We start from the raw sequence: 72,089 nt of genomic DNA, 5'->3' as shown, positions 1-72,089 counted from the left end.
ACCCTAAGAGTCTGAAGCAAAATATATCGAAGAAGATCTCAAAGATCCTGCCGCAAAAGAAGAAAATAAACTAGAACAAAAGGCATACTTCATGGCAATCAGCAAACCGCAATTATAACGCATAAAAAAGGGTGGAATAAATATAATATCTGACTGACGGCCGGAGACTAACTATAACAAACCAGCAGGACCAGATGAGTAGTACGACTGGCAACAAGATTGGCAACGAGTTTTACGTATGTTAAATATATAAATTTTTAGAATTAATTGAGCGGCCTTAGTGACGCTTTTTCGCAAAAATTTTTATTTTTGTTTAGGCATTTTTTTTAAATCAGGAATGTTAATTAAAAACTAAAAGAATATTTCAGATTTATAATGTTAAAAGTTAATTAATTTTTTTTAAATCAGGAATGTTAATTAAAAACTAAAAGAATATTTCAGATTTATAATGTTAAAAGTTAATTAATTTTTTCAGTTAAAATCTAAAGAAAAAAAAAAGATTTAATTAAATAATTTAAGTTAGGGCGTTTTCATAAAGCTTCTTAAATACCCTGCTAACTTCCGTTACATACAAATAGTTTCAGTTATTTCCTTTGTTATGAATGAAATAAGAACAGAGGAGGAATTCCATAGAATTGTTGAAAAGTGTGAAAACACAATCAAAGATTTTATAAAGATTTCAGAAAAAAAAATAATAAAGCAGATAAGCAAGGTCCGAAACCGATCAATATAGAAGGGTATCGGCGGAGGAACAAATTGAATAAAACAGAAGAAATGCCAAAAGTACCTGCCCCGAAAATCCAAAGAAGGAAGCGGGGAAGCAAAAAATTAAAAAAAAGAAAAGAAATAGCTGAAACTTACAAAATTTTAAACGTTACAACAAATACAGCAGATAGGATTAAATTAAAAGAAAAAATCCAAGAATTAAGGAAAATAAACTAAAATAAAAAAAAATCTTCTTTATCTAATTTATTCAATTTGATAGAATATGGTTAGGAAAATTCATTAAAATGCCTTGGTGGACTAAAATAGCTCAAGGCATAAGGATAGCAATATCTGGCTATGAAATTGGTAAGGAAAACATTTAAATCAAATGAGTAAATGGCAAGAAATTCACAACAAATTATCAGAAGAAAAAATTAAAGCGGAAAAGTATATAAATACATAAATGGAAATACAACTGTTTAAGCCGCCTCCATCCCCATTAGACGGCGGCAATTCCTATGCGCAGCCGTGCGCGGCGAATGGAAAGGCGCCAACGAACACCCACCACTGCCATCGGCGAGGAACAATATTCCATTCGCTAGTCAACCGCGGACGCGCTCCTTTTGGATATCTTTGAATACCAATCGTGTCTATACATATATTTAGTTTGCATATACATACATATGTATATTGAAGTTATTTTTGTTTTGAATACTGTCAGTCTTAAAAAGTGAAGGTTCAAAGGTTGAAGTCAAATCATTAAATAATTTTGCATCATTAATAAATTACAAAGTGAATTTATAACGTTTTAAGAGAAAAAGTCTTTTAACTGAAGAAAGAATTCATGCAGAGTGAAGCGAAGAAAAGACCAGGTTAGAATTGTTCATGGTCCTTCGCAGCCATCTTTGGCCCACCCTAAACGCTTAAAACAATAATAAGTAAATCAAAATCGAATTTTTCGTTCGACAAAAACATACAAACAAAAAAAAAAGTTTATCTATATACATACAAAAAAACATACAAATAATTCAAAAATAAAGTTTGAGTGGATTCGAAAAAAAGAGCAACGATTGAACGTTTTCAAAAAAGAGGAACAACATTTTTTGGGAAAAAGCTACAAATAATGGAATTGCAAAAAACAAAAGTGCTTGTGCTTGGTTAAATATATACATATATACATATACATACAATCGTATTTAAAAACACGACAAATTGCGAAAAATAAAGTTTTTGAAAATTGTGGGCGCACTCATCAGACAAACATATATTAATACAAACACTTAAATGCACAGAAAAATTGTTTTTTAAAAGAGAAAAGAAATTTTTGAAACTGAAAACATAAAAAAAAAATTTTAAATCATCTTTACCCAGGAGCTGAGCAGCAGCATCATCAACAAGCAGACCAACAACAACAATATAAGCAGCATAAGTATACAGGAATCGGTGAGTAGGCAGTTTTTTATTTTTCATAAAAAATATATAAAAAATAATAAAACTTTTTTTCCACAAAAGTTATATTATTTTTGTAAACTGCAAAAACATATATATATATATATATCCACATATATACATGAATATTGCGGAAATTTGCTTACCGTTGGTTTTACAACCAAAAATTGGTAGAAAATATTCCACTATACCAATAGGCAAAATCCGCCAATTATATATATATATATATATGTATACATATTTCTAGTGGTATTTAACCAACAAAAAATTGCAGTTTACTTGCCTACTCAAACCCACTGCGCAAGAACATCGGCAAAAACTTCTTCTACAGCTGAGTTTACCCCGTTGTTCGCACAGAGCCTTGAACTTGTCGATACAGTTCAACTTTTTCCAAGTTATTTTTTCTTGCTTGCCAGCATATATAAAAATCATAATATTCATACGCACATACTTACCCACATGTACAAATAATTTCAAGTTGCTTTTCCAACATTCCTATTTCTCCACTCACAGAACATCATACGTGTTTACTCACACGTTCGAGTCGCTCTTCCAGCGACATTCTCCCAGCATATATAGCTACATTAGCAACGAGAGCTGTGTACTGCTGATCAAAGTTCTCAACCTCTCTCATATTTGCAAGTTTTTCATCTTTCTTTGCTGCACTCTCCCAACAGTGCAATCAAGCGCACTCAGCTTCACAAAGAAGCGCGACATTAAAGCGACGAAGAAGCGAATCAAAACAAACTCTTCTGTTTGTAAACATAAACAGTGAAGCTTATCTGACTCTCGTGCATACGTTCGCACAAACAAATATATACATACATACGTTTGTATACTGCGCACCTACATTTGTACTTATTCTGGCGTACAAAACTAAGTTTGAGATATTTTCGTCCCTATAGGAACTTTTTAAAAAATATCCCTACAAACCTCAAGTATTATTATTTTCTAATATATACATACCTATATATACCAGTAATTTACAAATACACGTTTATTTCCACACGTATATTTACACGTATATATTAGTGAAAAGTGTTTGTGATTTTTTTTTTTAATTTTATACATTTTGTTTTTACAAAACATTATACATATACATTATACGTCCCGTTGTCCGTGCTTGATTTTATTGTTAAAAAAAAAAACACAAACACCGCCACCAATTTAAATTTCTGTGGCACGAAGAGTTTTCCATCTTAGAATTTTGCGAACGTTCTCTGAGCGGACAAATATTTTATTCGGTTTTTTTTTTGGTGAAAACCCAAAAGTTTGCATAAAATGCTCCCAGTCCCCCAAAAATGTCCGAAACCGGGACAAAACCAAAACGTGGCCCAAAGGAAGAAACGGCCAAGGAAAGGTCAACATCCCCTCGCCGGAAATCCAAATCAGTTGACCCATCCGCGCAAAAGTTCATCGAGAAAGTGACAATCTGATGAGATACTGTGCAAAATTCAACGAAGCACAGATTCAGGATCACACTGAATCGTATCTCATGATAAAGGACAAATCACTAGATGATTATTGGGCACGACTTCAATCGGGGTTCGATCGGGTATTTTTGAAACCAGACGAAAGTTTTTCTGAAGAGTTCAAGAGTTCAGTACAAGGCAAAAAATGTGCCTGCCTTGATATGTATGAAGTGACAAAAGCAAATATTGCCGATCAACTTTCCTTGATCAAAATGATGGCAACGCCGAGTCCACCACCCCGCGTGGACCAACCCCCGGCTGAGGCAAATATTTACCTCAAAGTCCCAGCATGCGACACGGAGACCTTTTATGGTGGCTATGAAGAATGGCCCGCTTTTCGTGATATGTTCACAGCGGTATACATTAACCACCCAAGGCTCTCCCGTGCTCAGAAATTGTACCATCTCCGGTACAAAACGCAAGGAAAAGCCGGCTCCATCGTCAAGCAATATGCGTTTAGCGATGATAACTTTGACCTTGCCTGGGAAGCTTTACGGTCACGATACGAAAACAAGCGGATCCTGGTTGACAAACAGATCAAATCCTTCTGACTCTTGCCACTATTTCATCCGAAAACAGTGAGGAACTTCAGAAATTGCAAAATACAATCAACAACTGCCTATCCGTCCTTCACTCCCAAGGAGTTACGACAGACAGTTGGGATCCCATTCTGGTGTACATTTGTTCATCAAAGCTCCCCGAAACAACCCTGTCACTTTGGGAACAATCTCTCTCTTCTCTAAGAGATCTACCCTCATGGTCACAAATGAACGACTTTCTCACCTCGAGATATGAAGTCGTTGAAAGGGTCAATAGGCTTCAACCAGTAGGCAAAAACCAGTTGCTCATCAAAATTCTGCGCAAAACAGGTCCTTCAACAGGACGCAAACCCTTGTGGCAGAATCTAAAAAGGAAACTTGCCAATGTTGCAACTCCCCCCACCTTATTAGATTCTGTCCACAATTCAAGCGTATGTCTGTGGAAAACCGGACAAAATTCGTAAAACAAGCTATGCTGTGCACAAACTGCCTTAGCAGCACTCATATCGTCAATGAGTGCACGAGCAAGTGGTCATGTTCGAAATGTCATCAACGGCATCACACGCTGTTGCGTGCGAGCCCACAAGCTCCACGTTCCACCCCGCGAACGAATGCACCAAACGTGCAGCACACAACTGCTGAGTCAACACCTCCCGTTCGACAAACGCAGAATAGCTCCGATTCTAGCGAGCTACCGTGTTGTACAAAACACGCACCGGTTCAATCATTGCATGCAGCCAATGATAACCAAATTCTCTTTCCTACTGCTATGGTCGCAGTCTAACACGAAGGGGAATTATTTAAACTGAGATCCCTTATTCATCAGGGCTCGAAAAGAACTTTCATTTCCTCGAAAGTTCAAAAACGGTTGAAACTTCCATTCGAACATTCAAAGTTCGAAATCTCTGGCATGGGTGGACAAGTCGTAAAAAAGTCCTCCAAGCTTTGCCCTTTGACATTGGTTGCATCCAAGGCCATGAAAAGGATAAAGGCTGACGCCATTGTGTTGCCGCATCTAACAACAAATCTACCAACATCCACCATTAGTCGCAAAATCTGGCAGCAGTTCAAATTCCTTGAGCTCGCTGATCCCAGTTGCCACATACCGGGTCAGACTGACATGGTCATTGGCAGCGACATACTTCCACAAATTCTGCTGGAATGTATAAAAAAGATGTGCGGTAGCATACTTGCGCAACAAACCATTTTTGGTTGGATTCTCAGTGGTCCAATAACTGAAAATGTTGTGTCATTCTCGACACAAGTCCAAGCGTCAAACTAGACACTCAGTTCTCAACTGAGAAAATTTTGGGAAGAGGAAGAAATTCCACAACCTCCACAGATATCCCCCGAGGATCAAGCGTGTGAGCAGATATATGCAACAACCACAACACGTGCGCCAAACGGTCGATACATTGTGCGACTTCCATTCAAGGAAAAGTTTCCTGAAAAACTCTCCCTCGGGAAATCCCGCCCGGCTGCTCTGCAGCAGTTTTTCAGCATGGAGCGATCGCTTAAGAAAAAGGGGGAGTTACGTACAATGTACAACAACGTGTTGCAAGAATATCTCGACCTTGATCACATGCAATCTGCCGACCCATGCGAAATAACTTCGAGTGGCAAGGTTTTCTCATTTTACTTGCCACATCATGCGGTAGTCAAACCAGATAAGGTCACCACCAAAGTTCGTGTGGTTTTCAACGCCTCTAAAAAATCTGGGTCAGGAAAATCCCTGAATGACGGGCTATACACTGGTCTAACTCTCCAACCAGATCTCATGCTACTAATTCTACAGTGGCACATGCATAAGTATGTGTTCAATGGAGACATTGAAAAAATGTACCGTCAGATCCTGATACACGAGGACGACAAAGATTTTCAGCGAATCCTATTTCGCAAATCGGCCAACTCCAATGTTAGCGATTTCAATCTAAAAACGGTTACATTCTGCGTCAATTGTGCACCATATCTCGCTATTCGTACGCTGCATCAACCATCCGATGACACGAAAGCGACATTCCCGTTGGCTGCAACAATTCTCAAGACGCAAACGTATGTCGAAGACATCCTATCCGGAAGTCATACCATCGATAACGCCACTGAATCACTCGTTCAAGTGACAAACGTCCTAAAATCAGCTGGTTTCATACTAAGGAAACTAACGGCTAATCACCCGGCCATATTAGAACAGTTTCCGAAGGAGGATCTTCTAGACTCCAACTTCTTGAAATTTGAGAGCACTTCCAATACCAAAACTCTTGGCATTCGATGGCACGCGCTCACAGACAAATTTTCATACACCATTCTACCGGAACACACCCAAAATGCGTTCACAAAGCGACACATTTTATCCTCTGTTGCAAAACTTTTTGACCCGGCAGGATGGCTGTCGCCAGTTATGATCCAGGCCAAGATTCTTCTCCAAGAAATCTGGCTGGATGGAAGCGATTGGGATGAAAGCGCCAAACCCGCGACAATATCAAAATGGCAACATTTCGCAGAAAATCTGCCAGATATTTGCCACATCGAAATCCCTCAATGGGTTAATGTCGTTACAGGGCAAGACACGCAAATCCACGGGTTCTGTGATGCCTCGGAAAAGGCATATTGCGCAGCGATTTACATCCGCACACATGTGGGCAACGAAATAAAATCTTCTCTTTTGGTTGCGAAAGGCAAAGTTGCCCCCATAAAAACTGTAAGCTTACCCCGCTTAGAGCTATGTGGTGCAGTCCTACTCGCAAAACTGGCTTCAACTGTTCGAAAACAGCTCGACTTACAAGCACGCAACATATTCTTATGGTCAGATTCTGAGATTGTACTAGCCTGGGTAGAGAAATCTCCATCGACCTGGAAGACTTATGTGGCCAACCGTACCTCTCAAATTCGAGAATATCTTCCCAGCGGCACCTGGCGCCATGTATCTAGCCAAGACAACCCTGCTGATCTTGGCACACGTGGTTGCAAGCCGCATGATTTGATAGGCTTTCACTTTGGTGGCACGGACCACAATGGCTTTCTCGCCACATTTCGGCATGGCCAAAGCCGAAAACAGGTAGCGCTTCTCCACCCGAGAAACGCAAGTTGGAAGCATATCACGCACTCGAGGAAGAGGACGACATTCTTCAACGTTTCTCCTCATACTCTCGAGCTCTCCGTGTGATTGCATACGTGTTCCGCTTTGCGAACAATGCCTGCAACAAAGAGTTGCAACATGTGAACACGCGTCTTATGGCAATGGCACAATCTCGCCATTTCGGGGCGGAAAAGAGCTCTTTACAAAACAATATGCCAATAACAAAAAGAGTTCCCTTCTGGCTCTTGACCCATTTTGGGATTGATACGGGCTCCTACGTATCGGTGGAAGATTGGAACATTCCACAATGTAATAAAACGAGAAGAATCCAGTAATCCTTCCTGGTGATTCAAGGCTCTGCCAGTTGTATCTGGAGTTTTTACACCGCCTGCTTCTTCATGCAGAAATGCGGTTAATGCTCCAAATGGTGAGGCAAGAGTACTACGTACTAAAACTAAAGCCTCTTATTAAGAAATGCATTTTTCAATGCAAATCGTGCACGCTTTTCAAACAGAAAACGCGCACGGAAATAATGGCAGCTCTACCACCTGAACGCTGCAATTTCTCACTCCCCTTTTCCACAACAGGAGTAGACTTTACAGGTCCATTCCAAATAAAAGCATCGGTTCTGAGGTCGAACACTATCATAAAAGGGTACGTGGCTGTATTCGTCTGTTTTTCCACAAAGGCAGTACACCTCGAGCTATGCTCCGACCTTACCACCGAAGCCATTCGCGCAGCATTCGCCCGATTCGTAGGCAGACGACGTTATCCCTCAAAAATGATGAGCGACAATGGTAAAACGTTCATTGGCGCTCAGCGCGCACTCGAACGCGACTTCGTTAAGTTTCTTAACGAATGCTCTGCGGACATTGTGCAGAAATATTCCTCCCAGGGAATAAACTGGCAGTATATTCCACCCAGTGCCCTCATATGGGCGGCTTGTGGGAATCCGGCGCTCACTCCGGGTCATCTCCTTCGAGGTGCACCGCTATTAGCCATTCCTGAGCCAAACGCGGACCTCTCCTGGATAAATCGATGGGAAAAACTGAAATCGCTTCATCACCAATTCAGTCGACGCTGGAAAGAGGATTATCTGAAGGACCTTCAGGAACGCTATAAATGGCAAACGCCACAGCGAAATCCTCAACCAGGCGAGCTCGTCGTAATTAAAGAAGATTCACTCCCACCCACCGAGTGGCGTCTGGGACGAACCGAGAACGTTCGCCTCGGACCTGACAACCATGCTCCGGTTGTAGAGGTTCGCACCCAAAATGGGATTGTTATACGCCCCTTAGTTAAACTGTGCTTCCTTCCAATGGAGCACCCTTCGAGCACAGCGCTCTAACTTATATACGTTTCCCCTGTCTAATTGTCTTTCCGTTTATCATCCGCTGTATCCAACTACTTCTCGTTTCTCTGTCTGCTCTTATACTTCCAGGACGACACCCATCTGGCTCCCACGGCAGAGACCGACAGCTGCCTTCAGTGTCTGCTCTGCCTCCACTACCACGCGCAACGGACAGATCGAAGAAACCAGCGGCAACCCCCAAACCGGAACATATGGCCAAGCGCACGATCACGCGCACCCCACAAGGCCTGCCAACGACGTAATATAGCCAGTGGCGCCTCAAATACCACTAACCGCGCCTTGCAGGAACTGCAGAAGGTCCTTACGAGCACCTCCCTGCAGGCGGGCAGGATGTTTAAGCCGCCTCCATCCCCATTAGACGGCGGCAGTTCCTATGCGCAGCCGTGCGCGGCGAATGGAAAGGCGCCAACGAACACCCACCACTGCCATCGGCGAGGAACAATATTCCATTCGCTAGTCAAGCATTATTACTCGGCAACCGCGGACGCGCTCCTTTTGGATATCTTTGAATACCAACCGTGTCTATACATATATTTAGTTTGCATATACATACATATGTATATTGAAGTTACTTTTGTTTTGAATACTGTCAGTCTTAAAAAGTGAAGGTTCAAAGGTTGAAGTCAAATCATTAAATAATTTTGCATTATTAATAAATTACAAAGTGAATTTATAACGTTTTAAGAGAAAAAGTATTTTAACTGAAGAAAGAATTCAGGCAGAGTGAAGCGAAGAAAGACCAGGTGAGAATTGTTCAACAACGATAAAGCCAGAAACTATAATTAAACACTTAAACACAATCGTAGAAGCCCTAAATAATATGGGACAGTTAATCAATAAGGTAAATAATATACTCACTAAAGAACACCAAAACGAATCTTACCAATTATTTTCACATGTACATGACAAACTAATATCCTCATTAGCCAGATAAAACATAGAAATACCCACACCAACTACCATAGAGGAAAACCATCAAGTTGATTTTAGCTTAGTTCTAACCGAATCCTCACAAAACCACATCCCTTAACCAACATTAAGTCAAAATTCATCAGTGGAAGAACATAAACCACTACATATCCCATTCGTAAACGTATAATGGCAGACACAGTAGTAGAATTTATCAAAACTGCCTTATCAGTGCTGTCAGAGTTTGATGGGAAGCCTGAAAATTTGCACAGTTTCTTAGATGCCCTTGATATTAAAGACCCAATTAAGGATAATCATGAAGCCTTAGCAATAGCCATGATAAAGATCAATCTAAAAGGCACTGCAAGGAATTTTATTAGAAGCGAAAATTCTATTGAACAAATAAAATTAAAATAAACAAAATAAAAGGCGAATAAGTAGAGGTTTTAACAGCAAAACTCCTTAATATCCAACAGCACAGCAAAATAAAGTAAATTACAAAATAATTAGAAGGAGCTTATATCTCGGACGGACTTAACCCAGAATTAGCAACGAGATATTCTACACAAAACAGCTCGAGTGATAAAGTAAAAATGATAATGCAAGCAAGAATAACGACACAGAGAAATTAAAAAGATTAACTCAAAATTTTCCAATATTTGTTAATTCACAATTAACTTCATTATGCACAGAATTCATAGATATTTTTGCACTAGAAACCAGAACCAATTTCTTCTTATAATTTTCTTTTAATCATTTTTATAAGCGAAAACTATACATGAAAGATGACACGCCAGTCTACATAAAAAACTATAGATTGCCCGAGACACAAAAAGGGGAAATAAGCAAACAGGTTAATAAATTGATGGAAGATAACAATACAGAACCCTCAATATCAGAATACAATAGTCCAATTTTACTGGTACCTAAAACATCACTACCAGGTAATACAGAAAAAAGATGGAGAATGGTAGTTGACTACAGACAAGTAAGCAAAAAACTAGCAGTGGATAAATTCCCACTTCCAAGAATTGATCATATTTTAGCCCAACTTGGAAGAGCAAAATATTTTTCATGCCTAGACCTTATGTCAGGTTTTCATCAAATAGAATTACACCCAGATTCTACAGATATAACCTCATTCGCAGCAGAGAACTGTACATATAGATTCAAAAGACTACCCTATGGATTAAAAGTAGCACCAAACTCATTCCAACAAATGATGACAGTGGCATTTGCAGGCCTCAAACCATCCCAAGCATTTTTCTATGTGGAAGATTCAGTTGTACTAGGGTGTTCAGAAAAACACATGCTGAAAAATTTAAGAGATGTTTTCTCTACTTGTAGGAAGTACAACATAAAATTACATCCAGATAAATGCCTAGTTTTCAGTTAAGAGGTAGGTTATTTAGGACACAAATGCACAAGCCAGGGAATACTACCTGACCCAAGCAAACTTGAAACAGTCGAAAACTACCCAACACCAAAAACAGAAGATGAAGTTAAAAGATTCGTAGCGTTCTGCAATTATTACAGAAGATTTGTACCGAATTTCGCACAGTACTCAAGAAATTTAACTAGGCTTTTCAAAAAGAATGTTTCCTTCGACTGGACGCAAGAATGTCAAAAAGCTTTTGTCTACTTGAAGGAAGCATTAATCAGCCCAAAACTTTTGCAATACCCCGACTTCAATAAAGAATTCTGCATAAAAACAGACCCTAGTGGGTGTGCTTTCGGAGCAGTCCTTAGCCAAGAACACGGTGGCAAACAGTTACCAATTGCTTACGCCTCCAGATCCTTCACAAAAGGTGAAACAAACAAAGCTACAATAGAAAAAGAACTAGCAGCAATCCATTGGGCCATAACATTCTTCAGACCATATGTTTATGGCAGAGAATTCCAAACCGACCATCTCCCTTTAACATACCTTTTCTCGATGAAGAGTCCTTCATCTAAGTTAACACGAGTAAGACTCGATTTAGAAGAATATGATTTCGAAGTGGAGTACATTGCCGGAAAAGAAAACCACGTCGCGGACGCATTGTCTCGCATTAATATAACAAATTTAAAAGAAATATCAGTGGAAGCATGCACAATAATGAAATTTACAACTAGACGAGCAGCTAAAAATACAAAAAATAATGATAAAATTAAAGAAAGTCACACTGAGAACCCCACAATATACGAAGCGCTAAACAAATTTGAAGTAATAAGACATGTCAGGCTCATTTTCAATCCTCCGAAATTATATTTCAAAAAGGGAAAGAAAATTGGTAGCACTATAAATACAAGCAACCTAATTGTAGATGATAGAATTGACTAAGGACAATTCTTTATCAGGCTTGAAAAAGAAGCTGCCAATTTAGGACTTGGAAAAATACAGTTGTCCTTAGGGGAAAAATTGTTTAAAAGTAATTATACTTGAGTAGGCAAATTTATTGAAATATGAAAAAGGAGTTCTCAAAAAACTAACAATTGCACTAACCCCTGAGGTTATGTACGTGACTAATCCCGGGAAAATTAAAGAAATTATGCAGAAATATCATGACGATCTTATTAGTGGTGACCACCCAGGAATAAATCGCATGATAAAGAAAATCAATCAAAGCTACAGCTGGAAAAATTTGCGAGGTGACATAAAGAAATACGTAAATAACTGCATCCGCTGCAAGAAGAATAAAGTTAGTAAGCATATAAAGGAACAATGACCGGAGACGCCTCCGAAGGCTTTTGATATTGTACAGATCGATACGGTCGGACCATTACCGAACGCACTTATCATTATATGCGATCTCACCAAATATTTGGTAGCATTCCCAGATCCGAGAAAACATGCGATAACAGTTGCTAAATCTATATTTGGACATTTCATTTTAATTTAGGGTCCCATGAAAACAATCCTAACAGATATGGGAAAAGAATACGAAAATAACTTATTCGAAGAACTGTGCAAATTCCTAAAACTTGAGAACAAAATCTCAACACCATACCATCATTAAACTTTGGGTACAGAACGTTTAATGAAAATGTACGTTCATACATATCTAGTGACAAAGATGATTGGGAAGAATATCTCAGGTATTTCGCGTACTGTTACAACACGACCCAATCGACCGTACACGGGTATTTTCCTTACGAGCTTATATTCGCGAAAACACCCCGACCTACGAATTCCTAGACGAAAATGAAATAAGTCCATTGTACAATCACGGAACTTATGACAAGGAAGTTAAATATAGACTCCAAATAGCACAACAAAGAGCTAGAAATTTAGAGAAGGAAGCTAAATAAAAAGAAATAGTTAATTATGATAAAAGTAGCGCCAGTAAGGAAATAAAATTAGGCGACCTAGTGTTAGTTAAAGAAGAAGCACCTCATAAGCTAGATAATAGATACAAAGGAAGTTATAAAGTAAAAAGTATAGATAGAAATAATAATTATACGTTAATACCTAATAGGATAGGAAATAGAGATAGTACAAACAAAATAAAGGAAATAGTAATCCATAAAAATAGTCTTAAACTAGTATAGAACATTTAATAGTACATAACACCTATGATTTTTTTTTTGGCGGCCACCGTGGTGTTAATTCTGATGTGTAAAAACAAATGTCAATACCACTTGATGCAAAACATTATTCATAATCACAAGCACATAACCCTACAAATGTACATATATATATTATGCTTCAAAACAAATAAAAAAAATGTACAAACAAGAGATCAATTGAAAAAAATATGTCAGCACAAAAAATCACACGTGGCAAGCAAATGTAAACGGATATAAGAATAAGTAAACAAACTCTTCTCGCTTAATATCAAATTACCGCAAGACAATAAATTAAAATAGAAAACTAAAAAGCAATTAAATTTTTGTAAACTCTAAATACAGTTGTTCTCAAGTGTATGCAATTTTTCTTAAAGGCGGATGGTGTGGCATTACCACAATACAAGATATTTGCATTTATGCACATACATAAGCAAATGAATTTCACTTTCGGCCACACACAAATTACTCATAGCGACACAGTCATAGCGGCATAGATAAGTTACATTGAACTCAGCGGGGAGCCATATCCATTTACAGTTGCTTAACCCATAAGAGTCACACTCGCTAGCTCACGTGTTGACCAGCATGACTGATCGACAGCGTCGGGTTGTCAGTGCAACTGACCAAATATTATTACATAGTTAGGTAATAAGAATATTCTACTGACTAGGTATATAGAAATAGAATGTAGTTATTTTTAGTGTGTAAGTATTGTATGAAAATATTGTAATAGTATTGTAAGCAAAATTCCTGTAAAAGAGAAAGCATTTGTGAATGAAGAATGAATTGAATTTACGTGCTGAATATTAGCGCTACAAGTAATTCACGTTGTTTTCATTTCTTCATAAATCCTGGCGATCCTGCCAGCTTGATCAGAAATTAGCAAAACTGCTAAAGATCTAGCTGGTAAGAGGAACCAGGATTAGCTGGAGGAAGATACTACCAGTTCAACATTTAAGGCAAAAGTTGCTGATCAAGCAATGCCAAAACGATTTCATTAGCATAAACCCTAACAGTCTGAAGCAAAATATATCGAAGAAGATTTCAAAGATCCTGCCTCAAAAGAAGAAAATAAACTAGAACAAAAGGCATACTTCATGGCAATCAGCAAACCGCAATTATAACGCATAAAAAAGGGTGGAATAAATATAATATCTGACTGACGGCCGGAGACTAACTATAACAAACCAGCAGGACCAGATGAGCAGTACGACTGCCAACAAGATTGGCAACGAGTTTTACGTATGTTAAGTATATACATTTTTAGAATTAATTGAGCGGCCTTAGGGATGCTTTTACGCAAAAATTTTTGTTTAGGAATTTTTTTTTTAAATCAGGAATGTTAATTAAAAACTAAAAGAATCTTTCAAATTTATAATGTTAAAAGTTAATTAATTTGTTCAGTTAAAATCAAAAAAAAGACTTAATTAAATAATTTAAGTTAGGGCGTTTTCATAAAGCTTCTTAAATACCCTGCTAACTTCCATTACATATACACAGTTTCAGTTATTTCCTTTATTATGAATGAAATAACAACAGAGGAGGAATTCCATAGAATTTTTGAAAAGTGTGAATACACAATCAAAAATTTTATAAAGATTTCAGAAAAAAAAAATAAAGCAGATTAGCAAGGCCCGAAACTGATCAATATAGAAGGGCATCGGCGCAGGAACAAATTGAACAGAAGAAATGCCAAAAGAACCTGCCCGAAAATCCAAAGAAGGAAGCGGGGAAGCAAAAAATTAAAAAAAAAGAAAAGAAATAGCTGAAACTTACAAAATTTTAAACGTTACAACAAACACAGCAGATAGGATTAAATTAACAGAAAAAATCCAAGAATTAAGGAAAATAAACTAAAATAAAAAAATTCTTCTTTGTCTAATTTATTCAATTTGAAAGAATATGGTTAGGAAAATTCATTAAAATGCCTTGGTGGACTAAAATAGCTCAAGGCATAATGATAGCAATATCTGGCTATGAAATTGGTAAGGAAACCATTTAAATCAAATGAGTAAATGGCAAGAAATTCACAACAAATTATCAGAAGAAAAAATTAAAGCGGAAAAAGTATATAAATACATAAATGGAAATACAACGATAAAGCCAGAAACTATAATTAAACACTTAAACACAATCGTAGAAGCCCTAAATAATATAGGACAGTTAATCAATAAGGTAAATAAAATAACCACTAAAGAACACCAAAACGAATCTTACCAATTATTTTCACATGTACATGTCAAACTAATATCTTCATTAGCCAGATAAAACATAGAAATACCCACACCAACTACCATAGAGGAAAATCTTCAAGTTGAGATTAGCTCTAACTGAAACCTCACGAAACCGCACCCCTTCACCAACATTAAGTCAAAATTCATCAGTGGAAGAACATAAACCACTACATATCCCACTCGTATACGCTACAATGGCAGACACAGTAGTAGAATTTATCAAAACTGCCTCATCATTGCTGCCAGAATTTGATGACAAGCCTGAAAATTTGCACGGCTTCTTAGATGCCCTTGATATTCTAGAAGAAATCAAGGATAACCATGATAAAGGCCAAGCTAAAAGGCACTGCAAGAAATATTTATAAGCAACGAAACTACTATTGAACAAATAAAATTAAAATTGAGAACGTCAATAAAAGGTGAATCAGTGGAGGTTTTGTCAGCATAACTCCTTAATATCCAACAGCGCAGCAAAACTGTAAACCAGTACACTGCACAAATAGAGACAATTACAAAATCATTAGAAGGAGCTTATATCTCGGACGGACTTAGCCCAGACTTAGCAACGAGATATTCTACACAAGCAGCAGTAAAGGCTATGTGTAAAAACTGCTCAAATGATAAAGTAAAAATGATAACGCAAGCAGGAACGTTCACAACAATGAACTATGCAATTTCGAAATTTACAAATAGCTGTACAGAAATTAAAGGTAGCTCAAATACCATTTTAAATATTCTCAACAAAATCCATACCGGAGTAATTTCCGGGGAAGTTACCAAAGTAACAACTATGGAGGTTGCCGAGGTAGGAGATTTAGACCCCAGCCAAGATACAACAACAACTTTAATTAAATAACAATAATAATAATTCCCAAGGAAGACCGCAAAACCAAAACAGTAAAGATCATACAATCCGACACGCAACCAGACACGTTATATATGCAAGTGAAATCAGCAGGAAAACCAGGAAACTCCACTTCAAAATCAGTAGATAGAAAAATATGTGTACTAATTCCACACTTAAATAGTTATATATTTACAAAAGCATCATTAAATAGCTCTGTTGAAAACATGATCCCATTTTCGGATTAAGTCCGCCCCTCCGTCTGGCAACACCCGGCCAGTGCGGCCAAACACCATCATGGCAGCTCAGCTGTGTCTTCTGCCGTGCTCAGTCTCAATTTTTAGTTGATCCAAAACTACCTAACCACCCGCACCGTCAAAGATATTCGTTTGCTATACTACCGCCCGCCCACCGTCGCGCATCTTTTAATATTTAATTAACTTCACATTTATTACTTTGTTTGTAATTGAAAGTTTTGAAGTGTGAATTACAATATATCAATACATTTGTACAGCTCCGTTGATGCACTTATTGGGGATGCAGGGTCTGATGCGGTACTGGTTATGATGTTGAGGCGTTATGGTTGAATACGGTGACGGTGGCGGTGGTAATAGAGCCTGAGCTGATCAACACAAGGTATAATGGCTTCTGCCACGATTTCTGGAAACGGCGACGGCCGATTGTGGTCGTTAGTTGGCTAGGCAATGCAGCACCCCAAGTGTTGAAAACAATGGTTCACTGATGAGATCGGCAAATATGCGTTAACACCAGGAATGTTAAGCGAAATATATATATGTATAAGCGAAAATCGCACGTTACTGCGGACCGTGCAAATCGAGACTATTTTTATTATTAACTATTCCGAACCGAACTATGAACTTTCGAGTAAAGGAAGGGCACCTTTTAAATTTTATAAATCTATTTTATATTATACAGCGAGTTTTTCCAATTTTGTGTGTCACACCGAGATGGTATTCAATTTATATATATATCAAAGGCAAAAAGTAGTATGAAAATGTCAACATGATTGACATTTTTGCTCGTTCAGGCGAGCGAGTAGCGCACGCGTTGCCAAACACGCATTTAATGTGTTGGGTGTGCTACCGTGGTATGGTGATTAAAAATAAAATTCAAAGGGTACAAATTCAATAAAAGGCGCGTGCGTTAATCGCTCGCTTGAACATCTTGCCCCGCCGACGCGTTAGCCGGCTAATGTCAATCTGAGCTGCTCCAGCGCTCTGATGGCCTCGTTCATGAGGATATTGGCCACCATGCCTCGGTGTGAAGCCATCTGAAGGCCTGCTGCTGAGCACCGAACGGTCCGTGCTAGTGGGATCGTGACTGTGGTTGGATTGTAACGACTGTTGACGGCTTGTTGTTGTGGGCGTTGGCGGCGGGGGCGAGAGTTAGAGCGCGGTGCCGGTGTCGGAGGCACTTGAGGCGTTGGTGCGGCGTGGCTCGATGGTGTTGGTGGGGCCCGGTGGAGCATGGTGTGGTGTGGCAGTGCACAAATTCGGCACGTAATGGGCGACGTACACTCACTCGTCGCGTGTGATAGCGCCTGACAATTGGTACAATACCCATGGGCTCGCGCCAGGAGGTACCTCTGCAACGGCTGCATGCCCCGAAAGAGTGGGCAAGTACGTAGCGCATGATGGCGAGCGCATACGCGACATTGCATGAAGTTATTGTTGGAGTTGTTGTTTTGGCGCTCGGCGTGATTGCTAGCCACCACCACTTGAGAGCGTATCGACGTTCTTGGCCTTGGAGTTGGTGTTACATCCATGTTCGCCTGAAACGGGTCGTATTCATATGACTTTAGTGCGGGGTATATTGATGATTGTAAGTATGAGATGAAATGGGATTTTAATTGTTGTTTGTGGGATTAGGCGGATACGGTGATTTAACGGGATAAATCTTTAGGACTCAGCGGTCTTGTGAGAGGGTTGGTAACGAAATTCTACACGGTCGCTTGTGGACTGGGCGGACGATTCGCCGGAGGCAGAAAACAGAGTTTTACTATCGGCCGTGTGAGAATGCCGGATTGGGTGCGCACCTCGACGACACGAATGTGGCCATCCGGGCCGGAGCTTGCTCGTTCGATGCGTCCGAGGCGCCATTCGGTGGGAGGAAGTGTATCGTCCTTGATGAGGACACACTCACCGATTTTGGCTCAATGCGGGTGTCTTTCTAACGATACCGTTTGTGGAGGTCCTTGAGGTAATCCTCCTTCCATCGTCGACTAAACTGGTGATGGAACACCTTGACCTTTTCCCATCGGTTGAGCAGAGACAGGTTCTCATGGTCGGGTTCAGGAATCGCTAGTAAAGGGGTTCCCCGAAGGAAATGTCCCGGGGTGAACGCGGTGAAGTCAGAGGGATCCTGAGATAGCGGGGAGATGGGGCGTGAGTTTAACATGGCCTCTATTCGTTGTGAAGGACTTTTCCTTGACTTTGCCGGGGTGGGTCTCAGTCCGTCCAGGGTTCCTGGAAGTAGAAATTCCTAACGGTCCTTCTGAAAGAATAACTCTGTTTTGTTCGATACAAAACGTTATAAAAAATTATTTATTCGATAAAATTCTACTTTTCTACTCCTAGGCTGATTTCCTTGCTCTATAAGAGGTGACGGAGGTGATAAAGCCCTCGGCCAACCTCTGCGGTCGAATGGAGTGATAAGGCCTCCAGACGAGTATACTCTAAGTACAAATGAAGTGAAAAAGCCTTCAGGTGTACTCTTGGTCGGTAGTGATAAAGCCTACCGACTCGTATGCCTGTCTCCTAATCTCTGAATTTCAATGCGAACTCGTCGCCCTTATATACTAATTTTTGCACGCAGGCAAACGGTTATTTTATAATAACAATTTGAACTAATGGTATTAACAATATAAAACAACTGTTAATCCGATAAATATTTCCTTCCCATGAATTTCCATGAACCATAATGCTCCTTATTGAATACAATGCCTTTGTACTTGCTCATACCGTGTTTTCCAGGCTTTGGTTTATATATTGTGTGTTTGTATATTTGTTTGTGGTCACCTGATTCTAATGTTGTGTTTTGCTTTGCCCAATGCTTCTGCCTTCTGTTGTATGGCGTGCGTTGGTGTGTTGTATGCGAAATTTCAATTAGTAGCGGCGCTTATTTTGACGACTTGCTGCTGATCTCCGTTCACTTAAGTTATTATGTATGTTGTATTTGTAACTGGGTACATTGGATTTTGAGTGCGCAAAGGGTTGATCGACCGCTGCATTTTTATGTTTTGTGCGTATCTACTTTCCAAATATTTAATGCATGTTAGGGTGATCCTATATTCAAAGTTTATGTTTGCGAAAATGTAAATACTTTGCTTGCGTGCAAAAGTGCGCAAGTCTAATTTGTCCTTCGATTTAATAATTACAATTCAACGTACAACCGAATATATGTATTTAGAGTATAATTCATAAAGGTATACATATGTATATTTCATAAAAAATGTATAAGTGGTAAATTCAAATATAAACTCCAAGTTATTTCAAAACGTATCTTCTTTAGAAAAATGTATGGATATGTGTATGTTATGAGGATACAAAGTCCTGGGCTTTGGGGTCCTCACATCGTATTAGCAGGGTGGTAAATTCCTCGAAAGTGAATTTGTGAGATCCGACTGACTTCTTGAGGTGGGTTTTAAAACTTTTGACCGCAGCTTCCCATAAGCCGCCCATATGATGCGCGCTGGGGGGTATAAACTTCCATTTTATGCCTTGAGCGGCGTATTTTTTGACGAATTCTTGGGATACTTCGTTGGAGAAGATCACAAATTCCTTTTCCGTAGCTCTTGGCACCTACAAAGGTTGTGCCATTATCGCTCATCATAGTTGCGGGATAGCCTCAACGTCCAACAAAACGGGCAAACGCAGCCAGAAAGGCCTCAGAGGTGAGATTTGAGCACAGCTCGAGATGTACCGCTTTTGTCGTGAAGCAAACAAAAACGGCCACGTAACCTTTCACGAGGGTAGGCGATCTTAGCATGGATGCTTTTATCAAGAAAAGGCAAGCAAAATCAACACCCGTTGTGGTGAAGGGGGAGCGAAAGTGCATCGCGCGGGTGCCAAGGCTGCCATTATTTGGGAGCGCATTTGCTGCTTGTGGACGGTGCATGTTGTACATTAAAAAATGCATTTTTTGATGAGTGGCTTGAGTCGAGGAATGTAAAGTACTTGTCTAATCGTTTGCTGCATGAGACGGACTTCGGCGTGCAAGAGAAGTTCATGCAGGAAGCGTAGGAAAAGTGCAGCATATCGGGATTTTTCCGGGATAATATGGGGTGGCTTTCATTGTAGGTTAGTGTTGAGTCAACTAAGCGACCGCGGACTCGGAGCAATCCATCTTCATCCAAATATGGATTAAGGGTGAGAAGGGGGCTCCGCTTGTCTATAGGCTTTGAGGCTAACAATGATGCCTTTTCCTTGGGGAAATATCGCGACTGAGTTTAGGCGATTAGCTTGAGTTTCGTATTTCGGAATTCGTCGTGTGTAAGGGTTAACGGGGAAGTTGGTGTGTGGCCCGCGAGGGTTTTAAGGGTGCGTATGAAGTGCAACACGTGAGTTGAAACTCTCAGGGCACGCGGAAACGAGGAAAATCGATCCAGAATGTCGGTTTCTTCTTCGCTGGCATATAATGCTTCGATTCGGCGGACTTCGGGTGGACTTACGGAGGGGCGGCGCAAGTCTTTGGGCCATGATTCCGGGGGACTGATGAGCCATTCTGGGCCTTTCCACCACAGGGAGGAAGCTGCCAAATCAAGAGGTTTGCATCCTCTTGTGCCCATATCGGCGGGGTTTTCGAAACTGCGTACATGTCGCCAAGTGGCGTTTCCAACCAGATCGATTGTTTGCGCGGTTCGATTTGCTACGAAGGTTCTCCATGTATAGGGGGGCTTTTCTAGCCATGCGAGCACTATTTCGGAGTCCGACCACAGCGTCAAGGTATGCGGACTGAGATTGAGTTGGGACTGAACGACGGAGACTAGCTTCGCTAGGAGCAGAGCTCCACATAATTCCAACCGTGGCAAGCTAGTGGATTTTAGGGGTGCCACTTTGCTTTTAGAGACCAGGAGATGAGAGGTTGTGTTCTGTCCTACCGTCGTTCGGACATAAATGCTGGCGCAATAAGCTTTCTCCGACGCGTCGCAAAAGCCATGCAGCTCCGTGGGTTGGTCAGGGGAATAATTGACCCAACGAGGAATTTGAATCCCTGTTATGGCGTGGAGGTTATGTGCGAACTGCGTCCACTTTGCGAGGCGGAGGGGTTTCACCTGTTCGTCCCAGTCAATTCCATCAAGCCACAGCTCTTGCAAGAGAATTTTGGCTTGGATCATTATCGGCGTTAGCCGTCCTGCGGGGTCGAAAAGTTTTGCGACGGAAGAGAGAATTTGTCGCTTTGTGCTCGCGGTGCTTACTGGGATGGATTCAACGGTGTACGAAAATGAGTCCTTTATGGCATTCCATTGAATCCCGAGCGTTTTCGTAGTACTTGCTTTTTCGAATTCGAGAAACTGGGAATCCAGCAAGTCTGCTGTGAGAATAGTTTCAATAATTTCAGGATGGTTCGCCGTGATTTTTCTAAGGGGGAAGCCTTCGGACGTAAGGGCTTGCCTGACTTGCGAGAGGGACTCTGCAGCAGAGAGGATGGAGTGCCCGCCAGAAAGTATGTCGTCTACATATGTCTCGTCTTTTAATATCTGAGATGCTTTAGGGATGGTCTTATTGACGTCTTTAGAGAGCTCGTGCAAGGTACGTATTGCCAGATAGGGAGCGCAATTAAGACCGAATGTGACGGTTTTAAGCTTAATATCTTGAATTGGACCATTGGGGGCTGAGCGAAAAATAATTTTTTGGTAATCTTGGTCCTCCTCATGTAAGAGAATTTGGCGGTACATTTTTCCTACATCGCCGTTGAAAACAAATTGGTACGTGCGCTATTTGAGTATTAATAGCATCAAATCGGATTGTAGGGTGGGACCGGTATAGAGAACGTCATTCAGAGAATTACCGGAAGTTGATTTCTTTGATCCATTAAAGACCACACGTACCTTGGTAGTTCTTTTTTCAGGCTTTATAACCGCGTGATGGGGTAGGTAGAACGACAAGTATTTGTTGTCTGAGCATTTCTCGTAGGAAGTGGTTTCTTCCATATGACCTAGGGTGAGATATTCTAATAAGACTTGGTCATATTGGGATTTAAGCTCGCCTTTTTGATAAGACTTCTCTCCATGCTAAGAAATTGCTGGAGAGCTGAGGTTCGGGATCTACCTAAGGCTACCTGTTCTGGGAAACTGCGTCTAAAGGGGAGTCGCACTACATAGCGACCGTCATCTCTGCGAGTGGTGGTGGACTGGTACAATTCTTCGCATATAGTGTCTTCGAAATTAAGACACTTGGGATGGATACTTCTTCCAGTTTCCAGAACTTTCTGAGCTGCGAATCGAGGGAGTCCAATACTTCCTCCACCTGAGTTGAGAACGAAACTACTTTGCTAGGGACTTGACCACTAAGGATCCACCCAAATATGGTGTTGTGCGCTAGTAGGTTCGGGGAGATTTTCTCAACACCTTCTAGCATTATCTGCGGGATAAGGTCACTGCCAATGACTAAGTCAATCTGGGATGGGGAGTGGCAGTTTGCATCTGCGAGGGTTAGATGCGCCCATTTTTCACGCTGTGCTAGGGTGGGATTGAATTTGGGTAACACCTTGGTTAACTGGGGTAGGAAAATAGCTTGTGCTTGGATCCTTGTGATTTAATCGTTCGAGACTAGAGTTAGAGCCCATAGTTTGTTCGATTTTTGAACCACTCTTCCACCCATGCCTGATATTTCGAAATTAGATGCTCGGCATGGTAGACGCAGTTTTATTTGAGCTTTGGAGGAGATAGAGCTCCGTTCTGACCCTTGGTCAATTAGGGCTCTGATTTTGAAGAGTTCACTTCGGTGTTGTACAGAGACGAGTGCCGTCGGGAGTAGTACTTTACTTTCATTGTCCGAGTAGAAAGATTGTACGTGGTCATTTTTTGAACAGGTGGGTTGATCGCGGTTGTCTTCCGGAGAGTGGGGAGTTGGGTGACTAATATCAGTGGGGGTGGTAGTTGCTACTTGGGCTGTGGCTTTATGCATTCTGGGTGTTGATGATGTGCTAGAGGTCGCATCATCATGGAGAGCTGAGTTGTGCCGTTGTCGGCAGTGAACACACTTGAATGTGCTTTTGCAATCTCTTAGAACGTGGGATTGGGATAGGCAATTAAAGCACATGTGATTGTCTCTCACGAACTTGTTCCGATAATGGACTGGCATTCTCGCGAATTTTGCACAGCTGTACAGGGGGTGCTCGGAGGTTTTGCAATATGCGCATTTGTACATTGTGCGGTGTTCTATAGCATGGGATTGAATCCTCGGATTGTATTTTTCTAGATTGTTGCCTCTGAATGCATAATTATTTTGTTTAGAGTAGCTTGTGCTAGCGGGGGCCGATGTGGGTTTAGAGGGGCGCCATTGGTCTACTCTTTCTACCACCTCATAACGAGTAGTCAGAAATTGGTTCATTTGGGACCAGTTGGGGAGATCTTTCCGGGAGGTTAGAGACTGTTCCCACAGGGTTACCGTGTTCTCCGGGAGTTGCTGGGTGGCGAGGATTTGGAGGCAATTATTTACGGATGATTGCAATTTCTGTATATCCTCGCTATTTTCAATGGGGATTGGTTTTAAATTCATAAGTGTTTTTATTTGGTTGTCAACCAGAATCCTGCGATTTTCAAAATTGGCATCACTGAGTGGGAACTGTTTGACTATTTCGCCGGCTTTGCCTTGTGTTTTATACCGGAGGTGGTATAATTTCTGGGCTTTTGTGAGTTTTGGGTGGTTAATATAGACCGCCGTGAACATGTCACGAAATGACGGCCATTGTTCATAACCCCCATAAAATACTTCTGTATCACAAGGCGGGATTTTTAAGACGAAACCTGTTCCATCTCTGGGAAGTGATGCGGTGGGGGCGTCTATGGGAATATTTGCTTGTTGAAGCAACATAAGTTGGTCCCCTATCTGGGCTTTTGTGTCCTCATAGATAATTAGACATGACCGGTATTTATTAAACGCGACCGGTTTGAAGTCATCTGGGAGATCTAAATCATCTGTATCTAATACCGCGTCATGGGAGGTTTGGACCCGGTCCCAAAACCTATCAATATCGGTATCTTTAATTTTCAAGGACGATTCCGTGTTTTCGTTAATAGGGGTGGACCTGAATCGAGCACAGTAGTCCGTGAAATTATCCGTTTCCGAGATGAATTTGTTTGCCGTGAACATTTGCTTATTTTTTTTTGTGGTTTGGCGCGTTTGGCGTTGATCTTTGGAACTGCCTTGGGATTTTTCGTCGTCACTCATTGTGGGGCTTTTTGATTGGCTTCTTTGAGGGACACCTAACAGGGTGGGGAGGAGAGGGAGAGAGCCTGAGAGAGAGAGCGAGTTGACGACTTAAAGAACGATTTATCACCGCAATGCAAATTTCACGACAAGAGAAATTAATTTTTGACCTTTTGAAGTTATATTTAATAACGCGAACCGTGAATTCGTACCACTGTACCCGCTTGAGAGAGCAACAAAAATAAAATTGTATCACCGTACCGTACTTTTATAAACGTGTGTATATATGAGTATATATGCGTATATATATATATATGAGTGAAAAAAAAATTGTTTTTTTTTTCCAAGGGGATATATAATTGCTATATATTTGAGGGATTTTTAATATTTGTGAGTATTTGAGAAGAAAAGTTGAAAACGCTAATTAAAGAAATTTGAAAAAGTGAGTTTTATAAATTTATTTTGGGTCCCTGTCTACCAGTTAATTATTACATATGCACATACATACATACGAATGAGCAACCAAAATATATTGGAAATGCACTGTTTTGGGGTGAACTGCCTTTCCTTTTTGCAATACGGGACTTATATATGTATTCACAAAATCTTAAAATTTATGATTGCACAAAATTATTGGGGATATATGTATGCATATGTATGTATTTATGAATCCTATTGGGAAATCCACAAATATCAAACTTTAATTAAAAAATGGGGAATATTAATTATTTCAAGGAGGATTATTCTTCGATTTGTGGATTATTATTTGAATAATTTAACTTTGTATGTATGAAGGGTAGAGGCAGAGAGGGGGCAAGTTAATTTAAATTTCTTTAATGCGTTTATCGCTCTGAGGGAAAATGAATAATTCTATACATACATATATGCATGTACAACATTCAAATGGAAAAAATCCACAAATATGATCTTTTTAATTATTTCGGGGCGTGAGCTGGGAATAAGAAATTTGATTTCTACTCACGATTTTTGGGATACTTTCTCTTTAATTCTCCAGCGTTGGGTCCAAAAATGGCGACGAAGGACGAAATGTACAGCACCGTTGATGTACTTATTGGGGATGCAGGGTCTGATGCGGTACTGGTGATGATGTTGAGGCGTTATGGTTGAATGCGGTGACGGTGGCGGCGGCAATAGAGCCTGGGCTGATCAACACAAGGTATAATGGCTTCTGCCACGATTTCTGTGAAACGGCGACGGCCGATTGTGGTCTTTAGTTGGCTAGGCAATGCAGCACCCCAAGTGTGGAAAACAATGGTTCACTGATGAGATCGGCAAAGATGCGTTAACAGCAGGAATGTAAAGCGAAATATATATATGTATAAGCGAAAATCGCACGTTACTGCGAACCGTGCAAATCGAGACTATTTTTATTATTAACTATTCCGAACCGAACTATGAACTTTCGAGTAAAGGAAGGGCACCTTTTAAATTTTATAAATCTATTTTATATTATACAGCGAGTTTTTCCAATTTTGTGTGTCACACCGAGATGGTATTCAATTTATATATATATCAAAGGAAAAAAGTAGTATGAAAATGTCAACATGATTGACATTTTTGCTCGTTCAGGCGAGCGAGTAGCGCACGCGCTGCCAACCACGCATTTAATGTGTTGGGTGTGTTACCGTGGTATGGTGATTAAAAATAAAATTCAAAGGGTACAAATTCAATAAAAGGCGCCTGCGCTAATCGCTCACTTGAACAACATTAAATAAATTGCATTAGTTTAGTGGTCCTTATGTGCCAAAAAAGGTAACCAGCGGAAATAGGAAAAACAAACAACCCAAATTTTCACAAAAATTTATATTTTATATAAATATATAACAAACAAAAAGCGGTCGGTACGGACACAAAAAAGTGCTTAAGTAAATAAACAAAATTGATTTGAAAAATTTAACAAAAAGTAGTGCACATACATATATACATAAAATAACTAAAACACATTAAGGTGTGACAAAAACGGAAGAAATTAATTTTACAAAACAAAACGCAAAAGAAAAGATATAAGGTGAAAATTCTTTTTGGAAAAAATATATTAAATTTTTTCACGAAAACGCTAAAAACGGAAAATGTAAATATAAAAAAAAGAAATTAGTAGGAAATTTTCAACGCGTTGAAGGCGGAAAGAAGAGAAAAAGTGAACATTTTTTAGGAAAAAAGTTTCTTTTGCGAAAAGAAAATAAAATAAAATTAAAATAAGAGAAATAATCAAGAGAAAAGAAAATCCTTGAAAAAAGATAAAAAGTAAAAATTTTTTGAAAAAAAACAAGGAAAATTTAAAAAGTGAAAATTTTTGAACATTATTTTAATTAAATTGTTGAACAAAAACACAAACCAAAAAAAAAAACAAAAAAGAAAATGTTTCGTGGAAACAAAAATTTTTAGAAAAAAGAAAAAATATATTTAAGAAAAGAATTAAAAACGCAAAAAAAAACACAACATAAGCGCTACAAAAGAAACAACATTAACACTAGCTACACCAACAAGGAGGTACAACACAACATATCAAAGAGAAACTTCTACAAAAAAAAGGAAACACATAAAACCAAAAATGTCAGAGTGAGTACTTCTGTTACCCAATATATATACGCCCATATATATTCCCTCCGTCTAAAGTACGGACCCAAATTCTGTAAATTCCCCAATTGTATACCCTCCGATCTAAAGATCCGGACCCTGGGTATACAACCCACATCAAAAAGCCTAAACGGCAAAATATTTCATTTGCTTACTCACTGTTACCACTGGTACCAACAGGTACAGTCCCTTCAAAAAAAACCACATAAATGTTTAAACAAATAAATTTGCATTCCCGTATCAACGGAAAATCCACTGCCCGGCTCTATATACCCGAGAAGTTCGTTGCTTCATATACCTACGAAAATACAAAATATCTACGTATATATGTAATATACATATGTATATATCCACTTATTTCGGTAATATTCTACGAGCTATATATATTTTTCCAGCGTGAAATTCACCGCTGCTCAATTTACCCATATATACATATATTACATAAAATATATTTTATAAAAAACCCATAGCAACGAACTTTGCCAAATTTTTGTCACTTTTCCTAAAGTTTATTTTACCGGTGCACCCAAGATTAATTTTGCATACAAACCTACAATTATATGCACCCATAATACCCACATGCACTTGTATATCTTTTTGCATAAACCAAAAACCCACCCTCAACAAAGTAATTGCATGACCATATGTAACTACATAATAAAAGGAAGTAACAAAAAGGTCATCGATCACATATTTGCATACAGTTACTTTGTCAATAAATCAAGTGCATTGGCACGGCAAAAAAGGTAATACGGCCCATACACGACACAAAAGCCATGCGCAAATATAAAACGACGAAATTTGTGCAAAGGATAATTTTGACATACACGGCTCAAAAACACTGCGCAATATTCATTTTTAAACTAGCGCAACAAACGAATCATGTGTTCTAATTGCATAAAGAAGGCAACTGCGGCTTTACTTCTTTCGATTGCATTAAAAAGAAAGAAAAGAAAACAAAAGGGTAAACGGATTTGGTCATAATTGTGGTATAAAAAACGAAATGTATTGGGACAGAAAAAATTACTTCGGGAACTTGAGTTTACGTCTCAACGTGACTTTAACAATTATGTAAGAATGGATAAAGAAACATTTGAAGTACTTTTGTCTAAAGTAGCGCATCGAATTAACAAACGAGACACTATGATGAGGAAAGATATTCCTGCGCGTCATGGTTTAACTTTAACATTGCATTTTTTGGCAAGCGGCAATAGTTTTGAGGACCTAAAATTCCTTACAGCAATTTCTCCACAAGCTATCGGCAAGATTGTAAGCGAGACTTGTGATGCTATAATAGAAGATCTAAAAGACTACATAAAGGTATTTGTTACATATTTTAAACAATTAATACATTTCAATCATCTTACAGTTACCAACAAATGAAAACGAGTGGAAGATGGAAGCAAACGCCTTTAACCAGCGATGGAATTTTCCCCACTGCATCGGTGCGATTGACGGCAAGCACGTTAACATAAAAAAACCACCTGGGTTGGGGTCGTTTTACTTTAATTATAAAAAGCATTTCTCTATTATTATGATGGCTGTAGTAACCGCAAATTATGAATTTTTGATGGTCGATGTTGGTGCAAATGGAAGAGCTTCAGATGCTGGTTTATTTAGTCAAACCAAGTTTTTCAAGCAGCTTAAAGAAAATAAATTACGACTACCAAAACCTGAATTGCTTCCAGGATATAATGAAAAAATGCCATTTGTGTTTGTTGCTGACGACGCATTTCCACTAATGGAAAATATAATGAAACCTTTCAGCCACAACTCCCTCGAGAAGAGTGATATAATATTTAATTATAGGCTATCGCGCGCACGTGGATTGGTCGAAAATGTTTTCGGAATCTTGGTTTCGCGTTTTAGAATCCTTTTGAATATTTTAAATTTCTCGCCAGATAAATCCGCAAAATTTGTTTTGGCGTGTTGTTATTTGCACAACTTTTTGCGTAAATCAAAATGTGAAACATATTTTACTGCTGAGCCCTGTTCAAATGTGGAAACCACAGAAGCTTTCGAAACCCCTGGATCGCAAGAAAAGGGAGATGTCTTATATTCTTTAAGTTCCACAGCGATTAGAAATGCATCCGCAAATGAAAAACATATGAGAAACAAATTCAGAATATATTTTAGTTCTGTTGGCACAGTTCCATGGCAAGATAATGTGTATAATAAACTCGTAAACAAAAATGCCAATAGTAATAAGCAACTAATATAATATGTATTTACATTTGTATTTATGAGTCAAAATAAAAAACTGTATGAACTATAGCTGTTTAGCTTTTAGTTGCTGTTTACACATACAAAGTCAGTATTTAGTCGCGAGGAGTAATCAAAGTTTATTGATATGGAGGAAAGTTAAATTAGTCATCCAAATGCGACGGTGAACACCTTTTTCGCCCTCCCAAGGTCGAAGGATCTTTTATTCCCTCTGCAAAAATCCGACCGAATTTCACAACGGAGGCCGCAACCTTGGCGAGAGGGCGTGACGTGTGAAATAGTAGACCCTGTCGACCCGTTTGTACTGTATTGGAAAAACCAACCAGTGGCTAATTATGAGTACTTCAAGTTCCCTTCCCTACCAGAAGTAGTTATCATAGCATCATACGCCAGCGGGTTTACACAATGGTAACAGAAATAAAAAGGAAAAATTAAATTGCTTTAGCGCAGGCAGTCGAAGTTATCTGAGCTTTTTTTTCTAATTGAAAACAAAAACTAGTTTACGGGGAAAATTTATACCACCCGATTGAATGGAAGAAAAAATTTGAGATGAACTTAAGAAACCCTTTCCAACAAGTAAGAAAAGATGTCCAAAGTTCAGTGAACGCAGTGATACAAACCCATCGGTATGATAATTATGATTAAATTTACAGTGTAATATTTTTATTTAAACCTACTAAATACAAACAATAGCTTTTCTAACGTTTGCTAAATGCTTACACATTTCCTCTACGAAATACTTCGAGCAAATTCAAATGTTTCTCCAAACACATCAACACCTTATAAATAGCTTATTCATGTCCTTTAAAAATTGTCTCAAACCACTTGCAGCTGCAGCGTACGCTCCTCCATTTGCTTTGGCCTTGTATTATCGTAACGTACTAATTTATTAACTTGGAATGCTTCATCTTCATGATAATCTGTATCCACAACAAATACATCAACCACTTTTTCTATAATATACTATTCCTTTTGTAGTATATTTGTTAGTAGCAACGGACTAATTTTGATAAGTCCCAAACGCGCTGGACACACCGTAAGCGGAAATTCACGTTGTTCACCTGATGTTAATTTACCAATTGAAAACTCTGCAGCACCACTATAACCACAATTGAATTCAAGTTGTGTTTCTAATTTGACGACTAAATCCATTGGACGTTCTGCAGTATTGGTCAAACGACAAACAAACGTAAAACTTCACCTATTTTGACAATATTTTGTACATCAATAACTTCGAGGCGTACATCTTTGTATTCAAAGGGCTGAAATATAAAACCAATGGTAAAATTAATATTGTTATTGAATCAATTATTTTAGTGTTCTTGATATGCACATACCAATCGTTGCAATTGACTCATTTGCAAACGTCCTTTTTCGCCAAGATTCGAGCGCCATACAATATCTAATTTTCCAACAGTGTTCGCTAGTCGCAGGGTTTTAATGTATTAGATTGGAAATCGGCTTTAACAGTAACACCATCCACAGAATAGGTGGTGCAGTTATGCACACAAATGTAGCTAGCAAATGTTTCACCTGCAATAGAAAAAATATCGCATTATCACCTACAAATGCTGCAGGACATCTGAAAATTTTACCTAAATATATGGAACCGAAAGATTGTGGCAATAACATGAATTTTAGCTTTTTAGCGTTCTATTGCTGTAATCAGCACTCCTTATTTTCCACAGTGCTGGTAATTCACGATACAAGTCAAAAAACTCGCACCAGAAGCGTTTATTTTCCATTTTATTTATAATTACGCTTTTTCACTTTTATTGAATTCCTGGTACAAGCTAGAGATGGTTTTTACGCCTTCGATAATAAAATTTTTAAGCGATGTTATGTTATCAGAAACCACAGGTAAACTGTGTAAGATTCACCACACATGAAGAAAAAAGCATATGCAATATTTGCAGACATGCGTATATATCAAAATCGTTTTGTTTTTAGCGCAGTTCCCTGCGCAAATAGCGCAAACACTGCACACACCGGGCAAATCCTTCTGCAAATTGGTAATTGGCACAAGGATACTTGTGCCGTGTAATTGGCGTATAATGTTGGTACACCACAGTTTACCGGCAAATATATTTTACCCACTTATATATATACATACGTACTATATACCCATATTAGTTGTGCTCAGACGCCCGGAGATAAGTACATATAACAAACTAAAAAGCCGGTACACATTAGGCCGTTCTCAAAAAATAAAAAATAAAAAATAAAAAACCCAGTGAACACAAATATTATAATATTTATATTATTATATACTCACATTACTTGTACTCAGAAGCGCTGATACAAGCCCGTATAAAGAACCAAGCGTACATTAGGCTGGTTTCAAAAAAAAATTTTTTTTTGCCCTTTTGACACAATTTTTTTTTCGATTTTCACAGCTTAATAAAAGCTCCCATTTCTTAATAAACCAAACTAATTTATAATGCCAAAATCGTTGACGAAACCCAAAATTGACCACTGCAGATAAATGCCTGCAGAAATTCATATATGACGGTAACCAAGTCGAGGTTTACTGCTCAAGATGGTCACCCTCCCAAGCTACCGATTTATCAGAGTGTATGCTTAAGGTCAAATTAGATGACCTAGATAAAATATGAGCAAAGGTGCTAGAGTCCCATCGAGATGTAAATTTCTCTGATAATTATACAGATGTCAGCGGCTCGGTTGAGCAAAAATTTTCTAAATGCATGGAAACGTACCAAACATGCCAATCCGAAATTTTAGAAGCCTTACAACTTTCTAATACTGCTAGCACCAACCAACAGCAAATACCCGCCCAGCCAATGAACAATTCAAACGCAAACGGTTTTTATTTAAAAGTACCACCAAAGCGGTGTCGCATACCGAAGTATTTCAGTGGATACGAAGACTGGCCATCCTTTAGAGATATGTTCACGGCAGTCTATAAAAAACACCCTAAATTATCACCCGCTCAAAAATTATACCACCTACGCCTGAAAACTAAAGGGCAAGCAGGGCTTATTGTAAAACAATACTCACTGAGCGATGATAATTTCGAGCTTGCCTGGGAAGCACTTAGATCGAGGTACGAAAATAAAAGGATACTCGTCGACAATCAATTAAAGACGCTGTTCAACCTTCCCACAATATTCACAGAAAACGGAGAACAAATCCAGGAGATGCAGACAACAATCAACAATTGCATGTCAACGTTAAACACCCAAGGAATCCCGACAACGGACTGGGACCCGATACTCGTTTATCTGTGCTCATCAAAGCTGCTAAGTTAAAGCCATTCACTATGGGAACAATCCCACAGCTCCCGGAAGGAGCTGCCCCTTTGGGAGGATATGAATAAAATCCTCACCAGTAGATATGAGGTAGTAGAAAGACTAAGTACCTAGAGACCAGACAAGGCGAAGCCCCAATTTTCGAGTTTTACACCACGAATGGTGAATCAAAACTCGACCCAACCCAATAATAATAAAACCCATGCATATCACACCGAGTTCAATAAAACGGCTTCGCGTAGATTGTGTAACCAATACCACGCAGTCAAATCTTGCGTTAGGTTTAGAAATTTATCGGTATCAGACCGAATCAAATTTGTGAGAGAAAATAGTTATTGCAAAAACTGTTTGTCTACGTCACACCTCAAGAACGAATGTAAAAGTAGTTTCACGTGCGTTTATTGCCAAAAGCGTCATCATTCGCACCTGCATTTGCATCCCAAACCCCAACAATTACAACCAAACCCCAGAAGCCAAAATGCCCAAGCCGGCACTCCTAGGAAAACGGACGAAGAGCGAGCCACAACATCGAAAGCCGCCGCAAGAGCCACCTCCTCCCAACAGTCTCAAGGCAAAAACCCGGTTTCTTCACTCTCCTCGAGTAATCATGGAACCACCCTACTACCCACAGCAATAGTATCAGTATACTTTGCTGGCGAATTTCATAAAATTCGTGCCCTAATAGACCAAGGTTCACAAAAAACTTTTGTATCATTCCGTATACAAAAGGTTCTTGGTCTACTCACAAAAGAGTCTCTCCACCAGATATCTGGAATGGGTGGAATGGTTGCGAAAAATGCCAATGAAGTCTGCCAGATAACATTCTGTTCAGCAGACTTAACCCAAATGATAGACGCACAAGCAATAATTTTGCCGAAGCTAACTAAGTTCTTGCCCACAGTCAGAGTTTCAAGCATCGATCTCGAAGAACTGTCCCATTTACCGTTAGCCGATCCATAGTATTCGATACCATCGAAAATCGATGTGGTAATCGGCAGCGATATCACCCCGCAAATCTTCACCGAAGGGCTCATACGAAATGTGAGTGGAACATTACTTGCCCAAAACGCAATACTCGGATGGATATTAAGCGGCCCTGCAGCTGAAAAGGTATCAACCTTCAGCACTCATGTCACGGAATGCACCGACGACCCCATCAATCAACTTTGAGACAATTTTGGGAACAAGAAGAAGTTCACCAAACCCAACAACGATCAGCAGATGATGAATACTGTGAAGCACTCTACCGGACAACCACAATTCGTGAGGAAGATGAACGCTACGGAGTCAAACTACCATTCAAATCGGAATTTCCAGCCAATCTGGCGCTCGGTCATTCACGACCCGCAGCACAACAGCAGTACATCAGCATCGAACGCACACTCGAAAGAAAACCCGAATTAAGAGACAAATATTTTGAAGTCCTAATTGAATATTTAACCATGGATCACATGGAACCCGCCTCCCAACAAGAGATAATTAGAGATGGTAAATATCTATCGTTTTATCTACCCCATCATGCTGTCATAAAACCCGACAGCAAAACCATAAAAGTGCGAGTCGTCTTCAACGCATCAAAAATGTCGCATTCTGGCAACTAGTTGAACGACGTGCTTCATAAAGGTCCCTTTCTAAAAAATGACTTAATGCTGGTCATACTTAAATGGCGACTTTATAAGTTTGTTTTTAACGGCGATATTGAGAAAATGTATCGCCAAATAGTCATCCATGAAGAAGATAAAGATTTTCAACGAATCGTTTTTCGAAAACACCCAACTCTGCCGATAGAAGATTTTCGACTAAAAACAGTTACCTTTGGTGTAAATTGCGCGCCATATTTGGCGATTCGAACCCTACACCAACTCGCCCACGACTGTCAAGACGAATATCCGCAAAGTAAGCAAAAAAATAGCAGCGGATAAATTCCCACTTCCAAGAATTGATGATATTTTAGCCCAACTTGGAAGAGCAAAATATTTTTCATGCCTAGACCTTATGTCAGGTTTTCATCAAATAGAATTACACCCAGATTCTACAGATATAACCTCATTCGCAGCAGAAAACTGTACATATAGATTCAAAAGACTAACCTATGGATTAAAAGTAGCACCAAACTCATTCTAACGAATGATGACACTGGCATTTGCAGGCCTCAAACCATCCCAAGCATTTCTCTATGTGGATGATTCAGTTGTACTAGGGTGTTCAGAAAAACACATGCTGAAAAATTTAAGAGATGTTTTCTCTACTTGTAGGAAGTAAACATAAAATTACATCCAGATAAATGCCTAGTTTTCAGTTAAGAGGTAGCTTATTTAGGACACAAATGCACAAGCCAGGGAATACTACCTGATTCAAGCAAACTTGAAACAGTCCAAAAATACCCAACACCAAAAACAGAAGATGAAGTTAAAAGATTCGTAGCGTTCTGCAATTATTACAGAAGATTTGTACCGAATTTCGCAGAGTACTCAAGAAATTTAACTAGGCTTTTCAAAAAGAATGTTTCCTTCGACTGGACGCAAGAATGTCAAAAAGCTTTTGTCTACTTAAAGGAAGCATTAATCAGGCCAAAACTTTTGCAATACCCCGACTTCAATAAAGAATTCTGCATAAAAACAGACCCTAGTGGGTGTGCTTGCGGAGCAGTCCTTATCCAAGAACACGATGGCAAACAGTTACCAATTGCTTACGCCTCCAGATCCTTCACAAAAGGTGAAACAAACAAAGCTACAATAGAAAAAGAACTAGCAGCAATCCATTGGGCCATAACCTTCTTCAGACCATAGGTTTATGGCAGAGAATTCCAAACCGACCATCTCCCTTTAACATACCTTTTCTCGATGAAGAGTCCTTCATCTAAGTTAACACGAGTAAGACTCGATTTAGAAGAATATGATTTCGAAGTGGAGTAAATTGCCGGAAAAGAAAACCACGTCGCGGATGCATTCTCTCGCATTAATATAACGAATTTAAGAGAAATATCAGTGGAAGTATGCAAAATAATGAAATTTACAACTAGATCAGCAGCTAAAAATACAAAAAATAATGATAAAATTAAAGAAAGTCACACTGAGAAGCCCACAATATACGAAGCGCTAAACATATTTGAAGTAATAAGACATGTCAGAATCATTTTCAATCCTCCGAAATTATATTTCAAAAAGGGAAAGAAAATTTGTAGCACTATAAATACAAGCAACCTAATTGTAGATGATAGAATTGTCTTAGGACAATTCTTTATCAGGCATGAAAAAGAAGCTGCCAATTTTGGACTTGGAAAAATACAGTTGTCCTTAGGGGACAAATTGTTTAAAAGTAATTATACTTGAGTAGACAAATTTATTGAAATAGGAAAAAGGGGTTCTCAAAAAACTAACAATTGCACTAACCCCTGGGGTTATGTACGTGACTAATCCCGGGAAATTAAAGAAATTATGCAGAAATATCATGACGATCTTATTAGTGGTGGCCACCCAGGAATAAATCGCATGATAAAGAAAATCAATCAAAGCTACAGCTGGAAAAATTTGCGAGGTGACATAAAGAAATACGTAAATAACTGCATCCGCTGCAAGAAGAATAAAGTTAGTAAGCACATAAAGGAACAAATGACCGGAGACGCCTCCGAAGGCTTTTCATATTGTACAGATCGATACGGTCGGACCATTACCGAGATCAATAAATGGAAACGAATACGCACTTACCATTATATGCGATCTCACCAAATATTTGGTAGCAATCCCAAATCCGAGCAAGCATGCGATAACAGTTGCTAACTCTATATTTGGGCATTTCATTTTAATTTACGGTCCCATGAAAACAATCCTAACAGATATGGGAAAAGAATACGAAAATAACTTATTCGAAGAACTGTGCAAATTCCTAAAATTTGAGAACAAAATATCAACACCATACCATCATTAAATTTTGGGTACAGAACGTTTAATGAATATGTACGTTCATACAAATCTAGTGACAAAGATGATTGGGAAGAATATCTCAGGTATTTCACGTACTGTTACAACACGACATAATCGACCGTACACGGTATTTTCCTTACGAGCTTATATTCGCGAAAACCCCCCGACCTACGAATTCCTAGACGAAAATAAAATAAGTCCATTGTACAATCACGGAGCTTATGACAAGGAAGTTAAATATAGACTCCAAATAGCACAACAAAGAGCTAGAAATTTAGAGAAGGAAGCTAAATAAAAACAAAAAGTTAATTATGATAAAAGTAGCGCCAGTAAGGAAATAAAATTAGGCGACCTAGTGTTAGTTAAAGCAGAAGCACCTCATAAGCTATATAATAGATACAAAGGAAGTTATAAAGTAAAAATTATAGATAGAAATAGTAATTATACGTTAATACCTAATAGGATAGGAAATAGAGATAGTACAAACAAAATAAAAGAAATAGTAATACATAAAAATAGTCCTAAACTAGTATCGAACATTTAATAGTACACAACACCTATGATTTTTTTTTGGCGGCCACCGTGGTGTGATGGTAACGTGTTCCGCCTACCACACCGTAGGCCCTGGGTTCACACCCCGGGCACAGCAACATCAAAATTTTAGAAATAAGGTTTTTCAATTAGAAGAAAATTTTTCTAAGCGGGGTCGCCCCTCGGCAGTGTTTGGCAAGCGCTCCGGGTGTATTTCTGCCATGAAAAGCTCTCAGTGAAAATTCATCTGCCTTGCAGATGCCGTTCGGAGTCGGCATAAAACATGTAGGTCCCGTCTGGCCGATTTGTAGGGAAAATCAATAGGAGCAAGACGCAAATTGGAAGAGAAGCTCGGCCTTAGATATTTTCGGAGGTTATCGAGCCTTACATTTATTTATTTATTTTTATAAAACATATGATTTGAAAAAAAAAAAAACTAAAAGAATTGCATTATAAGCATTCCAATTCACTCAACACAATAGGTATGTAAGATAGAAAATGTAAATAATAAAAATTAACTCATGTTGGCATCAAGTGACTGTTACTTCATAATAAATTTGTAAACATAAACAGGTTTTAAGTGAGTCGACGCACTTAAAATTCTGATGTGTAAAAAAAAGGTCAATACCACTTGATGCAAAACATTATTCATAATCACAAGCACATAATCCTACAAATGCACATATGTATATTGTACTTCAAAACACATAAAAAAATGTACAAACAAAAGATCAATTGAAAAAAATATGTCAGCACAAAAAATCACATATGGAAAGCAAATGTAAACGGATATAAAAATAAGTAAACAAACTCTTCACGCTTAATATCAAATTACCGCAAGACAATAAATTACAATAAAAAATTAAAAAGCAATAAAATTTTTGTAAACTCTAAATACAGTTTTTTTCAAGTGTATGCAATTTTACTTAAAGGCGGATGGAGTGGCATTACCACAATACAAGATATTTGCATTTATGCACATACATAAGCAAATGAATTTCACTTTCGACCACACACAAATTACTCATAGCGACACAGTCATAACGGCATAGATAAGTTACATTGAACTCAGCGGGGAGCCATATCCATTTACAGTTGCTTAACCCATATGAGTCAAACTCGCTAGCTCATGTGTTGACCAGCATGACTGATCGACAGCGTCGGTTTGTCAGTGCAATTGACCAAATATTATTACATAGTTAGGTAATAAGAATATTCTACTGACTAGGTATATAGAAATATAATGTAGTTATTTTTAGTGTGTAAGTATTGTATGAAAATATTGTAATAGTATTGTAAGCAAAATTCCTGTAAAAGAGAAAGCATTTGTGAGTGAAGAATGAATTGAATTTACGTGCTGAACATTAGCGCTACAAGTTATTCACGTTGTTTTCATTTCTTCATAAATCCTGGCGATCCTGCCAGCTTGATCAGAAATTAGCAAAACTGCTAAAGATCTAGCTGGTCAGAGGAACCAGGATTAGCTGGATTTCATTAGCATAAACCCTGACAGTCTGAAGCAAAATATATCGAAGAAGATCTCAAAGATCCTGCCGCAAAAGAAGAAAATAAACTAGAACAAAAGGCATACTGCATGGCAATCAGCAAACCGCAATTATAACGCATAAAAAAGGGTGGAATAAATATAATATCTGACTGACGGCCGGACTAACTATAACAAACCAGCAGGACCAGATGAGCAGTACGACTGGCAACAAGATTGGCAACGAGTTTTACGTATGTTAAGTATATACATTTTTAGAATTAATTGAGCGGCCTTAGGGACGCTTTTACGCAAAAATTTCTGTTTAGGCATTTTTTTTTAAATCAGGAATGTTAATTAAAAACTAAAAGAATCTTTCAAATTTATAATGTTAAAAGTCAATTAATTTGTTCAGTTAAAATTAAAAAAAATAATTAATTAAATAATTTAAGTTAGGGCGTTTTCATAAAGCTTCTTAAATACCCTGCTAATTTCCGTTACATATACACAGTTTCAGTTATTTCCTTTATTATGAATGAAATAACAACAGAGGAGGAATTCCATAGAATTTTTGAAAAGTGTGAATACACAATCAAAGATTTTATAAAGATTTCAGAAAAAAAAAAAAAATAAAGCTAGCAAGGTCCGAAACCGATCAAAATAGAAGGGCATCGGCGCAGGAACAAATTGAACAGAAGAAATGCCAAAGTACCTGCCCGAAAATCCAAAGAAGGAAGCGGGGAGGCAAAAAATTAAAAAAAAGAAAAGAAATAGCTGAAACTTACAAAATTTTAAACGTTACAACAAATACAGCAGATTGGATGAAATTAAAAGAAAAAATCCAAGAATTAAGGAAAATAAACTAAAATAAAAAAAATTCTTCTTTGTCTAATTTATTCAATTTGATAGAATATGGTTAGGAAAATTCATTAAAATGCCTTGGTGGACTAAAATAGCTCAAGGCATAATGATAGCAATATCTGCCTATGAAATTGGTAAGGAAAACATTTAAATCAAATGAGTAAATGGTAAGAAATTCACAACAAATTATCAGAAGAAAAAATTAAAGCGGAAAAAGTATATAAATACATAAATGGAAATACAACTTAAACACAATCGTAGAAGCCCTAAATAATATAGGACAACTAATCAATAAGGTAAATAATATAATCACTAAAGAACACCAAAACGAATCTTACCAATTATTTTCACATGTACATGGCAAACTAATATCCTCTTTAGCCAGATAAAACATAGAAATGCCCACACCAACTACCATAGAGGAAAATCTTCAAGTTGAGTTTAGCTCTAACTGAATCCTCACGAAATCGTACCCCTTCACCAACATTAAGTCAAAATTTATCAGTGGAAGAACATAAACCACTACATATCCCACTCGTAAACGCTACAATGGGAGACACAGTAGTAGAATTTATCAAAACTGCCTCATCAATGCTGCCAGAGTTTGATGACAAGCCTGAAAATTTGCACGGCTTCTTAGATGCCCTTGATATTCTAGAACAAATCAAGGATAACCATGATAAAGACCAAGCTAAAAGGCACTGCAAGAAATATTTATTAGCAACGAAACTACTATTGAACAAATAAAATTAAAATTGAGAACGTCAATAAAAGGTGAATCAGTGGATGTTTTGTCAGCATAACTCCTTAATATCCAACAGCGCAGCAAAACTGTAAACCAGTACACTGCACAAATAGAGAAAATTACAAAATCATTAGAAGGAGCTTATATCTCGGACGGACTTAGCCCAGACTTAGCAACGAGATATTCTACACAAGCAGCAGTAAAGGCTATGTGTAAAAACTGCTCAAATGATAAAGAAAAATGATAACGCAAGCAGGAATGTTCACAACAATGAACAATGCAATTTTGAAATTTACAAATAGCTGTACGGAAATTACAGGTAGCTCAAATACCATTTTAAATATTCGTCAACAAAATCAATACCGGAGTAATTGCCGGGGAAGTTACCAAAGTAACAACTATGGAGGTTGCCGAGGTAGGAGATTTAGACCCCAGCCAAGATACAAGAACAACTTTAGATTAAATAACAATAATAATAATTCCCAAGAAAGACCCCAAACCAAAACAGTAATAGATCATACAATCAGACACGCAACCAAACACGCTATATATGCAGGTGTAATCAGCAGGAAAACCAGGAAACTCCACTTCAAAATCAGAAGATAGAACAATATGTGTACTAATTCTACACTTAAATATTTATATATCTACAAAAGCATCATTAAATAGCTCTGTTAAAGACATGATCCCATTTTCGGATTAAGTCCGCCCCTCCGTCTGGCAACACCCGGCCAGTGCGGCCAACCACCACCATGGCAGCTCAGCTGTGTCTGCTGCCGCGCTCACTCTCAATTTTTAGTTGATCCAAAGCTACCTAACCGTCCGCATCGTCAAAAATATGCGTTTGCTATACTACCGCCCGCCCACCGTCGCGCATCTTTTAATATTTAATTAACTTCACATTGATTACTTTGTTTGTAATTGAAAGTTTTGAAGTGTGAATTACAATATATCAATACATTAAATAAAGTGCATTAGTTTAGTGCACCTTATGTGCCAAAAAAGGTAACCAGCGGAAATAGAAAAAACAAACAACCCAAATTTTCACAAAAATTTATATTTTATATAAATACATAACAAACAAAACGCGGTCGGTACGGACACAAAAAAGTGCTTAAGTAAATAAACAAAATTGATTTGAAAAATTTAACAAAAAGGAGTGCACATACATATATACATAAAATAACTAAAACACATTAAGGTGTGATAAAAACGGAAGAAATTAATTTTACAAAACAAAACGCAAAGAAAAGATATAAGGTGAAAATTCTTTTTGGAAAAAATATATTAAATTTTTTCACGAAAACGCTAAAAACGGAAAATGTAAATATAAAAAAAAGAAATTAGTGGGAAATTTTCAACGCGCTGAAGGCGGAAAGAAGAGAAAAAGTGAACATTTTTAAAGAAAAAAGTTCCTTTTGCGAAAAGAAAATAAAATAAAATTAAAATAAGAGAAATAATCAAGAGAAAAAAATCCTTGAAAAAAGATAAAAAGTTAAAATTTTTTGAAAAAAAACAAGGAAAATTTAAAAAGTGAAAATTTTTGAAAACTATTATTTTAATTAAATTGTTGAACAAAAACACAAACAAAAACAAACCAAAAAAAAAAAAAACAAAAATGGAAAGGTTTTGTGGAAACAAAAATTTTTAGAAAAAAGGAAAAATATATTTAAGAAAAGAATTTCTTTAAAAACGCAAAAAAAAAACACAACATAAACGCTACAATAGAAACAACATTAACACTAGCTACACTAGGTACAACATAACATATCAAAGAGAAACTTCTACAAAAAAAAGGAAACACACACATAAAACCAAAAATGTCAGAGTGAGTACTTCTGTTACCCAATATATATACGCCCATATATATTCCCTCCGTCTAAAGAACGGACCCAAATTCTGTAAATTCCCCAATTGTATACCCTCCGATCTAAAGATCCGGACCCTGGGTATATAACCAACATCAAAAAGCCTAAATGGCAAAATATTTCATTTGCTTACTCACTGTTACCAACAGGTACAGTCCCTTCAAAAAACCCACATAAATTTTTAAACAAATAAATTTGCATTCCCGTATCAACGGAAAATCCACTGGCCGGCTCTATATACCCGAGAAGTTCGTTGCTTCATATACATACGAATATACAAAATATATACGTATATATGTAATATACATATGTATATATCCACTTAGTTCGGTAATATTCTACGAGCTATATATATTTTTCCAGCGTGAAATTCACCGCTGCCCAATTTACCCATATATACATATATTACATAAAATATATTTTATAAAAAACCCATAGCAACGAACTTTGCCAAATTTTTGTCAGTTTTCCTAAAGTTTATTTTACCGGTGCACCCAAGATTAATTTTGCATACAAACCTACAATTATATGCACCCATAATACCCACACGCACTTGTATATCTTTTTGCATAAACCAAAAACCCACCCTCAACAAAGTAATTGCATGACCATATGTAACTACATAATAGAAGGAAGCCATAAAAAGATCATCGATCACATATTTGCATACATTTACTTTGTCAATATATCAAGTGCATTGGCACGGCAAAAAAAGGTAATGTTGGTACACCACAGTTTACCGGCATATATATTTTACCCACTTATATATATACATACATACGTACTATATACCCATATTACTTGTGCTCAGACGCGCTGATATAAGTACATATAACAAACCAAAAAGCCGGTACACATTAGGCCGGTCTCAAAAAATAAAAAATAAAAACCCAGTGAACACAAATATTATAATATTTATATTATTATATACCCAAATTACTTGTACTCAAAAGCGCTGAGACAAGCCCGTATAAAGAACCAAACGTACATTAGGCTGGTTTCAAAAAAATGTTTTTTTTTGCCCTTTTGACACAATTTTCTTCTATTTTCACAGCTTAATAAAAGCTCCCATTTCTTAATAAACCAAACTAATTTATAATGCCAAAATCGTCGGACGAAACCCAAAATTGACCACTGCAGATAAATGCCTGCAGAAATTCATATATGACGGTAACCAAGTAGAGGTTTACTGCTCAAGATGGTCACCCTCCCAAGCTACCGATTTATCAGAGTGTATGCTTAAGGTCAAATTAGATGACCTAGATAAAATATGAGCAAAGGTGCTAGAGTCCCATCGAGATGTAAGTTTCTCTGATAATTATACAGATGTCAGCGGCTCGGTTGAGCAAAAATTTTCTAAATGCATGGAAACGTACCAAACATGCAACTCTGAAATTTTAGAAGCCTTACAGCTTTTTAATACTGCTAGCAGCAACCAACAGCAAATACCCGCCCACCCAATGAACAATTCAAACGCAAACGGTTTTTATTTAAAAGTACCACCAAAGCGGTGTCGCATACCGAAGTATTTCATGGTGGATACGAAGACTGGCCATCCTTTAGAGATATGTTCACGGCAGTCTATAAAAACCACCCTAAATTATCACCCGCTCAAAAATTATACGACCTATGCCTGAAAACTAAAGGTAAAGCAGGACTTATTGTAAAACAATACCCACTGAGCGATGATAATTTCGAGCTTGCCTGGGAAGCACTTAGATCGAGGTACGAAAATAAAAGGATACTCGTCGACAATCAATTAAAGACGCTGTCTAACCTGCCCACAATATTCACAGAAAACCAAGAACAAATCCAGAATATGCAGGCCATAATCATTAATTGTATGTAAACGTTAAATACCCAAGGAATCCCGACAACGGACTGGGACCCGATCCTCGTTTATCTGTGCTCACCAAAGCTGCCAAGTTAAAGCCTTTCACTATGGGAACAATCCCACGGCTCCCGGAAGGAGCTGCCCTTTGGGAGGACATGAATAAATTCCTCACCAGTAGATACAAGGTAGTAGAAAGACTAAGTACCTACAGACCAGGCAAGGCGAAGCCCCAATTTTTGAGTTTTACACCACGAATGGTGAATCAAAACTCGACCCAACCCATGCATATCATACCAAGTTCAATAAAACGGCTTCGTGTAGATTATGCACCCAATACCACGCAGTCAAATCTTGCGTTAGGTTTAGAAATTTATCAGTATCAGACCGAATCAAATGACGTTTAATAAATATGCACGTTAATACATATCTAGTGACAAAGATGATTGGGATGAATATCTCAGGTATTTTGCGTACTGTTACAACACGACCCCATCGACCGTACACGGGTATTGTCCTTACGAGCTTATATTCGCGAAAACCCCGACCTACGAATTTCTAGACGAAAATAAAATAAGTCCATTGTACAATCACGAAGCTTATGACAAGGAAGTTAAATATAGACTCCAAATAGCACAACAAAGAGCTAGAAAATTAGACAAAGAAGCTAAAGAAAAACAAAAAGTTAATTATGATAAAAGCAGCGCCAGTAAGGAAATAAAATTAGGCGACCTAGTGTTAGTTAAAGAAGAAGCACCTCATAAGCTAGATAATAGATACAAAGGAAGTTATAAAATAAACAGTATAGATAGAAATAATAATTATACGTTAATACCTACTAGGATAGGAAATAGAGATAGTACAAACAAAATAAAAGAAATAGTAATCCATAAAAATAGTCTTAAACTAGTATAGAACATTTAATAGTACATAACATATATGATTTTTTTGGCGGCCACCGTGGTGTGATGGTAGCGTGCTCCTCCTACCACACCGTATGCCCTGGGTTCACACCCCGGGCAAAGCAACATCAACATCTTAGTAATAAGGTTTTTCAATTAGAAGAAAATTTTTCTAAGCGCGGTCGCCCCTTGGCAGTGTTTGGCAAGCGCTCCGCGTGTATTTATGCCATGAAAAGCTCTCAGTGAAAACTCATCTGCCTTGCAGATGCCGTTCGGAGTCAGCATATAACATGTAGGTCCCGTCCGGCCGATTTGTAGGGAAAATCAATAGGAGCGCGACGCAAATTGGAAGCGAAGCTCGGCCTTAGATCTTTTTGGAGGTTATCGTGCCTTACATTTATTTATTTATTTTTATAACACATATGATTTGAAAAAAAAAAAAACCAAAACAATCGCACTATAAGCACTCCAATTCACTCAACACAATAGGTATGTAAGACAGAAAATGTAAATAATAAAAATTAACTCATGTCGGCATCAAGTGACTGTTACTTCATAATAAATTTGTAAACATAAACAGGTTTTAAGTGGGTCGACACACTTAAAATTCTGATGTGTAAAAACAAATGTCAATACCACTTGATGCAAAACATTATTCATTATCACAAGCACATAACCCTTCAAATGTACATATATATATTATACTTCAAAACACATAAAAAACAAATGTACAAACAAAAGAACAATTGAAAAAAAATGTCAACACAAAAATCACACATGGCAAGCAAATGTAAACGGATATAAAAATAAGTAAACAAACTCTTCACCCTCAATATCAAATTACCGCAAGAAAATAAATTACAATAGCAAACTAAAAAGCAATTAAAATTTTGTATACTCTAAAAACAATTTTTCCCAAGGGTATGCGATTCTTCTTAAAGGTGATTGGTGTAGCATTACCACAATACAAGATATTTGCATTTATGCACATACATAAGCAAATGAATTTCACTTTCGACCACACACAAATTACTTATAGCGGCACAGTCATTGCGGCATAGATAAGTTACATTGAACTCAGCGGGGAGCCATATCCATTTACAGTTGCTTAACCCATAAGAGTCACACTCACTAGCTCACGTGTTGACCAGCATGACTGATCGACAGCGTCGGTTTGTAAGTGCAACTGACCAAATATTATTACATAGTTAGGTAATAAGAATATTCTACTGAATAAGTATATAGAAATAGAATGTAGTAATTTTTAGCGTGTAAGTATTTTATGAAAATATTGTAATAGTATTGTAAGCAAAATTCCTGTAAAAGAGAAAGCATTTGTGAATGAAGAATGAAATGAATTTATGTGCTGAACATTAGCGCTACAAGTATTCACGTTGTTTTCATTTCTTCATAAATCCTGGAGATCCTGCCAGCTTGATCAGAAATTAGCAAAACTGCTAAAGATCTAGCTGGTCAGAGGAACCAGGCTTAGCTGGAGGAAGATACTACCAGTTCTACATTTAAGGCAAAAGTTGCTGATCCAGCAATGCCAAAAGGATTTCATTAGCATAAACCCTAACAGTCTGAAGCAAAATATATCGAAGAAGATCTCAAAGATCCTGCCGCAAAAGAAGAAAATAAACTAGAACAAAAGGCATACTTCATGGCAATCAGCAAACCACAATTATAACGCATAAAAAAGGGTGGAATAAATATAATATCTGCTTACGCTTTTACGCAAAAATTTTTATTTTTGTTTAGGCATTCTTTTTTTAAATCAGGAATATTAATTAAAAACTAAAAGAATATTTCAAATTTATAAAGCTAAAAGTTAATTAATTTGTTCGGTTAAAATCTAAAGAAAAAAAAGAATTAATTAAATAATTTAAGTTAGGGCGTTTTCATAAAGCTTCTTAAATACCCTGCTAACTTCCGTTACATATACACAGTTTCAGTTATTTCCTTTATTATGAATGAAATAACAACAGAGGAGGAATTCCATAGAATTTTTGAAAATTGTGAAAACACAATCAAAGATTTTATAAAGATTTCAGAAAAAAAAATAAAGCAAATAAGCAAGGTCCGAAACCGATCAATATAGAAGGGTATCAGCGGAGGAACAAATTGAACAGAAGAAATGCCAAAAGTACCTGCCCCGAAAATCCAAAGAAGGAAGCGGGGAGGCAAAAAATTAAAAAAAAGAAAAGAAATAGCTGAAACTTACAAAATTTTAAACAAAATTACAACAAATACAGCAGATAGGATGAAATTAAAAGAAAAAATCAAAGAATTAAGGAAAATAAACTAAAATAAAAAAATTCTTCTTTGTCTAATTTATTCAATTTGATAGAATATGGTAAATTCATTCAAATTCATTTAAATGCCTTGGTGGACTAAAATAGCTCAAGGCATAATGATAGCAATATCTGGCTATGAAATTGGTAAGGAAAACATTTAAATCAAATGAATAAATGGCAAGAAATTCCCAACAAATTATCAGAAGAAAAAATTAAAGCGGAAAAAGTATATAAATACATAAATGGAAATACAACGATAAAGCCAGAAACTATAATAAACACTTAAACACAATCGTAGAAGCCCTAAATAATATAGGACAGATAATCAATAAGGTAAATAATATAATCACTAAAGAACACCAAAACGAATCTTACCAATTATTTTCACATGTACATGGCAAACTAATATCCTCATTAGCCAGATAAAACATAGAAATACACACACCAACTAACATAGAGAAAAATCTTCAAGTTGAGTTTAGCTCTAACTGAATCCTCACGAAACCACACCCCTTCACCAACATTAAGTCAAAATTCATCAGTGGAAGAACGTAACCCACTACATATCCCACTCGTAAACGTTACAATGGCAGACACAGTAGTAGAATTTATCAAAACTGCCACATCATTGCTGCCAGAGTTTGATGACAAGCGTGAAAATTTGCACGGCTTCTTAGATGCCCTTGATTATAGAATAAATCAACGATAACCATGATAAAGACCAAGCTAAAAGGCACTGTAAGAAATATTTATTAGCAACGAAACTACTACTGAAAAAATAAAATTAAAATTGAGAACGTCAATAAAAGGCGAATCATTGGAGGTTTTGACAGCAAAGTTCTTTAATATCCAACAGCGCAGCAAAACTGTAAACAAGTACACTGCAGAAATAGAGTAAATTACAAACAAATTAGAAGGAGATTATATCTCGGACGGACTTAACCCAGAATTAGCAACGAGATATTCTACACAAGCAGCAGTTAAGGCTATGTGTAAAAACAGCTCGAGTGATAAAGTAAAAATGATAATGCAAGCAGGAGCGCTCACAACAATGAACAATGCAATTTTGAAATTTACAAATAGCTGTACAGAAATTACAGGCAGCTCAAATACCATTTTAAATATTCGTCAACAAAATCAATACCGGAGTAATTTCCGGGGAATTTACCAAAGTAAACACTATGGAGGTTGCCGAGGTAGGAGATTTAGACCCCAACCAAGATAAAATAACAACTTTAAATTAAATAACATTAATAATAATTCCCAAGGAAGACCGCAAAACCAAAACAGTAATAGATCCTACAATCAGACAGGCAACCAGACATGCTATATATGCAGGTGTAATCAGCAGGAAAACCAGGAAACTCCACTTCAAAATCAGTAGATAGAAAAATATGTGTACTAATTCTACACTTAAATAGTTATATATCTACAAAAGCATCATTAAATAGCTCAATCTCAAATTTCAATTTTTTTAGTAGACACAGGAGCAGATATCTCCATAATTAAAAACAATCAAGTACTTAATCATGCAAAAATAAATACAGAAGTAATAACAGACTCAAAGGGCATTTGTCTGGGTATAACCAGTACATTAGGCACATTTAAAGCTGATTTAAAAGGTGATGAACTTCTAATTTACCATAAATTTCACGTCGTAGGAGACGACTTTCCAATACCGTACGATGGAATAATAGGTTTGGACTTTATAAAGAAATATAATTGTATTCTAGATTATGGCAAAACAGAGGATAAACTAATCTTAAGACAATAAGACTTTCCCCAAACATTCACAATGTACCTAACAAATTATGTGGCTGCTAACACAATACGATTCCTGCTAGATCTGAAGTCATTAGACAAGTAACAGTAAACACTGATAGTAAAACCATCTTCATACCCCATCAACAATTATCTGAAGGTATTTTCGTAGCAAACCAAATAAATAAAGCAGCAAACACAATCGCAAATAAAGATCACTCTTTCGTCAGAATTATTAACACCACACAAAAAAACACAACTATTCAAAATTACAAAATACATATTGAGAATTGAGATGATTACAATTTAATTAAAACAAAGACACTCAATAAAAAGAATAACGACACAGAGAAACTAAAAAGATTAACTAAAAATTTTGCAATATTTGTTAATTCACAATTAACTTCATTATGCACAGAATTCATAGATATTTTTGCACTAGAAACCAGAACCAATTTCTTCTTATAATTTTCTTTTAATCATTTTTATAAACAAAAACTATACATGAAAGATGACACACCAGTCTATATAAAAAACTATATATTGCCCGAGACACAAAAAGGGGAAATAAGCAAAGAGGTTAATAAATTGATGGAAGATGACAATACCTAAAAAATCACTACCAGGTAATACAGAAAAAAGATGGAGAATGGTAGTTGACTACAGGCAAGTAAGCAAAAAACTAGAAGCGGATAAATTCCCACTTCCAAAAATTGATGATATTTTAGCCTAACTTAAAAGAGCTAAATATTTTTCATGCCTAGACCTTATGTCAGGTTTTCATAAAATAAAATTACACCCAGATGCTACAGATATAACCTCATTCGCAGCAGAAAACTGTACATATAGATTCCAAAGGATATCCTATGTATTAGAAGTAGCACCAAACTCATTCCAACGAATGATGACACTGGTGTTTGCAGGCCTCAAACCATCCCAAGCATTTCTCTAATTGGATGATTTAGTTGTACTAGGGTGTTCAGAAAAACACATGCTGAAAAATTTAAGAGAATTTTTCTCTACTTGTAGAAAGTACAACATAAAATTACATTCAGATAAAAACCTAGCTTTCAGTTAAGAGGTAACTTATTTAGGACACAAATTCACAAGCAAGGGAATACTAGCTGACACAAGCAAATTTGAAACAGTTCGAAACTGCCCAACATCAAAAACAGCAGATGAAGTTAAAAGATTCGTAGCGTTCTACAATTATTACAGAAGATTTGTACCATATTTCGCAGATTACTCAAGAAATTTAACTAGGCTTTTCAAAAAGAATGTTTCCTTCGACTGGACAGAAGAATGTCAAAAAGCTTTTGTCTACTTAAAGGAAGCATTAATCAGCCCAAAACCTCTGCAATACCCCGACTTCAATAAAGAATTCTGCATAAAAACAGACGCTAGTGGGTGTGCTTGCGGAGCAGTCCTTAGCCAAGAACTCGATGGCAAACAGTTACCAATTGCTTACGCCTCCAGATCCTTCACAAAAGGTGAAACAAACAAAGCTACAATAGAAAAAAACTAGCAGCAATCCATTGGGCCATAACCTTCTTCAGACCATATGTTTATGGCAGAGAATTCCAAAGAGTCCTTCATCTAAGTTAACACGAGTAAGACTCGATTTAGAAGAATATGATTTCGAAGTGGAGTACATTGCCGGAAAAGAAAACCACGTCGCGGAACCATTGTCTCGGATTAATATAACAAATTTAAAAGAAATATCAGTGGAAGCATGCAAAATAATGAAAGTCACAACTAGATCAGCAGCTAAAAATACAAAAAATAATGATAATATTAAAGAAAGTCAGACTGAGAACCCCACAATATACGAAGCGCTAAACAAATTTGAAGTAATAAGACATGTCAGGCTCATTTTCAATCCTCCGAAATTATATTTCAAAGAGGGAAAGAAAATTTGTAGTACTATAAATACAAGCAAACTAATTGTAGGTGATGGAATTGACTTAGGACAATTCTTTATCAGGCTTGAAAACGAAGCTGCCAATTTAGGACTTGGAAAAATACATTTGTCCTTGGGGGACAAATTGTTTAAAAGTAATTATACTTGAGTAGGCAAATTTATTGAAATAGGAAAAAGGGGTTCTCAAAAAACTAACAATTGCACTAACTCCTGACCGGGAAAATTAAAGAAATTATGCAGAAATAACATGACGATCTTATTAGTGGTGGCCACCTAGGAATAAATCGCATGATAAAGAAAATCAATCAAACCTACAGCTGGAAAAATTTGCGAGCTGGCATAAAGAAATACGTAAATAACTGCATCCGCTGCAAGAAGAATAAAGTTTGTAAGCATATAAAGGAATCACTGAGAATAACGGAGACACCTCCGAAGGCTTTTGATATTGTACAGATCGATACGGTCGGACCATTACCGAGATCAATAAATAGAAACGAATACGCACTTACCATTATATGCGATCTCACCAAATATTTGGTAGCAATCCCAGATCCGAGCAAACATGCGATAACAGTTGCTAAATCTATATTTGAGTATTTCATTTTAATTTACGGTCCCATGAAATCAATCCTAACAGATATGGGAACCGAATACAAAAATTATTCGAAGAACTGTGCAATTTCCTAAAAGTTGAGCACAAAAACTCAACAACATACCATCATCAATCTTTGGGCACTGTAGAGCGTAGTCATAGAACGTTTAATGAATATGTACGTTCATGCATATCTATTGACAAAGATGATTGGGATGAATATCTCAAGTATTTCGCGCACTGTTACAACACGACCCCACCGACCGAACACGGGTATTGTCCTTACGAGCTTATATTCGTGAAAACCCCCCGACCTACGAATTCCTAGACGAAAATAAAATAAGTCCATTGTACAATCATGAATCTTATGACAAGGAAGTTAAATATAGACTTCAAGTAGCACAACAAAGAGCTAGAAAATTAGAGAAAGAAGCTAAAGAAAAATAAAAAGTTAATTATGATAAAAGAAGCGCCAGTAAGGAAATAAAATTAGGCGACCTATTGTTAGTTAGAGAATAAGCAAGATAATAGATACAAAGGAAGTTAAAAAGTAAAAAGTATAGATAGAAATAATAATTATATATTTATACTTAATAGGATAGGAAATAGAGATATTACAAACAAAATAAAAAAAATAGTAATTTATAAAAATAGTCTTAAGCTAGTACAGAACATTTACAAGTACATAACACATATGATTTGGAAAAAAAAAACCCTAAACAGTCGCACTATAAGCATTTCAATTCATTCAATACTATAGGTATGTAAGAAAGGAAATATAAATAATAAATGCTAACCCATGTTGGAATCAAGTCACTGCTACTTCATAATAAATTTGAAAACATAAACAGATTTTAAGTGGATCGACACGCTTAAAATTCTGATGTGTAAAACAAATATCAATACCACTTGATGCAAAACATGTTTCATAATCACAAGCACATAACCCTACAAATGTACATATATATATTATACTTCAAAACACATAAAAAAAAATATACAAAGAAAAGAACAATTGAAAAAAAATATGTCAGAACAAAAAATCACACATGGCAGGCAAATGTAAACGGATATAAAAATAAGTAAACAAACTCTTCACGATCAATATAAAATTACCACAAGAAAATAAATTACAATAGCAAACTAAAAAGCAATTAAAATTTTGAATGGGCCATTAAGTCACTTTAAGAATCACATACAATTTTTCTCAAATGTATGCGCTTTTTCTTAAATGTGGATGGTGTGGCATTACCACAATACAATATATTTGCATTTATATACATGCCAGAATAAGGCAAGTTTGGAATGCATAAGAAAATGAATTTCAGTTTCGACCAGACACAAAATACTCATAGCGACACAGTCATTGCGGGATAGATAAGTTACTTTGAATTCAGCGGGGAGCCATATCCATTTACAGTTGCTTAACCAATATGAGTCACACTCACTAGCTCACGTGTTGACCAGCATGACTGATCTACAGCGTCGGTTTGTCAGTGAAACTAACCAAATATTATTACATAGTTAGGAAATAAGAATATTATACTGGCTAGATATATAGAAATAGAATGTAGTTATTTTTAGATGATAAAATTGACTTAGGAAAATTCTTTACCAGGCTTGAAAAAGAAGCCGCCAATTTGGGACTTGAAAAAATACAGTTGTCCTTAGGGAAAAATAGTTTAAAAGTAATTATACTCGAGTAGGCAAATTTATTGAAATAGGAAACAGGGTTCTAAAAACTAACAATTGCACTAACCCCAGAGGTTATGTACGTGACTAATCCCGGGAAAATTAAAGAAATTATGCAGAAATATCACGACGATCTTATTAGTGGTGGCCACCCAGGAATAAATTGTATGATAAAGAAAATTAATCAAAGCTATAGCTGGCAAAATATGCGAAGTGACATAAAGAAATACGTAAATAACTGCATCCGCTGCAAGAAGAATAAAGTTAGTAAGCATATAAAGGAACCAATGACACTAACGAAGACACCTTCGAAGGCTTTTGATATTGTACAGATCGATACGTTCGGACCATAACCGAGATCAATAAATGGAAACGAATGCGCACTTACCATTATATGCGATCTCACCAAATATTTGGTAGCTATTCCAGATCCGAGCGAACATGCTATAACGGTTGTTAAATCTATATTTGAGTATTTCATTTAAACGGTCCCATGATATCAATCCTAACAGATATGGGAACCGAATACAAAAATAACTTATTCGAAGAACTGCGCAAATTCCTAAAAGTTGAGCACAAAAGCTCAACACCATACCATCATCAAACTTTGGGCACCGTAGAGCGTAGTCATAGAACGTTTAATGAATATGTACGTTCATACATATCTAGTTACAAAGATGATAGGGATGAATATCTCAAGTATTTCGCATACTTTTACAACGCGACCCCACCGACCTTACACGGGTATTGTCCTTACGAGCTTATATTCGTGAAAACCCCCGATCTACGAATTCCTAGACGAAAATAAAATAAGTCCATTGTACAGTCACGAAGCTTATGACAAGGAAGTTAAATATAGACTTCAAATAGCACAACAAAGAGCTAGCAAATTAGAGAAATAAGCTAAAGAAAAACAAAAAGTTGATTATGATAAAAGTAGCGCCAGTAAGGAAATAAAATTAGGCGACCTAGTGTTAGTTAGAGAAGAAGCACCTCATAAGTTAGATACTAGATACAAAGGAAGCTTTAAAATAAAAAGTATAGATAGAAATAATAATTATATGTTTATACCTAATAGGATAGGAAATAGAGATAGTGCAAACAAAATAAAAAATAAAGAAATAGTAATCCATAAAAATAGTCTTAAGCTAGTTCAGAATATTTACTAGTAGATAACACATATGATTTAAAAAAAAAAAACCAAAACAGTCGCACTATAAGCATTCCAATTCACTCAAAACACTAGGTATGTAAGAAAGGAAATGTAAATAATAAATGCTAACCCATGCTGCCATCAAGTCACTGATACTTCATAATAAATTTGTAAACATAAACAGATTATAAGTGGGTCGACACGCTTAAAATTCTGATGTGTAAAAACAAATATCAATACCACTTGATGCAAAACATTATTCATAATCACAAGCACATAACCCTGCAAATGTACATATATATATTATACTTCAAAACACCACAAGAAAATAAATTACAATAGCAAACTAAAAAGCAATTAAAATTTTGAAAACTCTAAATGGGTCATTAAGTCACTTTAAGGATCACATACAATTGTTCTCAAATGTATGCGATTTTACTTAAATGTGGATGGTGTGGCATTACCACAATACAAGATATTTGCATTTATGTACATGCCAGAATAAGGCTAGCTTGGAATGCATAAGCAAATGAATTTCAGTTTCGACCACACACAAATTACTCATAGCGACACAGTTATTGCGGCATAGATAAGTTACATTGAACTCAGCGGGGAGCCATATCCATTTACAGTTGCTTAACCCATATGAGTCACACACACTAGCTCACGTGTTGACCAGCATGACTGATAGCCAGCGTCGGTTTGTCAGTGCAACTAACCAAATATTATTACATAGTTAGGTAATAAAAATATTCTACCGACTAGGTATATAGAAATAGAATGTAGTTATTTTTAGAGTGTAAGTATTGTATGAAAATATTGTAATAGTATTGTAAGCAAAATTCCTATAAAGCAGAAAGCATTTGTCAATGATGAATGAATTGAATTTCTGCGCTGAACATTAGCGCTAGAAGTTATTCACGTTGTTTTCATTTCTTCATAAATACTGGCGATCCTGCCAGCTTGATCAGAAATTAGTAAAACTGCTAAAGACATATCTTGTCAGAAGAAACTGTCGTAAAACAGGATTAGCTGGAGGAAGATACTGCCAGTTCAACATTTAAGGCAAAATTTGCTGATCAAGCAATGCCAAAAGGATATCATTAGCATAAACCTTAACAGTCTGTAGCAAAATAACTCGAGGAAGATCTCAAAGATCCTGCCACAAAATTTTAGTCACCAAACAATTTTGAAAGCACACCAGAGCGATATTGAAGACCAAGGGTCCACGTGAACTTGAAGGCAACCGATTTGAATTTTAAAAAACGAACAAAGGCAAAAAAGGCATACTTCATGGCAATCAGCAAACCGCAGTTACCACGCATAAAAAAGGGTGGAATAAATATAATACCTGACTGACGGCCGGAGACCAACTATTACAAACCAGCAGGACCAGATGAGCAGTACGACTGGCAACAAGGTTGGCAAAGAGTGTTACGTATGTTAAGTATATACATTTTTAGGATTAATTTAAGCGGCCTTAGGGATGCTTACCCATTAGCAAAAATATTAATTTGTTTTTTTAAATCAGGAAAGTTAATTAAAAACTAAAAGAATATTCAAATTTATAATGTTAAAAGTTAATTAATTTCTTCAGTTAAAATCTAAAAAAATAGAATTAATTAAATAATTTAAGTTAGGGCGTTTTCATAAAGCTTTTAAATACCCTGCTAACTTCTACTACATATACACAGTTTCAGTTATTTCCTTGGTTACGAACGAAATAACAACAGAGGAGGAATTCCATAGAATTTTTGAGAAGTGTGAAAACACAATCAAAGATTGTATAAAGATTTCACAAAACACTAAAAAAATAAAGCAGATAAACAAGGTCCGAAACCGATCACCATAGAAGAGTATTGAATAAAGCAGAAGGAATACCAAAAGTACCTGCCCCGAAAATCCAAAGAAGGAAGCGGGGAGGCAAAAAATTAAAAAAAAGAAAAGAAATAGCTGAAACTTACAAAATTTTAAACTTTACAATAAATACAGCAAATAGGATTAAAAAAAAAATTCAAGAATTAAGGAAAATAAACTAAAATAAAAAAAAATTCTTCTTTGTCTAATTTATTCAATTCGATAGAAAATGGTTAGGAAAATTTATTAAAATGCCTTGGTGGACTAAAATAGCTCAAGGCGTAATGATAGCAATATCTGCCTATGAATTTGGTAAGGAAAACAATTTAATAAAATTAGTAAATGGCAAGAAGTTCACGACAAATTATCAGAAGAAAAAATTAGAGCGGAAAAGCATATAAATGCATAAATAAAAATACCACGATAAAGGCCGAACTATAATTAAACACTTAAACACACTCGTAGAAGCCCTAAATAATATAGCACAGGTAATCAATAATGTAAATAATATACTCACTAAAGAACACCAAAACGAAGCTTACCAATTATTTTCACATGTACATGACAAATTAGTATCCTCATTAGCAAGATACAACATAGAAATATCCATACCAACTGCGATAGAGGAAAATCTTCAAGTTGATTTTAGCTCAGTTTTAACCGAATCCTCACGAAACCGTACCCCTTCACCAACATTAAATCAAAATTTAGTGGAAGAACATAAACCATTACATATCCCACTCATAAACGTTACAATGGCCGCACAGTAGTAAAATTTATCAAAACTGCCTCATCAATGCTGCCAGAGTTAATGGCAAGCCTGAAAATTTGCACAGTTTCTTAGATGCCCTTGATATTCTAGACCAAATCAAGGATAATCATGAACCCTTAGAAATAACCATGATAAAGACCAAGCTAAAAGACACTGCAAGACATTTTATTAGCAACGAAACTACTATTGAACAAATAAAATTAAATTGAGAACGTCAATAAAAGGCGAATTAATGGAGATTTTGACAGCAAAACTCCTTAATATCCAACAGCGCATCCAAACTCTAAACCAGTAAACTGCAGAAATAGAAAAAATTACAAAATCATTAGAAGAAGCTTATATCTCGGACGGACTTAACCCAGACTTAGCAAGGAGATATTCTACACAGGCAGCAGTAAAGTCTGTGTTAAAAACTGCTCAAATGATAAAGTAAAAATGATAACACAACAATGAATAATGCAATTTCGAAATTTACAAATAGCTGTACAGAAAAATTACAGGCAGCTCAATTACCATTTTAAATATTCGTCAACAAAGTAAATACCGGAGTAATTTCCGGGGAAATTACCAACGTAACAACTATGGGGGTTACCGACGTAGGAGATTTAGACCCCAGCCAAGATACAACAAAAACTCTAGATTAAATAACAATAATAATAATTCCCAAGGAAGACCACAAAACCAAAATAGTAATAGATCCTACAATCATACACGCAACCAGACACGCAATGTACGCAGCTGTAACCATCAGGAAAACCAGGAAACTCCTCTTCAAAATCAGTAGATAGAAAAATATGTGTACTAATTCTACACTTAAATAGTTATATATCTACAAAAGCTCAATTAAATAGCTCAATCTCAAATTTTTTAGTAGACACAGGAGCAGATATCTCCATATTTAAAAAAAATTAAGTACTTAATCATGCAAAAATAAATACAGAACAAATAACAGACTCAAAGGGTATTGGTCAGGGTATAACCAGTACATTAGGCACAGTTAAAGCTGATTTCTAATTTACCATAAATTCACGTCGTAGAAGACGCCTTTCCAATACCGTGCGATGGAATAATAGGTTTGGACTTTATAAAGAAATATAATTGTATTCTAAAACAAACAATTCGGCTTTCGTCGCGTATAGACAGACGTGTTTCGTTTGCTCCGTGATTTTCTTTAAAATTTTTCTTTAAATGGATGACTTTTGTGCTAAGTGCAATAAAGCCTTTGCGAGAAATGACTCACTTGTTGTGCCATGTTCGGGTTTTTGCCAAAAAAGATTTCATAGAAACTGTTGTGATGGCCAGATTTCAGAATATGATGTGAAATTATTTAAGTTTAATCGTAACATCGTATACTTATGTCAAGGGTGTGTGAACTTGCCTGAGCGCTTTATATCTTCTTTAGACTCTATTGCTGCTCGCAAAAGCTTGGCATACATTTCTTAAAAGATCTGTTCAGCTCTAAATTCGAGGATTTGATGAAGGGAGTTCAGGGGCTGAAATCGCTTATCAAATCAGATAAGCAACCTCAAAACTTTAACAGTGATAACATCAACAATGCCAATGGCCTACAATTCTTACATAGTGCCGTCAGTCCATCTTGTGTTAGTGTGCGGGAAAATACAAACAACAATAACACGGATCCGCTACAGCTGCGCTTTCGTCTTTGCCTTTGTCATTTACATCTTCTCTTTACCCTATACCTGCAATGTTATCACCTGTTTTTTGCAATGTCAACGGCACTTCGCCATTCGTGCAGTCTAATGGTGTGAGTGGGCAAAATACATGTTCTCTAACAGATGTTAATAAGGGTCATCCAGTGTCTGCTAATAATGCTATCGTGAGCAATGTGCCTTCTGCCGATGGGACTGTTATTGCTTCGACTGGTGCTCAAACGTTTGCCTCTGTTGTTGCTAACAGTGTGAATGCATTGGCTTCTTCAGCTGACGATGTTTATAATCGTAACAATGCTACTTATACTTCTACGAAACCTGTTAAATCAGATGCTGCTGATACTGCTAAGGCTAAAGGGTCAAAATCTACAAAGAAGCGCACACTTAAGGAAAAACCTGCTGCAATTGCTGTTAACCCTGATGAGTTAAATATTACTGCTAGTGGTGGGAATCCTAATATGCAATCAAGTACATCGTCGGGATTGGACATCCAACCTAGGACGCAAAACTACATCAGCGGACTTAGTTCATAGTGTCAATCACATGCCATGCAAATATATCAACATCTTTTTTCAAAATGTTTCTGGCCTTAGAAGCAAGACCGAAAATGTGCGCTTATTTAGTTCTTTATTGGAGTATGATGTATTTGTCATCATTGAGACTTGGCTGAATAGTAATTTCTTAGATGCTGAATTTTTTGATCCTAAGCTTTATCATGTTTTCCGTAAGGATAGAGATGCCGCCCGGGTCGGTCTCCAGGCCTCGCTTATTTCTTTTACTGTTGGTGATACGCTTCTTGATCAACTTTGTGTGCGGATTCATGGCTCTCTACGTCAACTGTTCATTTGTGCTTCATACATTGCACCGTCCAACCCAGAAAGTATTTATAAGGCTCATGTAAATAATATCTTAAATCTTAAGCGAAGTTTAGGAGAAACGCAGCTATGTGTACTGGGGGATTTTAATTTAAGTAATTTTAGCTGGATCTCACTTGAAAACAATCTCTATTTAACTCCTACTAATATTAAAAGCTCTTATGAATCGTATCTTATTGATAATTTAATAGTTTCCATAATTCTTTACATCGCACTCTTGATTTAATTTTTGTAACTAATAATATTAGTTTTGTTATCTCTGCGTCTTCAATTTCGCCACCAAACTTGCATCACCTGCCCTTATAGCTTGAAATTCAGTTCTTTGAGTATTTCTGTATTCCTACATCAAATATGAAAAAATCGTTCAATTTTAGAAGATGTGATTTTAATCGTTTAAATTCTGCTTTACGTGGAGTTGATTGGGATGCTTTGCTTGGCGAAAGTGAAGTTGGAAAGTCTTTCAATGTATTTAAAAATGAAATTCATAAGATTTGCGAAAAAATCGTGCCGGTATATAATAAAAAAATTTATAAATCTCCCTGGCACAATAGTGAGCTCAAACATCTAAAAAATTTGAGAAACAAGTTCTTTAAAAAATATAAGTTTACTAATCAGCGTCGATTTTGTGATTTGTTTATTGTTTATAAGAAAAAAATTAACAATCTTAATAGGTCTTTATATGCTAAGTACCTCAGAAATTTTGGGGTAAACATCAAGAGCAATCCGAAGAACTTTTGGAATTACATTAACTCAATGAAGAGCGTATCTAGCATACCGAAATCAGTAAGCTACAATAATATTACTGCCAACTCTTTTAATGAGGCTGCTAATCTCTTTGCTGACTTCTTCTCGGCAAACTTTTTCACAGATAATGATTTAACTGTGGAAGATACAGATAATATACACAAGTTAATTAAGTCTCCCTCAGCTAATAATTTTGGGTCACTTACTTTCACTGAGGCAGACATAGTTGAGGGGATTATAAAACTAAAAAATTTCTCCAGAGCTGATGTTGACAATCTTTCAGTTATTCTATTGAAAAATTGTCCTTGGCTAGTACGACCGTTAATGATTATATTCAATAAATCATTGGCATCGGGTATTTTTATTGATGACTGGAAACAAACATCCGTCACTCCCATTTTTAAGTATGGCAACAAAAGTAACTGTTCTAATTACAGGCCTATTTCCAAATTGTCTACAACTTCGAAGCTGTTTGAATGTGTTTTTCAATGACAAGTTTTACTTAATATTAAACACCTGATTTGCGCCAATCAACATGGTTTTGTCCCGGCCAGATCCACACATTTTCAGGTTGATACAATATACCCACACTTCTCCAAAGCATTCGATAAAATTTCTCATAAAATTTTAATTGCGAAATTAGCTTGTTATGGGTTCCACTCTACGTTCCTACAGTGGATTAAATCTTACCTGCACAACAGAAGTAATGTTGTAAATATTGACGGTGTTTATTCGAAACCATTTTGGGCCACCCCTGGAGTGCCCCAGTGCAGTATTCTGGGCCCTTTACTATTTATCTTGTTCATTAATGACATTAGCTCTTGCTTCTCATCTACCAAATTTCTGTTTTATGCTGATGATCTCAAGATCTATTCTGAGATCAGTTGTTATAATGATGTCGTTGTTCTTCAATCTGAGATTAATAAGCTTTATATCTGGTGTGTTAAGAAACGTCTTTTCCTTAATATAAGTAAGTGCCACACTGTGACGTATGGTAAACTGCTGAGGCCACTTCATACCTCCTATCATATTGCAGAAACCTTTCTTTGAACGACTCTTGAAGTTAAAGACTTGGGAGTATACTTCGACTCAAAGTTTAATTTTAACACTCACGTCAGCTTCACAATTTCTAAGGCGCTTTCAATGCTTGCTTTTGTCAGACGGCATTCCGCAAACTTCTCTGACCCCTACACACTCAAAGTTTTATATACGTCCTTTGTGCGGTCCAAACTTGAGTATGCGGCTTTCATTTGGCGGCCCTGCCACGCAGTTCACATCAACCGCCTGGAGCGGGTTCAAAAAATCTTTATGCGCTTCGCGCTTATTTCATTAGGTTTATCTAAACCGATCCCGTCTTATGAGTCTCCATGCCAACTAATATCCTTATTATCTCTAAACAATCGCAGAATTCTTTTGGCTTCGTTGTTCATTTTCAATCTTTTCACGGGCAAAATTGACAGCGCGCTGCTTCTTGAAAGACTATGCTTAAATACTCCCTGTAGAAACCTCCGCCACTTTGAAATCTTTTTCATACGGCTGAGTTGAACTGTTTATAACTCAAGAGCGCCTATTAACAGAGCCCTATCAGAAATTAATTGCTTGTCAAGTGTTTTGGATATTGATTTCTCCGACTCAAAATACGCTTTTCAACTTAAACTAAAAAATTACTTAATCTGTAATAATATAAATTCTTTTTGCTAATGTTCTGCATAGCTTAATATAAGCTGGTCTCTGTAATTTAGTCATAGTTGTCTGTACTAAACATTTGTTACTTGACTAAATAAATAAATAAATAAAACAGAGGATAAACTAATCCTAAGACCATATGATTTTCCTCAAATAATCACACTTAGACAAGAAGCAGTAAATACTGATAATAAAATCTTCTTCATACCCCATCAATAATTATCTGAAGGCATTTTCGCAGCAAACATAATCACAAATAAAAATCAAATTTTAGTCAGAATTATTAACACCACACAGAAAAACACAACTATTCAAATTACAAAATACATACTGAAAATTTAGATGATAACAATTTAATTAAAACAAAGACACTCAATGAAAAGAGTAACGACACAGAAAAATTAAAAAGATTAACTAAAATTTCCCAAAATTTGACAATTCACAATTAACTTCATATGCACAGAATTCATAGATATTTTTGAACTAGAAACAGAACCAATTTCTTCTAATAATTTTTATATACAAAAACTACACATTAAAGATGACACACCAGTCTACATAAAAAACTATAGACTGCTCGAGACACAAAAAAGGGAAATAAGCAAACAGTTTAATAAATTGATCGAAGATGACATTATAGAACCCTCAATATCAGAATAAAATAGTCCAATTTTCTTGGTACCTAAAAAATCACTACCAGGTAATACAGAAAAAAGATGGAGACTGGTAGTTGACTACAGACAAGTAAACAAAAAACTAGCAAGAATTGATGATATTTTAGACCAACTTGGAAGAGCAAAATATTTTTCATGCCTAGACCTTATATAAGGTTTTCATCAAATAGAATTACACCCAAATTCTAGAGATATAACCTCATTCACGGCATAAAACGGTACAAAAGGCTACCCTATGGATGAAAAGTAGCACCAAACTCATTCCAAAGAATGATGACACTGGCATTTGCAGGCCTCAAACCATCCCATGCATTCCTCTATATGGATGATTCAGTTGTACTAGGGTGTTCAGAAAAACACCTGCTGAAAAATTTAAGAGATGTTTTCTCTACTTGTAGAAAGTACAACATAAAATTACATCCAGATAAATGCTTAGTTTTCAGTTAAGAGGTAACTTATTTAGGACACAAATTCACAATCAAGTTCCCTACTAGCTGACCCAAGCAAATTTGAAACAGTTCAAAACTGCCCAACATCAAAAACAGCAGATGAAGTTAAAAGATTCGTAGCGTTCTGCAATTATTACAGAAGATTTTTACCATATTTCGCAGAGTACTTAAGAAATTTAACTAGGCTTTTCAAAAAGAATGTTTTCTTCGACTGGACACAAGAATGTCAAAAAACTTTTGTCTACTTAAAGGAAGCATTAATCAGCCCAAAACTTTTGCAATACCCCGACTTCAAAAAAGAATTCTGCATAACAACAGACGCTAGTGGGTATGCTTGCGGAGCAGTCATTAGCCAAGAACACAATGGCAAACAGTTACCAATTTCTTACGCCTGCAAATCCTTCACAAAAGGTGAAACAAACAATGCTATAATAGAAAAAGAACTAGCAGCAATCCATTGGCCATAACCTTCTTCAGATCATATATTTATGGCAGAAAATTCCTAACCCGACCATCGCCCTTTAACAGACCTTTTCTTGATGAAGAGTCCTTCGTCTAAGTTAACACAAGTAAGACTCCATTTAGAAGAATATGATTTAAGTGGAGTACATTGCCGGAAAAGCAAACCACGTCGCGGACGCATTGTCTCGCAATAATATAACAAATTTAAAAGAAATGTCAGTGGAAGCATGCAAAATAATGAAAGTCCCAACTAGATCAGCAGCTAAAAAAACAAAAAATAATGATAAAACAAGTAAGGAAGGCTAAGTTCGGGTGTAACCGAACATAACATACTCAGTTGAGAGCTATGGAGACAAAATAAGGAAAATCAATCTGGGGTAACCCTGGAATGTGGTTGTATAACATGTGTATCAAATGAAAGGTATTAAAGAGTATTTTAAGAGAGAGTAGGCCATAGTTCTATGGATGAACGCCATTTAGGGATATCGCCATAAAGGTGGACCAGGGCTGACTCTAGAATTTGTTTGTACGATATGGGTATCAAATGAAAGGTGGTAATGAGTATTTTAAAAGGGAATGGGCTTTAGTTCTATAGGTGAACGCCTTTTCGAGAAATCGCCAATAAGGTGGACCAGGGGTGACTCTAGAATATGTTTGTACGATATGGGTATCAAATAAAAGCTGTTAATGAGTATTTTGAAAAGGAGTGATCCTTAGTTCCATAGGTTGACGCCGTTTCGAGATATCGCCCTAAAGGTGGACCAGGGGTGTCTCTAGAATGTGTTTGTACGATATGGGAATCAAATGAAAGGTGTTACTGAGCATTTTAAGAGGGAGTGGGCATTAGGTCTATAGGTGGACGCCTTTTCGAGATACCGCCATTAGGGTGGGTCAGGGGTGACTCTAGAATGTTTGTACGGTATGGGTACCAAACGAAAGGTGTTACTGAGCATTTTAAGAGGGAGTGGGCATGAGGTCTATAGGTGGACGCCTTTTCGAGATATCGTCATTAGGGTGGGCCAGGGGTGACTCTAGAATGTGTTTGTACGATATGTGCATCAAACGAAAGGTGTTACTGAGCATTTTAAGAGGGAGTGGGCTTAGGTCTATAGGTGGACGCCCTTTCGAGATATCGCCATTAGGGTGGGCCAGGGGTGACTCTAGAATGTTTGTACGATATGGGTATCAAACGAAAGGTGTTACTGAGCATTTTAAGAGGGAGTGGGCATTAGGTCTATAGGTGGACGCCTTTTCGAGATATCGCCATTAGGGTGGGCCAGGGGTGACTCTAGAATGTGTTTGTACGATATGGGTATCAAATGAAAGGTGGTAAGGAGTATTTTAAAAGGGAGTAATCCTTAGTTCTATAGGTGGACGCCTTTTCGAGATATCGCCACAAAGGTGGACCAAGGGTGACTCTAGAATGTTTGTACGATATGGCTATCAAACGAAAGGTGTTACTGAGCATTTTAAGAGGGAGTGGGCATTAGGTCTATAGGTGGACGCCTTTTCGAGATATCGCCATTAGGGTGGGTCAGGGTGAATCTAGAATGTGTTTGTACGATATGGGTATCAAATGAAAGGTGGTAATGAGTATTTTAAAAGGGAGTAATCCTTAGTTCTATAGGTGGACGCCTTTTCGAGATATCGCCATAAAGGTGGACCAAGGGTGACTCTAGAATGTTTGTACGGTATGGGTATAAAACGAAAGGTGTTACTTAGCATTTTAAGAGGGAGTGGGCATTAGGTCTATAGGTGGACGCCTTTTCGAGATATCGCCATTAGGGTGGGCCAGGGTGACTCTAGAATGTGTTTGTACGATATGGGTATCAAATGAAAGGTGGTAATGAGTATTTTAAAAGGGAGTAATCCTTAGTTCTATAGGTGGACGCCTTTTCGAGATATCGCAATTAGGGTGGGCCAGGTGTGACTCTAGAATGTTTGTACGATATGGGTATCAAACGAAAGGTGTTACTGAGCATTTTAAGAGGGAGTGGGCATTAGGTCTATAGGTGGACGCCTTTTTGAGATATCGCCATTAGGGTGGGACAGGGGTGACTCTAGAATGTTTGTACGATATGGGTATCAAACGAAAGGTGTTACTGAGCATTTTAAGAGGGAGTGGACATTAGGTCTATAGGTGGACGCCTTTTCGAGATATCGCCATTAGGGTGGGCCAGGGGTGACTCTAGAATGTTTGTACGATATGGGTATCAAACGAAAGGTGTTACTGAGCATTTTAAGAGGGAGTGGACATTAGGTCTATAGGTGGACGCCTTTTCGAGATATCGCCATTAGGGTGGGCCAGGGTGACTCTAAAATGTGTTTGTACGATATGGGTATCAAATGAAAGGTGGTAATGAGTATTTTAAAAGGGAGTAATCCTTAGTTCTATAGGTGGACGCCTTTTCGAAATATCGCCATTAGGGTGGGCCAGGTGTGACTCTAGAATGTTTGTACGATATGGGTATCAAACGAAAGGTGTTACTGAACATTTTAAGAGGGAGTGGGCATTAGGTCTATAGGTGGACGCCTTTTCGAGATATCGCCATTAGGGTGGGCCAGGGGTGACTCTAGAATGTTTGTACGATATGGGTATCAAACGAAAGGTGTTACTGAGCATTTTAAGAGGGAGTGGACACTAGGTCTATAGGTGGACGCCTTTTCGAGATATCGCCATTAGGGTGGGCCAGGGGTGACTCTAGAATGTTTGTACGATATGGGTATCAAACGAAAGGTGTTACTGAGCATTTTAAGAGGGAGTGGGCATTAGGTCTATAGGTGGACGCCATTTCGAGATATCGCCATTATGGTGGGACAGGGGTGACTCTGGTATGTGTTTGTACGATATGGATATCAAATTAAAGGTATTAATGAGGGTTTTAAAAGCGAGTGGCCCTTAGATGTATACGTGAAGGCGTTCTCGCGATATCGACCAAAATGTGTACCAGGTGATCCAGAAAATCATCTGTCGGGTACTGCTAATTTATTTATATATGCAATACCACTAACAGTATTCCTGCCAAGATTCCAAGGGCTGTTGATTTCGCCTTGTAGAACTTTTTCATTTTCTTCTACTTAATATGGTAGGTGTCACATCCATTTTACAAAGTTTTTGCCAAAGTTATATTTTGCGTCAATAAACCAATCCAGTTACCATGTTTCATCCCTTTTTTCGTATTTGGTATAGAATTATGGCATTTTTTTCATTTTTCGTAATTTTCGATATCGATAAAGTGGGCGTGGTTATGGTCAGATTTCGCCCATTTTTTATGCCAAGAAAAAGTGAGTTCAGGTAAGTACGTGGGCTAAGTTTAGTAAAGATATATCGGATTTTGCTCAAGTTATTGTGTTAACGGCCGAGCGGAAGGACAAACGGTGGAATGTGTATAAAAACTGGGCGTGGCTTCCACCGATTTCGCCCATTTTCACAGAGAACAGTTACCGTCATAGAATCTATGCTCCTACCAAATTTGAGAAGGATTGGTAAATTTTTATTCGACTTATGGCAATAAAAGTATTCTAGACAAACTAAATGAAAATGGGCGGAGCCACGCCCATTTTGAAATTTTCTTTTATTTTTGTATTTTGTTGCATCATATCATTACTGGAGTTGAATTTTGACTTAATTTACTTATATACAGTAAAGATATTAAATTTTTTGTTAAAATTTGAATTTAAAAAAATTTTTTTTTAAAAAGTGGGCGTGTTCTTCATCCAATTTTGCTAATTTTTATTTAGCACATATAGAGTAATAGTAGTAACGTTCCTGCCAAATTTCATCATGATATCTTCAACGACTGCCAAATTACAGCTTGCAAAACTTTTAAATTACCTTCTTGTAAAAGTGGGCGGTGCCACGCCCATTGTCCAAAATCTTACTAATTTTCTATTCTGCGTCATAACGTCAACCCATCTACCAAGTTTCGTCGCTTTATCTGTCTTTTGTAATGAATTATCGCACTTTTTCGGTTTTTCGCAATTTTCGATATCGAAAAAGTGGGCGTGGTTATAGTCCGATATTGTTCATTTTAAATAGCGATCTGAGATGAGTGCTCAGGAACCTACGTACCAAATTTCATCAAGATACCTCAAAATTTACTCAAGTTATCGTGTTAACGGACGGACGGACGGACGGACGGACGGACGGACGGACGGACGGACGGACGGACGGACATGGCTCAATCAAATTTTGTTTCGATCCTGATTATTTTGATATATGGAAGTCTATATCTATCTCGATTCCTTTATATATGTTCAACCAACCGTTATCCAATCAAACTTAATATACTCTGTGAGCTCTGCTCAACTGAGTATAATTAAAGAAAGTCACATTGAGAACCCCAAAATATACGAAGCGCTAAATAAATTTAAAGTAATAAGACATGTCAGGCTCATTTTCAATCCTCCGAAATTATATTTCAAAAAGGGAAAGAAAATTTGTAGCACTATAAATACAAGCAACCTAATTGTAGATGATAAAATTGACTTAGGACAATTCTTTATCAGGCTTGAAAAAGAAGCCGCCAATTTAGGACTTGAAAAAATACAGTTGTCCTTAGGGGACAAATTGTTTAAAAGTAATTATACTCGAGTAGGCAAATCCATTGAAATAGGAAACAGGGATCTCAAAAAACTTACAGTTGCACTAACTCCAGAGGTTATGTAAGTGACTACTGCCGGGAAAATTAAAGAAATTATGCCGAAATATCATGACGATCTTATTAGTGGTGGCCACCCGAATAAATCGCATGATAAAGAAAATCAAACAAAGCTATAGCTGGGAAAATATGTGAGGTGACATAAAGAAATACGTAAATAACTGCATCCACTGCAAGAATAATAAGGTTAGTAAGCATATAAAGGAACCCCTGAGAATAACGGAGACACCTCCGAAGACTTTTGATATTGTACAGATCGATACGGTCGAACCATTACCGAGATCAATAAATGGAAACGAAGACGCACTTACCATTATATGCGATCTCACCAAATATTTGGTAGCAATCCCAGATCCGAGCAAAGATGCAATAACAGTTGTTAAATCTATATTTGAACATTTCATTTTAATTAACGTCTCATAAAAACAATCCTAACAGATATGGGAACCGAATACAAAAATAACTTATTCGAAGAACTGTGCAAAATCCTAAAAGTTGAGCACAAAGTACGTTCATACATATCTAGTGACAAAGATGATTGGGATGAATATCTCAAGTATTTCGCGCACTGCTACAACACGACCCCAATGACCGTACACGGGTATTGTCCTTACGAGCTTATATTCGCTAAAAACCCCGACCTACGAATTCCTAAGCGAAAATAAAATAAGTCCATTGTACATTCACGAAGCTTATGACAAGGAAGTTAAATATAGACTTCAAAGAGCACAACAAAGAGCTAGAAAATTAGAGAAAGAAGCTAAAGAAAAACAAAAAGTTAATTATGATAAAAGTAGCGCCAGTAAGGAAATAAAATTACGCGACCTAGTGTTAGTTAGAGAAGAAGCAGCTCATAAGCTAGATAATAGATACAAAGAAGTTATAAAGTAAAAAGTATAGATAGAAATAATAATTATACGTTAATACCTAATAAGATAGGAAATACAGATAGTACAAACACAATAAAAGAAATAGTAATCCATAAAAATAATCTTAAACTAGTATAGAACATTTAATTATGTACACATATGATTTGAAAAAAAAAAAACCAAAACAGTCGCACTATAAGCATTCCAATTCACTCAACACTATAGATATGTAAGAAAGAAAATATAAATAATAAATACTAACCCATGTTGTGACTGATACTTCATAATAAATTTGTAAACATAAACAGATTTTAAGTGGGTCGACACACTTAAAATTCTGTTGTGTAAAAACAAATGTCAACAACACTTGATGCAAAACATTATTCATAACCACAAGCACATAACCCTACACATGTACATATATATATTATACTTCAAAAGACATAAAAAAAATGTACAAACAAAAGAACAATAGAAAAAGAACAATAGAACAAAAAATCATACATGCCAAGCAAATGTAAACGGATATAAAAATAAATAAACAAACTCTTCACCCTCAATATCAAATTACTGCAAGACAATAAATTACAATAGCAAACTAAAAAGCAATTAAAATTTTGTAAACTCCAAATTGATCATTAAGTCACTTTAAGAATCATTTGCAATTGTTCTCAAGTGTATGCGATTCTTCTTAAAGGTGGATGGTGTGGCATTACCACAATACAAGATATTTGCATTTATGTACATTCCAGAAATAACTACCTTGGAATGCATAAGCAAATGGATTTCACTTTCGACCACACAAAAATTGCTCATAGCGACACAGTCATTGTGGCACAGATAAGTTACACTGAACTCAGCGGTGAGCCATATCCATATAGAGTTGCTTAACCCATAAGCGTCACGCTCACTAGCTCACGTGTGGTAATTTTTGTATGAAAATATTATAGTAATATTGCAAGCAAAATTCCTATAAAAGACAAAGCATTTGCTAAAGAATGAATTGAGTTTCTGCGCTAAACATTAGCGCTACAAGTTGTTCACATTGTTTTTGTTTCTTCATAATGCCAGCTGGAGGAAGATCCTGCCAGTTCAACATTTATGGCAAAAGTTACTGATGAAGCAATGCCAAAAGGATTTCATTAGAATAAACCCTAGCAGTCTGAAGTCAAATATATCGAAGAAGATCTCAAAAATCCTGCCATAAAATTTGAGTCACTAAACAATTTTGAAAGCATACCAGAGCGATATGGAAGACCAGGGCTCCACGTCAACTTGAAGGCAACAGATTTGAATTTTAAAAAACGAACAAAAGCAAAAGAAGACAATAAACTATTACAAAAGGCATAATTCATGGCAATCAACACACCGTAATTATTACGCATAAAAAAGGGTGGAATAAATATAATACGTGACTGACGGCCGGAGACCAACTATAACAAACCAGCAGGACCAGATGAGCAGTACGACTGGCAACAAGATTGGCAACGAGTTTTACATATGTTAAGTATATAAATTTTTAGAAAAATAGAAGAGTATCGGCGGAGAAAACAATTGAATAAAACACAAGAAATACCAAAAGTACTTGCCCGAAAATCCAAAGAAGGAAGCGGGGAGGCAAAAAATAAAAAAAAAATAAAAGAAATAGCTGAAACTTACAAAATTTTAAACGTTACAAAAAATACAGCAGATAGGATTAAATTAAAGGAAAAAATCCAAGAATTAAGGAAAATAAAATAAAATAAAAAAAATTCTTCTTTGTCTAATTTATTCAATTTGATAGAAAATGGTTAGGAAAATTCATTAAAATACCTTAGTGGACTAAAATAGCTCAAGGCATTATGATAGCAATATCTGGCTATGAATTTGGTAAGGAAAACATTTAATAAAATGAGTAAATGGCAAGAAATTCACGACAAATTATCAGAAGAAAAAATTAAGGCGGAAAAAGCATATAAAGAAATAAATAAAAATACCACGAAAAAGCCAGAAACTATAATTAAACACTTAAACACAATCGTAGAAGCCCTAAATAATATAGAACAGGTAATCAATAAGGTAAATAATATACTAACTAAAGAACACCAGAACGAAGCTTACTAATTATTTTCACATGTACATGACAAATTAGTATCCTCATAAACAAGATACAACATAGAAATACCCATACCAACAACGATAGAGGAAAATATTCAAGTTGATTTTAGCTCAGTTCTAATCGAATCCTCACGAAACCGCACCCTTCACCAACATTAAGTCAAAATTCATCAGTGGAAGAACATAAACCACTACATATCCCACTCAAAAACGTTACAAAGGCATACAGAGTAGTAGAATTTATCAAAACTGCCTGAAAACTTGCACAGTTTCTTAGATGCCCTTGATATTCTAGACCAAATCAAGGATAATCATGAAGCCTTAGCAATAACCATGATAAAGACCAAGCTAAAGAAATTGCAAGAAATTTTATTAGCTACGCAACTACTATTGAACAAACAAAATTAAAATTGAGAACGTCAATAAAAGGCGAATTAAAGGAGATTTTGACAGCAAAATTCGTTAGTATCCAACAGCGCCTCAAAACTGTAAATCAGTACACTCCAGAAATAGAGAAAATTAAAAAATCATTAGAAGGAGCTTACATCTCGGACGGACTTAACCCAGACTTAGCAACAAGATATTCTACACAAGCAGCAGTAAAGTCTATGTGTAAAAACTGCTCGAATGATAAAGTAAAAATGATAACGCAAGCAGGCACGTTCACAACAATGAACAATGCATTTTCGAAATTTACAAATAGCTGTACAGAAATTAAAAGCAACTCAAATACCACTTTTAAATATTCGTGAACAAAATCAATCCCGGGGTAATTTCTGGGGAAGTTACCAAAGTAACAACTATGGAGGTTACCGAGGTAGGAGATTTAGACCTCAGCCAAGATACAACAACAACTTTAGATTAAATAACAATACTAATAATTCCCAAGGAAGACCACAAAACGAAAATAGTAATAGATCCTACAATGAGACAAGCAACTAGACACGCAATGTACGCAGCTGTAATCAGCAGGAAAATCAGGAAACTCCACTTCAAACTCAGTAGATAGAAAAATATGTGTACCAAATCTACACTTAAATAGTTATATATATACAAAAGCATCATTAAATAACTCAATCTC

General features: G+C 36.8%; 1 pseudogene; it reads right to left on the bottom strand.

Annotated features, from left to right (window-relative positions):
• Positions 1 to 30,179: 30,179 nt before the first annotated feature.
• On the bottom strand, positions 30,180 to 58,257 carry LOC137235392 (probable trafficking protein particle complex subunit 13 homolog; annotated as a pseudogene).
• Positions 58,258 to 72,089: the final 13,832 nt, after the last annotated feature.

Source organism: Eurosta solidaginis, chromosome X, assembly GCF_040869045.1.
Source record: "Eurosta solidaginis isolate ZX-2024a chromosome X, ASM4086904v1, whole genome shotgun sequence".
NCBI lineage: Eukaryota > Metazoa > Arthropoda > Insecta > Diptera > Tephritidae > Eurosta > Eurosta solidaginis.
This window is presented reverse-complemented; position numbering and strand designations above follow the sequence as displayed.